We start from the raw sequence: 70,693 nt of genomic DNA, 5'->3' as shown, positions 1-70,693 counted from the left end.
CATATCTGTGGGATAGCTTCCTAGCAGTGAAATTGCTGGTCAATAAATAGTATTAGTTACCATTTACATGGCAGTTACTAAGAGTGGGGCGCTAGAGTAGGTGCTTTACAATTACTAATATATTTTAATTCCCTTGAGCATCTCCAAAGGTAGGTACTATTATCATCCCATTTTACAGATGAGAAAAACTGAGGCACAGAAAAGTAGGCTACCTGAACAGCTAAGATGCAAACCAAGTTTCTAGGACTCCGGTTCATTTTCTTAATCATTCTGTTCTACTGCCTTTTGAAGATCGTGGGAATTTGTCACTTAGGAGGATGTTGCCAAATCACCTTCCGAATGGTGTGACCAATCTCCATTCTCACCAGCAGGGTGAGTGCCCTATTTCCACGCCAACGCTGTGCTGAATCAGATGCTTTGATCTTTGCCAATCTGATAGGCGAAAATGGTATCTGTACAGTCATAATTTGAATTTCTTTTACTGTGAGTCAGGTTGAGCATCTCTTCATCTAAGGACCATTTATACTTATTTTCCTATGAGCCATCCATTCATATTTTTTGCTCAGTTTTCTGTTTGGTTATGCCTATGACTTTTGTTGAGTTTTTTTATATCTTGGGAAGATGAATTTCTTGGTGATTCCAGTTACACAGAGCATTTCCCAGGTAGTTGTTCATCTTTTGATTTTGCATGTGGCAAATTTAGGACAGAATATTGTGAGGAGGTGAATGAAGGAAAAGCCTTCAGTGTTGAGAAGTGGAGGGAGGGGGAAGAGAGAACAGATTCTCGGAGCCAGGAGGGGAGGAAGGTGATGGCGAGATTGAATGGATTGCTTGTGGAGACTGAAGCCAGGCCTTAGGTACGGTCTACTCAGACCAACAGGTGGGAGGAAGAGGGACTCCATGGCAGATGCAGAGATGTCTCTTCAAGAAAGGACTGTCTGGTGGCAAGGCTATGGTCACCGCAAAGCTGTAGAACTGTGGGCTTCTTCTGGGTTCCCCCAATTTTCAGAACAAGTTTAAGGTCTTCTTGGGGTGGCCTTGGCAAACGACTGAGCGAGGTGGTGGTACAAGGGCCCAGGCATTTTCAAGCTTCCCCCACCAACCCTGGGCAGCCCTGGGCTCTTCTGGCCCCTGGTGGGCTGGCAGAGAATGAAGCTCCGATCGTGTTTCTCTCCCTTTTTTAGAGGCTTTATCTCCTCTGCTACACTTCCCCTAGAAGTCATCTTGCATTCCTAACTCTATCTCAGCATCAGCTCCCTGGAAAACATTTGCAGTCCAGACTCCTGAAATTTTCTGGTAAAAATTGACGTAAAACTTTAGAATTTAAGAGCTATTCCTCAGTTTAAAAAATTTCACTGAAATGCATTTCATATTTAAGTCTACATATTTGTTTGTTTTCTCTTTGGTAGTGACTGTAAGTGTCCTTTGGGCTGGACATAAAGCAAACATATTGGCCTGTGGGTGAAGACCGTTGGGTCTGCCAACTCCTGGGCGGGGGTTTCTGACCTCAGCTCAGAGGCTGGAGAGGCAGTGTGGAGTGGCTGGTCTGGGTCTGGGGTGACTAACCAGGTAGGCCACGACCTCTGGACAGGTCTGTGGAGTAAGGAGTGTGGGAGCACCTCCATCACTGGCCCCAGGTCTGAGAATACATCATGCAGGATGTGGGGCTTAGAACAGGCTTCCTCAGCAGCCACAGGAGGACCTGAGTGTGCTTCCCTCATGGGCAGCCTCTCTCTGGCCCAGCCATCTCTCCTGGGCCTGCTGTCATATCCTGACTGGCATCCCACCCTCTACATGGTGCCAGAGTGACCCTATTATACTACACCTTGGCCTTAAGCTTTGGATGTTAAAACCTGGAGTTCATCTGCCTGACCTGCAATTCAAGGCCCTTCATACACTGCCCATGCTCCTCCTTTCCGGTCACTTTTTAACCACCCATATCCTTCATTCCATAGTCACAGGACCACTGGCCAGTCTGAAAACCCAATTAGTCTCTCTGCCTGGAACACCCTCTCCTTCTGTCTCTACCCTTTAAGGCCAAGCTGATATATCAGCTCCTCAGATGTGAATTACAGGGAAAGAAGTAAAAAGGAGATAGAAAAATGTGGCTTCCATTTGCCACGTTCAAATTTCCTTAAGAGACTGCAGTAAATATTCACAGTGCTCTCGATTAGAAAACCTCTTTCCCCTACCTACTAACCCACGGAACTGCCACGTCTTCTCAGTGTAGAGCCTGGATCACATGAAAGTTGGGTTATATGGGTTACACATCATTCCTGGAAGACAGTCTAACAGGCAGTTCTTGGCCATTCTTCCCATTTCCATTCACTGTGGACCACCCCTGTTTCCTCCTTGGCCACAATCATTGACCAACATTAAAACCACTAATTTGTGTCAAATTTCGTCACCAAGATTGCCTGAAATGTTAAAATGCAATAGAATATAAGTCAGCCCAAAAACACTTGCTGAGCATGTAATATGGGTGATGAATGGTGGTAGGTGGAAGGCCAGCGGGTTACCAGGAGGCATAATATGCAACCGATGACCTGCTCCCGTGGTAACAGATTGCCCCATCTGTGGGCACCGCAAATATCAGTCAACCAATGGCTATGTGTGGTAGGTGACGCAGGTCCTGAGGGACAGTGGAGGCAGCCGGGGAGCACCTCCCACAGGAGGAGGGGGTGTCGAGATGGTTTTTGAAGAGTGACTGTCCTCTCACTCTTATAGAGGAGGGCTTCTCAGGAGACGGTGGCTCCATGAATCACTCAGGAAGAACCCTACTTATTTTGTTTGATGAGCTTGGAATGCATCAGATATCTCTATAAAGCACTGGTTGTCAACCATGGCTAATTTTTTAATTACTTGGAAGCTTGAAAAAATGCTAGTATCTGGGTCTAACCTCCAAGGAGCTTGACTGAATTGGCCTGGGATGTGGCCCGGGTGTTGGGAATTTAGAAAGCTATCCTGGTGATGTATGGTGTGTAAAGCAGGGAAGCATCCTGAAAATGTGATCCAGGCTGAGCACCTGGGCTGCGCAGGAAGTTCAGGCAGCGCAGGCTGTCAGCCCTTCAACCCGCAGGCACACACACCTGTTGGGCTCTGGCACTTCTGAGGCATGCCGCTCATTTCAGCCTCCTGGACAGTGGCCACTCCAGGGAGGGGCCCGGGGCTTAAATCTGACTCACACACCTGGTTCCCAGGAATATTTCTCTACCAGCTTCACGCTAAGCAGTCATGGTTGTCGAGCAGGCTGCAAGCTGCTGGGCTTTCCCTCTGCCTCAGTGCCCCTCCCCTGGAGGCTTCCTGAAGCCCTGAAGCGGCAGCTGTTGGGGACCCAGCTCCCAGGACACCCCTCCTGGAAGGTTCCCCACAGACATGTCTATGCTCACAGACCGGGCAGGGGTCTGGCTTGGGCCACAGAGGTGGTGCCAGAGCGGGTTTCTCTCCCTGTGTTTCCTGGCACGGAGCAGGGCCTGAATAAACTCCAGCTTGAGGCTCTCCACTCAGTGGTCTCAAGAATGCTGTTCCTCATTTCAGAGAATTCTGTAGGTGTGACTGGTGGCCGCCAGCCAGCGTGCCAGGTGAGGACCGGGCTCCAGTCCCAGGTTCAGGCCAAGGAGGCCACTGCCCCGCTTCCTTTCAGCAGCTCATCCGCGTGTCCAAGCAACCGCGGGAAAGGGCACAGAGGGGTGACATCATGATTTTCTGATAAGAGAGAGTGCTATATGCTGGGGTTTATAATCAAGGTGAGAGATGAAATGCCTTAGCTCAGAAGCCTTTTTATCTAGTTATTTTATTTTACAGTTACCTTGATTTTGTTTTTAAATGATACATGTTCCTTGTTAAAAGAAAAAAGTGCAAAGAGCAACACATCCAGAACACACTGAAATCCCACTGGCTCAAGAAAGCCAGTCTCTTTAACACTTGGTGAGCATCTTCCAAGGTCAGTGCTGCTGGTACTGGTGTGTGCTGGCCAGGGGCATGAAGAATTTGACCTCTGAAAGCCCTCTCAGTCCTGGGTCTGCTTCAGTGATGGCAATAGCCACGTAGCCCCCCCAGAGATTTCCCACTACCCTGCCTCCTTGGGAAGAATGTCCAGCATGCCCACGCCGGAACCGGTCCAGGCAGAGAGGATGCCGAGCTGGTGGCTCATCTTCCTCGGGTCTGGTCGGAGCAGCCTCCTGGCAGTCATATGCAGTCAGCTCCCTTGCCTCACAGTCCTCCAGCTATGCTAAGAATGCGAACCATTTCCCATGGGGCTGGCAACTGAGAAGCAGTTCTGAGCCCAACCTCCCCAAATATCTGCTTTGCAAACAGATAAAGCAGGGAAGCATCCTGAAAATGTGATCTTAGGCCCTTCACCTTAGGCAGTGCGCACATCAGCTCGCCTGCCAGGAGTGTTTCTGCTTTGAGAGTCCATCATGGAGTCGTTAGGGAGCCAGCTTGGGATGTGGCATGTTCCCCAAGGGGTCAGAGAACAGAGAACTCTCTGGACAGAGCCTCTCAGGAAAATGAGGACCAAGTAATGACCCAGGCTTTTTGCAGAGGTCTGGCTTCTATTCCTATTTTGGGGTCATCCAGGTGCCTTTTGGCCCCTGAGATGTCTGAGTCGCCTTCACCGCATTAAGAAGCCCCCTGGAGCAGCCTTTGGCCTGCCCAGTTCACAGCACCTCCTTTTGTGACCTGATGGGGTGGGGCAGTGGCAGGGCTTGGCAGACTGTGAGGGGAGGCAGAAGACTTGACTTTCTGAGTCGCTCTCACCTTCTGAGAGGCTCTAGCATGCCTTGCTGCACCACTACAGGTATGACTGGACCCCAGTGACCTACATAACCTTCCAGACGAAGGGCAGGGGGGAGTCCTGACTCATTCCAGGGGAGTCTGACTTGGGAAGGGTAGAGGGTGGGGAGAATTGATAATCCTGAGATGTTGAAACAACCTCAATGTTCAAGGATGGCTCAGAATCACGGTATGTCCACAGGGTGCACATATCATGTAAAAATCATTATTGTAAATACTATTTAACAACATTGCAAATGTTTGTGATACAATGCTAGGTGAATAAAAGGAAGAGATGCATATTTTTGACACACCAAAAAGGAGAGACTAGAAAAGGATTAAAAAAATAACAGTGGCTACCATGGTGTGATTATGGATATCATTCTTTTAAAAGAAAGGAGTGGCTTTAAAGTCAGACAGATCTGAACTATTGGCTTAGTTATAGTTCTCATTAGAAGTGACCTTGGCAGTTAGCTTATTATCTCTGAGACTGGTTTCTCATCTGTAAAATGGGCATAAAAATTCCTGCCTTACAAGATTCCTGTGAAGATAAATTAGATGATGCATTTCCTTCCTTCTTGCCTTCTTTCCTCCTCTCCCTCTCTCCCTCCCCCTGCATATTTCTCACTAACACAGCACCATGCAATTACCCACAAAGAATTCCACCACTGAGTCATCGTTAGATCTGCCTGGTGCTCTCTCTCTTAGAGAAGTGTATCTGCCTGTTTATGCTCAAGCAGAGCTGGAGCCCACATGCTCTGATAAGGAAGGATGAGTCCAGACCACCAGGGTCGGGGCAGGTCTGTTTTGTCTTTGCTCTCAGAGCTGCAACCCCACCTCTAGCCCCTAAGTAAAGTCATACAGGCCATAGGGTTTGAAACAGGGGTTTGGGACCAATCTCCTGCAGCTCGGCTGACACCATACACTGAAATGATCCCTTTCCCTTCTTTGCTGTTGGGCTGTAGCCAGATTCATGGTTCCCAAAGCAGGTGCCCCAGAGGGCAAAGACTATTTCCAATGGCAAGTGGACATACATGTTTCATTTCAAGCAGTAGTGTAATGGTATAACAGAAGCGACAGAAAACTGAGCTAACACAAAGGGAAACATTGCATTAATAATAGCTGGGGTTGTACCCAGATATGTCAAATACCAAGAAGGAGCCAGGGAAAGACTGAAGCTTGGGGGCCACTCCCTGCCCTCTTGCATCTATCCTCCAATTCTGACTCAGCTTTGTCTCTTCCAGTATCTGCCCTGACTCCCTCTCACTACAGCAGAGAGATCTTCCAAGAAGGAAACCTTTGCTACAAGGCGGTACCCTCAGGAAGAAGTCTGGACTGCTCCTTGGCAAGGCCTTCGAGGCCTTCTAGGATGGTCTCTGCCCGTCCTGTGAGTTTTTCTACCTATCTCGTGACCTCCTCTGCCACCGTCATCCTTTTCCACTTTAGATTCCTATACATGGATCTCCAAACCCAGCCTTCCAGCTGTGTCTCTGAGTCTTAGGATGTGTTGACTGCCCTTCCTGTAACGTCCTTTCTTCCTGTCTTAAGAGTTACTATTCAATCTGCAAAGTCTTTTCAGTGGTCCCTTTCCTCTGTGAAACTGGTCTATTGCAAAGAGTTAAGCCCACTTCTATCTTGAAACCCATTTTATGACAGGGAGCCCAGAGCTGCTGCTTTCCTGACTGTCTCCTCAATGAGGAGGTCTCTGTGGGCCCTGAACTTTTAGCTCAGGGTTCTGGAACTTTGTACATTAGTGGGTATATGACAGGAGGCAGTGATCAAAACCATCCCCAAAACAAGAAATGCAAAAAGGCAAATTGGTTGTCTGAGGAGGCCTTACAAATAGCTGAGGAAAGAAGAGAAGCAAAAGGCAAAGGAGAAAAAGAAACATATACCCATATGAATGCAGAGTTCCAAAGAATAGCAAGGAGAGATAAGAAAGCCTTCCTCAGTGATCAATGTAGAGAAATAGAGGACAACAATAGGATGGGAAAAATTAGAGATCTCTTCAAGAAAATTAGAGATACCAAGGGAACATTTCATGAAAGATGGGCAAAAGAAAGGACAGAAATGGTATGGACCTAACAGAAGCAGAAGATATTAAGAAGAGGTGGCAAGAATACACAGAAGAACTATACAAAAAAGATCTTCATGACCCAGATAACCACGATGGTGTGATCACTCACCTAGAGCCAGACATCCTGGAATGTGAAGTCAAGTGGGCCTTAGGAAGCATCACTAAGAACAAAGTTGAGGAGGTGATGGAATTCCAGTTGAGCTATTTCTAATCCTACAAGATGATGCTGTGAAAGTGCTGCACTCAATATGCCAGCAAATTTAGAAAACTCAGCAGTGGCCACAGGACTGGAAAAGGTCAGTTTTCATTCCAATCCCAAAGAAAAGCAATTCAAAAGAATGTTCAAACTACTGCACAATTACACTCATCTCACACACTAGTAATGTTCAAAGTTCTCCTAGCCAGGCTTCAACAGTATGTGAACCATGAACTTCCAGATGTTCAAGCTGGGTTTAGAAAAGGCAGAGGAACCAGAGATCAAATTGCCAACAGCCGCTGGATCATGGAAAAAGCAAGAGACTTCCAGAAAAACATCTACTTCTGCTTTATTGACTATGCCAAAGCCTTTGACTGTGTGGATCACAACAAACTGTAGAAAATTCTTCAAGAGATTGGAATATCAGACCATCTGACCTGCCTCCTGAGAAATCTGTATTCAGGTCAAGAAGCAACAGTTAGAACTGGACATGGAACAACAGACTGATTCTAAGTCGGGAAAGGAGTACATCAAGTCTGTATATTGTCACCCTACTTGTTTAACTTATATGCAGAGTACATCATGAGAAATGCCAGGCTGAGTGAAGCACAAGCTGGAATCAAGATTGCAGGGAAAAATATCAATAACCTCAGATATGCAGATGACATCCCTCTAATGGCAGAAAGTTAAGAAGAACTAAAGAGGCTCTTGATGAAAGTGAAAGAGGAGAGTGAAAAGTTGGTTTAAAACTCAACATTTAGAAAACTAAGATCATGGCATCCGGTTCCATCACTTCATGGCAAATAGATGGGGAAACAATGGAAACAGTGACAGACTTTATTTTTGGGGGCTCCAAAATCCCTGCAGATGGTGACTACAGTTATGAAATTAAAAGATGCTTACTCCTTGGAAGAAAAGTTATGACTAACCTAAACAGCATATTATTTTCCCAACAAAGGTCCACCTAGTAAAAGCTATGGTTTTTCCAGTAGTCATGTATGGATGTGAGAGTTGGACTATAAAGAAAGTTGAGTGCTGAAGAACTGATGCTTTTGAACTGTGGTGTTGGAGAAGACTCTTGAGAGTCCCTGGGACTGCAAGGAGATCCAACCAGTCAATCCTAAAGGAAATCAGTTCTGAATATTCATTGGAAGGACTGATGCTGAAGCTGAAACTCCAACGTTTTGGCCACCTCCTGCAAAGAACTGACTCATTTGAAAAGTCCCTGATGCTGGAAAAGATTGAAGGCAGGAGGAGAAGAGGACAACAGAGGATGAGATGGTTGGATGGCATACTGACTCTACGGACATGAGTTTGAGTAAGCTCCGTGAGCTGGTGGTGGACAGGGAAGCCTAGCGTGCTGTGGTCCATGGGGTCACAAAGAGTCGGACACGACCGAGTGACTGAACTGAACTGAACTGAGCTGACAGGTGCTCGGTATTAAAAATATACGATAATTCAGCTACTACTTGTGAAGTGTTCTCCATGCATTATCTCATTTAATCCTCACAGCCTCCTTCAGAGAAACTGTTGACACATCCATCTTGGACATGAGGCTCAGAGACATAACTCATTTGCTGCAAAGCTGAGAAGTGGTAGGATTTGAGCCCAGGCTGCCTGACTTTTGTGCTGGGCCCTTAGCTCATCACCATCTGCTCTACTGCAGTCAGAGCTGTCCATTGGTGGGGTGCACCAGACAGGCCTCTGGCCCCACCTGGGTCATGGGACTCCTTCCAGCCACCAGGTGTGGCCACAGCTACACGGGGGTGGAACACTCAGGCTCCTGGGCTACTCTATAAACAACACTAGGAAAAGCAAGAGAAAGGACAAAATAGAGTTGAGTCAGATGCCTTGTGGAATTTCTAACCTTTTTTTAATTCTGGGAAGAGAAAATAAATAGCCATGCTTATTCCAGGTATGTCAAACTAATAAGGGGCTACCTACTGTTCACATGCAAAAATTTCTGGCAGGTGACACCTGCAAGCTAGAGGCCAGGAATCTGAGACCCAGAAGCTCTGATCTGGGGCCCCAAGATCCCGGGGCTGGCAGCTGGCCAAGAGGGAGGAAGCAAGAAGGGAAAGGAGCAGACAGGACAGTCCTCCCAGCCCTGGCATTTCCTGCCGGAAGAATGTGGTCCTTGTCTCTGGAATGTGGGTGGCCCATCCTGCAAGGAAGGGGAAGTGAATGGCCACCTCCCTCCAAGCCTCCACTCTGGCTGGGCTCCCTTGCTCTTGGGGGCACTGGGGTGTCTAGTCCAGCCCCATTCCTCAGCAACCCTCTGTGAGAAGAGCCCCGCCAGTAAGAACTCCAGAGAAACACACTGGGAAGGGCCGTTCATTAGCTATCTTCAAGCACGTGCACATCCATGAGTTCAGTCAATGGACATCTGTGCCCTGGGGCTGGATGTCCTGCCAGGTGCTGAGGAGCTGGAGGCATCTGGGAAAGGTCGAGATTGAAGTTTTTCACATGCACGTGGTGGGCCCCACCTAATCTAGGAATTGGGACTTTTAGAGAGAGGTCTGGGCCTGAAGAATTTGAAAAACTCCTCAAATAATATGGAGCAGAATGTCTGACTCAGATACAATGACCAGATTGGAAGCATTTTTGTTCACATTCCTATCTCTCTGGAAAGGTGGAGGCATGATCTCCAGCCTGGATTCATTCATTCATGCCACTGGTATTTAGGATGTTTTTTTTGTTTTTTTTTTTTTACCTTGAGCTTATTTATTTTTAAGTTATGTAAGTAATATATAAATCCATTCTTATTCTTAAAAAACCAATCCAGAGTGCCAAAGAACTCAAATAGAAAATTCCCGGAACTTCCCTGGTGCTCCAGTTGCTGACTCTGAGGTCCCAATGCAGGCGGCCCAGGTTCAAGCCCTGGTCAGGGAACTAGACCCCACACGCTGCGACTGAGAGTTTGCATGCTACAATGAATGGTCCCGCGCGCCACAACTAAGACCCAGCACAGCCAAATAAATAAAGTATTTTTAAAAAAGAAAATTCCCTTTTTACTCCATCACAACCATTCTCCCCTCCCTGGAGATACTGTCATCAGTATACTGAGCACCTTTTAGATGCATCTCTAAGCTTGGAGAGGTATGTCTCACACACATATCTGTGTGTATAGATATGTATATATACCAACACCACCTGTTCTTATATTTGAATTTATTTATTTATTTGGCCATGCCACCCTGCTTGTGGGATCTTAGTTCCCTGACCAGGGATCAAACCTGAGCCCTCGGCAGTGAGGCCCCGACCACCGGGCCACCAGGGATTTCCTTATTTGCATATACCTGGAATAAGGTACTTTTTCTATAAAACAGGATATTTCACTGGTGTTTAGTATTTACTGAATGCTAGGCCTGGGGTCGCAGATTGATCCTGGTTCCCTGGGGGTCTCACAGTGTGAGGGCCCACTGAGCCACCCCTCTCCTCTGCAGAGCTCCCTACTTCATTCTTGTAAAAGCCAAACTCCTTACAGTGAGCCGGTGATCGAGACCCATAGGGTGTCTTCCTTTGTACCTCCCCCACTGCCCCAGCCGTGCTCAGCCCTTTGTTCTAGTGGCATCTTCCACTGCCAATCTCCTCCCTGAGGTCGCCTCCGCTGACTCCACCCAAGGCTACCGCTTGCCCCCACCGGAGCACGGCTCTCCCTGCTCTTCCGCTTCTGCTTGCCTTAGCACAGATCACCTCCTAATGTCCTCTGTCCTTCGCTTGCTTATTGTGAACAGTACTCTCGGTGTCAGTCTCTCCACCCCCTCATGGAATGCAAGCACCCAGAGGGCAGCGTCTTTGCTTTTCAGAGATCCAGACTAGTACCTGGCATAGAATGGGTGCTCAGTAAATATTTGTTGAATGAATTAAGCAAATAATAACACAGATAAAGTATAAAATTACTAATGTGGTAAGTGCTGGCTAGAAAGAATGAGCAAAATTATCTCTGAGCTTGTCTCAACTCTATAATTTTACTTCTGTATTTCTTTGAAAAGTCATTCCGTGTTTACAATCACCCCATGCGGTCCAGACCGCTCTTTTCTATTTTTGTGATCGCTGTGTTTTCCCATAGCTCAGGCCGCAGGCAGGGGAAGTATGTGAAGACTCAAAGGTCTCTCCGCTGCCCCAGGGTTCCTGGGAGCGAGGGCAGCAGGGGACCGGTGGGTGGCCAGCAGCCAGTCACGTATTTAGGCGGAACCAGTCACAGAGGCTGTCTAGAGGGAAGAGATAATGGGATTTCAGAACAATTGTAAAAATGCCTAACATGCCAGCAGGGAATGGCTCAGTGGGTTCAAGAGGTGCTAAGGCTTCTGAGCTTCCATGGAAGCCAAGGGAAGGAGAATTCCAAAGAGAGTGCTCAGGGTGTCAGGATTACGTGTGTCTGTGGGCATGCACTTGTGTAACAGAAGCTGACACCATGACCCCACTCCTAGAACCCAGCAGAGATCAGAAAAGCCGCCCCTCTGTAACAGAGGGAGAATCACATCCAAGGTCTAAACCATCAGAGAAAGGATGTCATGCAGAGCCCTGGAGGGAGCTAGCCCCGTCCCTGTTTTGGCACAGAGAGCAGAGGGGACAGCAGCCTTAGCTCAGCCACATGGACACTTAGCCTTCCTAGGGATGGGGTGGGGGCAGCAGGGCAGTGAAGTCTGAGTCTCTCAGGCCGCTATCTTCTGTCTCCCCCCATCTCTGCAGGTGGCTTTTGGCATTTGCCTATTATGAGTGAAGCAAGTGCCTGGCATCCTGGTCAGGGTGCCAATACATGAGGGCCAGTCTTTGGTCTGGTTGATGTGTCCCTTTCCCAGAGAGGCAGAGACAGGCTCCAGGAAATCTGGGATGAAGAGCAGGCTGGCCCATGGAAAGCACGCCTTCCTGCGTGCTCTGGAGCAGGGGCCATCCCCAGCCTTTTCTCCAAGCTCAGATACCGTGGTGTCCCAGAGCTGCTGGGTGCTGTGCTCAGTCGCTTCAGTCACGTCTGACTCTTTGCGACCCCATGGACTATAGTCCACCAGGCTCCTCTGTCCATGGGATTCTCCAGGCAAGAATACTGGAGTGGGTTGCCATGCCCTCCTCCAGGGGATCTTGCCAACCCAGGGATCAAACCCTCATCTGCATTGCAGGTGGATTCTTTACCTGCTGAGCCACCGAGGAAACTTCCCCCATCCCCAAGTCCATCTGAACAAAGAGCCCCCTTCCAGGTAGCAGGCATTTCCTGGGGTCCAAGCTGTCCTGGCCATCCTCTTTCCAGGCCATCTAGTACCCCTTGGCCCTCTGCTCTCTAGGGCAGGAACCTTGGGAAAGCCAAGCACACAGTTCTCTGCCAGGGTGATGTGAGGCCACCTCTGGCCTGTGGGGGCCTATGGAGACCAAGACACCAGGCCAAGGAGGCTGCAGGAGGGGGGCCAAGGTGAGAGGTGTCATGACTGGGTCACAGCTGACATACTCCAGCAGGTGTGAGATGGGGGTCAAAGACAGTGACTGAGGTCACATGGTGGGGATGATGAGGGTGCAGATCCCAGGAGCCCATGGGAGGAAGAAAAGCTGGACATCCTTCTACTGGGAATGATTCCAGGCCAGAATTGTGTGTGGATCCATCGAGTCAGCCCTAGCTCAAGCCCCTTCTGTGGTTCTGATACCCCCAGATCCAAGTCCAGGTCCCTCATGACAGCCTTCAAAACTCAAGCACAGGCACCCACTCTCTCCTAGCCTCTCTCCCTGCTTCCCATCACTGCAGCTTCTTCCTTGGCACTTCCTCTCTTGTCACTCATCCCTCATTGTAAAGTGTCGCCACTTCCCAGAAACCTTTCCCAAACATGCCAGTGTCCTCGGTGACCTGGAGTGGCTCTTCCATCTGGGAGTGTCCCTTCTCTAACCAGAGATAGGGAGTGGGCACAGAGTGGAAGGGAGCCCGGCTTTCCCATTCTCCTCTGCCCATGTTCGTGTACCAAGTCTCTCAAACACAAGGAAACACCAAAGTGAAAATGAGTGCAAACAAAGCATAAGGCAGGGAGACTTCCAGAGCCCAGTCCCTGACTGTGCTATCCAGACCAGCAGGCCCCAGGGTGGCCCCTTAGAGACAGCAGCTCTGGCAGGGACAAAAGGATTCCTTGCCAAATGCATTTCAGAATCTCTCCATGCTCTACATCCCTTATGCCCATTAGCACATTAAAGGCTCTGAAAAGTCCTGCAAGAAAGTGCCTGTTGTTGAAGTCCGTGCTTCTCAAGTTGATGAGGCCAGGGGCTCTGTTGTGTGCCTGTGGGACACAAAGGGTGAGGCCCATTAACATTGCCCAGGGTTCCTTCCACCACCTGCCTGATGCCACCACCTGACTTCAGGCAAGTTCCTTGGATGCTCTGAGCCTCAGATGTCTATTAGCAGAAAAAGTTTTCCTCATGTGGTCAATGAGAGTGAGTCCAGGTTTGGCTGGGAGTTCCAGGAGGACACACTGTGGGCTCCTGTGGGTTTAGCCTTGTTATGGTCTAGGGCTCAGAGGGCAGAAGCAGGGGTGAGTGCTCTGGAGGGCATGGTCCTCAGGATTAGGCCCAGGAAACCCCTTCTGACCCACCCAGCAGCCATCTGAACAAACAGCCCCCTTCTAGGCAGCCGGCACTTCCCTTCCTCCAGGCCATCTAGTACCCTCGGCCTTCTGCTCTCTGGCCATGTAGAATGGCTGCTGCCCACCCCCACCCCCCCCCCCACCCCATACACAGCTCTCCCCTCTCACCCCAGCCACCCACCTTCTGCTCTCACACCCCCTCTCTTACTGGCCAGTCCAACTTATAGGCCTCAGCTGAGCTGCTCTTCCTCTGTGAGATTTTCCTGCTTCCCCCAGATCATAGGTCTCTGCCTTGGGTTCCTGTAGAATCTCTGCTTCCCTTCACCAACTTCATGAATGCTTGCTCCACCTGTTGTGAGTTTTTTTAAATCAGCTGCCTCCAGCCAGCTTGAACTCCTCTGAGGCAGGTCTGCTGCACCATCTGTGGCCAGCACAACAGTAGAGGAGGTGCCGAAATGCTGCTTGGACTGGTGAATCCCTCTCACCCACTCTGGGCCTGTTCTGGCACCCTCCTCCTTCCTCCAGCAGGAGCTGGAGACCATGTCAGCCTGCTGCTGAAAGAGATGACTCACCTGTCCCCGTGTCAGCAGCAGGTGGTGAGAAGCCCCTCCCAGGAGAGTGGAGGAAGTGCCACAGACTGTGGCTGGGCCCTGTCATGGGGAGCAAGGGAGTGCTGGGTGGGAGATGCCTGTGCAGGGGGGAAAGGGTGGGAGCCCAGCTCTGCCCTGAGCATCTCCTTGGTTTCTGCCAGCAGGGGCTGTGCAAAGGGGCGATGGTGTGGCCCTCATCTGAGATGGGGTCTGGGGGCCTGGGCATCCTCGGCAGATGATGGAGGAGGAAGCCCAGCCCAGACTGCCTGACATGCATGGGATCAGAGAGCTCCTGGAAGTTGGTGAGGAGCCAAGGGCCAGTCATACCCTCCTTAAGCCTGGGCTGGGAGGTGGGTGGCAAACTTCATGTGGGACAGGGGCCTGGGGCCTTCTAGCTATGCCAGAGCAGCCCAATGGGCAGTCAAGGCAGGAAGGCAGGGCGGGATGGGTACGCATGCAGGCCAGGCCCAGTGCCTTGGGGAGTCAGTGACCTGCTAAGGGGCTCCATTCTGGGTGAGGCCTGACGGCCACGCTTTCCCCCGTGCCCGGGGATCCTAGGTCCACGTGACCCTGGGCTTGATGGCCCCCATGGTCAGTGTCTAGCAGGGAATCTCCCATGGGTAACTTGCCCGCTGGGGCCCCTGGCTGTCTTTCCCAGCCCTCTGGTAGGTCACTGTTGGGAACTTATGGACAGAGCTGCCAAAGAAATACCAGGGTGCCCAGCACTGTGGAGCAGAATGAGTCTCCAGCTCCTCCTAAGATGCAATCTGACCCTGCCATTCCCTGCCTTGCGTCCTTCCCTGTGCCCTCTAGGCAGGCAGGGTGACAGGCAACCCTTGCCTCCTGTGATAGTCTTGACACTCTGTCTAGCCTCACTTCCAGGAAAGAGCCCTCTTCCTAGGATCTGCTTTTCACACTGCTCGCTTCTCACTTGTCTTCTCCTGTGAACCACTTCTGTATCCCTCTGCCCTGAAGGCTGGGCGCCGGCACTCAGCTCAGGCCTGTGTGTGCTGCACTTGCTGCTCCAGGACCATGACTCTGATTCCCACCTGGTTCCTCTGTGCAGCCCCGCAGCTCCCACCGGCCGCCAGCTCAGTGCACTGCTGAGTGGGCCCACATGTCACACTCTTGACCAAAGTGCTAAGGATCCCCCAGGAGCTTCTCCACAGTATCTTCTCAGCCTGCAGGCACCTGTGCCCATTCACCTACCTGAGCAACTGGAGCCATTTACCCAACCTTCCTAAGTGTGGAATTCTCACTCCTGCTCCTGGGGGCTCCCTGAGTCTAGCTGTGGGTTCTTCCTCATAATGTCCGGACAAGATCTGACATCTTTCATGTGGTTTACATTAGGGCAACTGAACAACAACAGGGGGCCTAGGTTGAAGAAGGGTGAAAAGTAGATCCTAGGAGGAGAGTTCTTCCTTGGACAGACAAAACAAAGTTAAACACTGCATCCGTGAGTGAATGAATAAATGAATGAGCCAAGAGCAACACACGTTTTTGAAGATGATGGTAAAACTTGCAAATCAATGGTTTTGATCAGGGAGTGCTGGCTGGCTACGCAGAGAAGCTGAGACACTGAGAAGCTGAGAAGCAGAGAAGTCATCTATGTGGAAACCTCGTCTCCACACTGGCTGCAGTCACGGTGCAGCTGGGTCACCACCACCTGGGACTCAGACACTCACATCTGCTCAGCCATCTAGGGATGGCTCCAGGTCTGCCAGGCATGTTGCTTATGGCTTTCGTTGAAATGAAGATGCAGGGTGTGTGTGTGTGTGTGTGTGTGTGTGTATTCTGGTGCACATAAAAGTAGTTACATATGCTTAGAAAGTATAATAAAGTAAAAAGCAGAAAAGAAAAATTACCTATAACTTTATCTTCCAGAGATGGCCACAATCAACACTGGTTTATAAATCCTTAGTCTCCTTGTTTATACACATTTTGACATACTATATGGCTGCTTTGTGTCCTATGTATTCCACTCAATAATATGCCATGGACTTTTTCTGTGTCAGTAACCCCAGGTCTGTTTATTCAGCATGTTCTGCGTGTCAGACACATGGAACCGTGCAGTGACGGAAACATCAGTGTTCTCAGCCCCTGTCCTCATGAAGTTTGCAGCCCAGCAGGGGACACAGGCCTCAAGAAAACAAATACACAAATACTTTTTTTGATTTTATATTTTGCGACCATTTTAGAATTACAGAAGACTTGCAAAATGAAGCAGAGTTCTCTAATATCCATCACCTAGCTCAGCTTCCCCTGATATTGACATCCCCCACAACTATTATTATAGTTTTGAAGACCAAGAAGTTAATATTGGTTCAGTACCTATTAAAAAGCAGAGATATTACTTTGCCGACAAAAGTCTGTCTAGTAAAAGCTATGGTTTTTCCAGTAGTCATGTATAGATGTGAGAGTTGGACTATAAAGAAAGCTGAGCACCGACAAATTGATGCTTTTGAACTGTGGTGTTGGAGAAGACTCTTGAGAGTCCCTGGGGACTGCAAGGAGATCCAATCAGTCAATCCGAAAGGAAATCAGTTCTGAATATTCCTTGGAAGGGCTGATGCTGAAGCTGAAGCTCCAATCCTTTGACCACCTGATGCAAAGAACTGACTCATTTGAAAAGACCCTGATGCTGAGCAAGAGTGAAGGCAAGAGGAGAAGGATGAGATGATTGGATGGCATCACCGACTGATGGACATGAATTTGAGCAACTAGGAGCTGGTGATGGACAGGGAAGCCTGGTGTGCTTCAGTCCATGGGATTGCAAAGAGGTGGACACAACTGAGCGACTGAACTGAACTGAACTGAACTGCACTGTCTAGTACATACTTTCTTATTCTGTTTTTCTTCTGTTCCAGGATTTAACCCAGTGTCTCATGTTATATTTAGTTGTCATTTTTCCTCAATCACCTCCAATCTGTGACAGTTTTTAGTCCTTCCTGATCTTGAGACTTTTTAAGACTACTGGTTACTTTTTGAAGGTCTCCTAATTTGGGTTTGTCTGATACTTTCTCACTATTAGATTGAATTTATGTGATCATAAAGGATGCCACAGGGGTGGCATGTTCTTCTCTGTGCATGGCATCAGGAGGTGCATGACCACAATGTCTTATTACTAAGGATGTCAATCTCTTTTTCAATTAGATACATTAAAAGTCTGCCAGGTTTCTCCACTCCAATTTTGCTATTTCCCCTTTGTCATTCATAAAAATTTGGTTTTGGAGGAGAATTTTGAAACTATGTTAATAACATGTTTCTTCTTTTAGCTTTTGCCCACTAAAGTGAATATCTAGGGGCGGATCTTGCCTATGGAGATCTGGTGTTCTAATAGCAGTTTCGTATTTCCTCGTTCCTTCTATATTTAGCAAGTAGAATTCTTCTGTAAGGGAGAGTTGTCACAGATACTTCTTCTATGACAGCACTGAAGAGTTTTACAAGGATGCAATGAGAATGGAAAAGAGTGACTTAACTTAGCCAGGGGTAGTCAGTGAAGTCTGCCCTGGGGAGGTGACATTTGAGAAATTCCTGCAGGATCAAAACAACTTACCAGGGCTCATGGGATGTTTCAGGCACAGGGAGTAGCCCAAACAAGTGATTTACTCCCAAAGCTGAAGGAGACTATATAAAATTGCATGATTAACTTTGGCCAGATAGGAACCTTGGCCATCCGGAGGTGCTTCCTCAGTTGAGGGGAGCACTGCTCTTTCCTCCAGCAAAGCCTTCCCAGGTGGAAATGAAGGCCTAGAATTGCCAGAATTTCTGGAGTTCAAGAGAAGCTAGACATCGGGATTTTTTTTTTTTTCCATAAAAATTTTCTTTTTAATGTTGGCAAATAATCCCATTCTCCTTAAAAGTCAAATGAAACCTGTGATCAGAGTTTTGGACTTTTTTATAAGACTTTATTATTTTAGAGCAATGTTTGGCTCACAGCGTTATTGAGGGGAAGGTACACAGATGTCCCATTTGCACCCTGCCCCCACCCCCACACACAGCTTCCTCATTATCAATACCCCTCACCACAGTGGCATGTCTGTTTTATCTATTGAACATACACTGATACATCGTGATCACCCCAAGTCCCAGCTGTACATTAGGGTCCACTCCTGGTGTTGTACACTCTATGGGTTTTAACAAGTATAAGATGATCTGTATTCACCACGGTAGCATCATACAGAGTAGTGTCATTGCCCTAAAGATCCTGTGTTCTGTCTCGTTATCCCTTCCCTCTCCCTCCCCTCCCAGCCCCAGCTGTCAGTTTTTACCTGTACATGGCTGAATCATAATTTACTTATCTCTATCCTATGGCTGGACCTTGAACTTATTTTCACTTTTTCATCATTGACAACCTTGGCACCTTCTCTAGCTATGAAGGTTTGCTCTAAATAGTCACCTATAGCCTCTTCATTCCCAGACCCATGGCTTTTCTAGGCCTGTTCTCCTCCAACCCTCCATGCCTGAGACTTCTGTCCTAACTCTATTATACTTTCATTCAAGCCAGAGTTGACTGAGGCCACCCCAGAGTTCACACCATTAGTAGAATCTGTGAGGTGATCTGGGATGTGGTCCCGTAGAAGGTCCTTAGCTCTCACCTGGGTAGAGGGGCACTACTGGTCCTGTCTTGGGGGCATTTCAGGCTGGAGCTCTGGCCTGGCTAATTATGCTGCTCTGCTTCCTGGAAGAGAAGGGCCCAAGGCCAGCTCTGCAAGTGTTCTGGTTGTTGAAAGGGCAGCAAATACATTCCTGGTAGATTCACCGAATTGCTTTGATAAGACTGGTATGGGGGAGATAAGGAGTTTAGGCCTGATGCCAGAATCCAGAGAAGAATTCCCAACACACGAGAAGGAAGAACTTGGGGTCCACGCTTTGAGCTGGCAGGCGGGCCCGTTGCCCCAGCTTTCTGGACATGCCCTGTTTTCTTCCAGTGGTGCCCTCCTGAGCCTTGGTGTTGTGACTGGGCTGTTCTTATGGTGTGTGTCAAAAGCCAGCTGATACATGGTGGGAGGAGGGGGCAAAAAGAAGGGCACCTTTCCTTTCCCCTAAAGCTCCTACTCAGTGAGACAGGAAAAAAAAAAAAACAACTTTCTTTCCTGCTTGTTTTGAAGAAGGCTTCATCTGTGTCCAGGTAAGAGGTGAGAGTGTAGCCCTGATGACAGCTCCTAGGTGGTGAGGTGGGGGATACATCATTTTCTTTGGTCTTAGATTGGTCCAAGTGGCACCTATTGGAAGATTTTTGAACTTATGAATAGAATAAAACTACAAGATAGTCTGGGTGTCAGTGGACTTCCTTCTAGAATAAATTAAAAAGTTTAAAAAGTGACCATAGAAATAACAATGTCCCCATTTACCAAACGCCTATTCTATGCCAGAACTAAGAGCTCTTCATGCATTATCTCATTTAACCCACATGCCAGCCCTGTGTTCAGGATGAGTTTAAAAACCTACTCAGAAGCTGTATGAAAGCCAGATCTGAAAGTGGTGACAGGTTTGGCTGCCACAGCATCCCCACCTGGATCACAGTGGATAAGACCCCACTGTCCACTGCACACCTATTCATCTGCCTTGTGTACGCTCTTAAGGGCCCTAAGACATATGCCACCACCCTGGGTCCTAGCCATGTTTCCCTTGTTTGAGAAGGGACTTCCCATGAAGGGAGGATTCTGGAATAAGTTTCCAGAAGCTTCTGCCCACCCCCCCCCAAAGTCTGGGTCCCCAGGTGAGGTACTCTTGACTGGTGGACCAAGCCACCCAATGGGAAGGGCTTCATTCTAGGTTTTGATTTTTCATAGTCTCCACTGCCTCTGTGATTTGTAAGGATAATGCATATTCAGACATTTGTAATAATACAATGATCACTATTTCTAACAAGAGCCTTTATGCTCTTGAGATTCTATGCTTTATAGATTCATTTTTTCATTCATTTCTTGGGGCTCAGTAGGTACTCACTGCACCTGGCCCTGCTTGAGGGACTGGAAATACTGCAATGATATGGCCTCAGCCTTGCTGGACATATATTCCTGTGGGGAAAATCCTCAATGAAATACTAACAAAATGAATCCATATGAAAAGAATGTATAATATGACCAAGTGGGATTTATCCCAGGAATGCAAGCTTAGTTTAGCATCTAGAAATCAATGTCATTCTCCATATCAGTAGATTTCATGACAAAAATTGTATGATCATTTCAATATTTGCAGAAAATGCCTTTGATAAAATTTAACACTCTCTTGTAAAAGCACACAACAAACCAAAAATAGAAAGGAACTTCCTGAACTTGATAAAGGGCATCTCCAAAACCTCATACCTAGTATCATGCTTAATGGTAAGATCAAGAGAAGAATATCTACTCTCACTGCTTCTATTCAGTATTGTGTTGGAAGTTGTAGACAGAGCAATTAGGCAAGAAAATGTAACGCAAGGCATCCAGATTGGAAACGAAAACGTAAAACTATCTCTATTATAAATGAGATAATCTTTTATATAGACAATTCTAAAGAATCCACTAAAAATACATAATAATATGTTACTGTATACAACAAGGGTGCCAGCCCCCTGACACACAATCTCCAGGGCTGCATGAAAGTGAAAGTGAAGTCACTCAGTCGTGTCCGACTCTTTGCGACCCCATGGACTGTAGCCTACCAGGCTCCTCCCTCCATGGGCTTCTCCAGGCAAGAGTACTGGAGTGGGTTGCCATTTCCTTCTCCAGGGGATCTTCCCAACCCAGGGATTGAACCCCGGTCTCCTGCATTCCAGGCAGACGCTTTAACCTCTGAACCACCTGGGAAGCCCATAAACCTAACCAAAGGGTTGGAGTAAAAGGAAACATCTACTTAACACCTTCCTCCCCATAACAACTGGGTTTTCCCTAGGTCTGTTCCAGTCGACCTTGGGTGCCAGAGTGTAGGCTGGCACTTAACATCATGGTGACCTGCATGTCGGGAATGCATAGGCTGTCCTCTCCTGGCCTTGAGTTGGCTCCTGGGAGCTTTGACATACTCCTGCCCAAACCTGACCCCACCTTGGCCTTGTCCTCCTGAAGGCCGGGTGGCAAGGGGACAGGCTTGCTGTTTGCTCCTGTGGAGCTGTGTTGGCAGGGTCACACATGGATGAATTTTGTCCCATCTGTCTGTCTGCCACTCACTGCAGACAGGTGTTTGCTCCTAGTAGAAATTCTCTTGAAGAGGAGTGGATCTGGGTTCAGGGAGCAGGTGTGCATTTCTGGAAGTGTGTCTGTGGTGTGCATGTTGGTATGGATGTGGGCCCACAAGACTGTGCATGTGTGTGTGTCTTCGAGTATGTGTAAAAGCGTGCATGCCCACATTAGCGTACCTGAAGGTTTATGCAGGATGTTGGTGGGCACGGGTGCATGTGGCTAAACCTGTGAGTATATTTCAAGTCTGGGTGTGTATTTGGTGTGGAAGTGTGTATATATGACTGGGTGTGCATTTATGGGTGTCAAAGTGTGTTCAACAAGAGAACACATATCCACATGTCTCCACGTGTCCACTGCCACATACCCTGAACTCAGATGCAGATACGAATCAGAAGAACATTTCCTGAAGTCATGGCCTGGCACTTTTGTGGACACAGGAGTGGGGCTCAGATCGCCTCCTAGGCTGGAAGCACCTCTTTTGTGCAAAGCTGGAAGTGGATGCACTGAGCCTGGCCAAGAGAATGTCCCATGGCCGGTGTGGAGAGCTGGCTCGTGGAGGAAGACAGTCCTAAAAAGGGAGTGGAGACCATTTACAGGGCAACTGTGTTCCCATTAGGATCACAGTGGCTTCAGGAAGGCTCCTCCTGGGCTCAAGATGGATGCTGAGAGGGCGTGGATCACCCAGGCCCACCTTAGGGGAGACACACCTCATGGAGCTATTGAGCCTGTGAGGATTCAGGGTCATCTGTGGGGATCCCCACTGTCTTCCCTTATAATGCCCCCTCACTTCCTGCCCTCCGCCCCTTGCCCCTCAAGAAGGCTTCAACCAAAGTCCAGACTTCAGACACATGTGTGGCTCTCTCCCTCACCTCCTTCAAATCTTTGCTCAGATATTAGCTTCTCAATAACCACCCCTTTGGAGCTTCCCTTGTGGCTCAGCTGATAAAGAATCCGCCTGCAACACGGGAGACCTGGGTTAGATCCCGGGGTTGGGAAGCTCCCCTGGAGAAGGAAAAGGCTACCCACTCCAGTATTCTGGCCTGGAGAATTCCATGGACTGTATAGTCCATGGGGTCACAAAGACTCAGACATGACTGAGCGATTTTCACTCACTTACTCAACCGCTCTACTTTCAGCTCCTCATCTCTCTTGCCCTCCTGTTTTTCCCAAAGCTTTGTCAGCTTCTCATACAGTGTGATCAGCAGCAGGAGTGGATGTGAGTACGGACATGGAAAGTAAGCATTTAGAAACTTCTACAGATACTTCAGAATCTATAGCAATTTGACATTGTCTAGAAATAAAAATGCAGGTTGGAAAAAAAAGTAAACGGGCTTTTTGCACAGAGGATTTAAGAATCATCGTTCTAACACACTCTATAAAATGTATTCAGTTTTCTGTTTGTCTTCCTCTCAGCCCATCGCTGCTTCAACGAGAGCTCCACGGGCCAGGTGCTTTGTCAGCTTTCCTCCCCATGTTCTCCCAGGACCTGGAATAGTGTCTGGCACATAGTGGGGGCTTAATGGATATGTGTTGAAGTGAATGTGGCAGAGGTGGAACGAGCGGGTGAAGCACCATCAGCTGGACACGGGTGGGAGGGCAGCAAATGCCCCCTGAGCCCCACCCCTGCCCGCTGGCCATGGCACAGGGCTATGGTCTGATCTCTTGTGAGTTTTCTTGGGACTTCAGTATCACAGGGCATGGCTGGGAGCTGCCATCCTGATCAGAAGATTTCCACCCTGCCTTTACCCAGAAGAAGCCTGGGGCTGGCAGGGCCAGGCAGGAGCAGTTCTCTTGGAGGTGGGTGAGGTTTGGTTCTACCAGCTGTTCCCACGGCTGGGCTCGTGGCCTGCAGTGCCTGGGCCTGCCTCATGGGCCAGCCATCCTGCAGGGCTGGTTCTGGGCTCACACACCCAGAGCTGCCTGCCTAGCTACTCCCCTCCACCTTGGCCTGAGCCCTCAGGCTCAACCTCTCCTTCTCTGACCCCGAGACTCCACCCACAGAATCTTTTTCATCCTCCTCAATAGCAACCCACTCCAGTACTCTCACCTGGAAAAGGCCATGGATGGAAGAGCCTGGTAGGCTACAGTCCATGGGGTTGCACAGAGTCGGACACGACAGAGAGACTTCACTTTCACTTTTCCTTTCATGCACTGGAGAAGGAAATGGCAACCCACTCCAGTGTTCTTGCCTGGAGAATCCCAGGGATGGGGGAGCCTGGTGGGCTGCCATCTATGGGGTCACACAGAGTCGGACACGACTGAAGTGACTTAGCAGCTAGCTCCAGAGTGGTGGTGGTGGGCAGGGGCAGGGGAGTGACTGTCTACAGTCATACCTCCCTGAACGCACCCAATCTCATCAGAATGGTGGCAGGTGTGGCCCAGGAGGAGGGGTCGTGGGCCAAACATCCTAGGGATGTCCAGGCAGTGTTCAGGGCCACTTGTGACCTCAGCATGGGAACAGGAGGAACCTCTGTGTAGTTAAAAACGTCAGTTAAACCTTCTTACCTGCTCCCCGTTGAACAGCAGAGCCACAGACTAATGTCTGCTAACAAGGGTCCCACAGGCTGCAGGTTTCACCTCTCTTCCCTTTCCTCATCCTGGGAAACACACAGGATGCTGTGGAGAGGGAGGCTACAGGGGTAAATGATGCTCAAGCTTGGTTTTGATGGATGACTTTTGAGCTAAACAGTCCAAGAGAAGAGAAAGGAAATGAGAAAGGCATTCCAGAGAAAAGGAATAGGGTGGTCCAAGGCCCGCTGGTGAGAGAGACCACAGTGTCCTCGGAACCACAGAGCCGTTGTTTGTATGGCTGGGTGTGAACAGCAAAGTGGTAGAATCCAGAATCAGGAAGGCAGACTGGGGCCAGTTCTTGTTTAGTCAACATCTTTGACCAACCCTGTGCTCAGCTCAGGATGGGATATAATGATAAAAGAGGTGCTGGGAACATAAGGATGTTTGGACACACAATTTGCCTTATTCATCCCTGGATCCCCAGTGCCCACCCCAGTGCTGGGAACAAGGAGGGCACTCAGTAAACATCTGTAACATGAATGAATGAAGGGATGGCCAGGTCACTTACAGTGAAATAGGTTAAAGAAAAGTCAGTTTTGCTGAGGCAGAGAACCCAAGCCTTAGAGAAGATTCTCTGGGAAGGAGAACGATTTTTATTTTCGAGAAGGTTGCTGTAGTTTTTCACAGCGAACCTCGACTGTGGCTTGTGCAGTTAAGTCACTCCATGGTTAGGATTTTGGTGTTTTTGCCAATGATGCAACAGGCCGTGAGGATTTCCACAGAACATTGTGTCGAGCAAGCAAAGCCTGCAGAGGAGGGATGGGGCAGGGCCTTCTGGAGCTGGAAAAGAAGCCACATTGAGGCAGGGAACTGTCCATTGTTGCCCAACCACACCTGGAATGTGGCCCCAGGTAGGAGCCTTTGGACTCACAAGAGGAATTTATCTGAGGACAGCTCGTGACTTTTGGCCAGCTCAGAATCGAAAGCGGATAGTCAGGCCCTGCACCATCAAGTCCCGTGGCTCTCCAGCCAACTGCAGATGTCCGTGCGTCCCCACCCCAACCCCATAGCCACACCAGCTCTGGCAGGAGGCTGGAGCTCTGCTTGATGGGGGAGAGCAGCGGGTGGACATGGAGCAGCCATGGGTCTGGTCTTCTGCATGCTGGTCAGCCCTACTGTATAGGAGCTGTGGTGACATCTCCCCACCAGACATCTCCCCTCCAGGCCCCTTAGTTGTGGGCACCTTTGCCCCAGAGGGAGGGATGCAGTAAGAGAGGGGACCCAGAAGCAGCCATTCCTTGTGCCCTGGGGTTGGAATAACTGCAGCTTCATTGATCCCCAGCTCCAAGCTTCGGAGAACAAGGATGAGCCCAAATTGAATCATGGCACCTCCCAGAGCACCATTTCTTTGAGGTGATGATGCTCAGATGCAGATTGATTAGGAAGTTAATGAAGCCTATGCCTTGAGGCGCTCTCTTGAACAAGCCCCTTCCAAGACTCTAGATCTCTTTTTGTCTTTGCGATTTTCATTCTTCTTCCTAAAGAGGATCTCCCCAAATTATATAAACTTCAGAGCCCACAAAACTGGACCCTGCCAGTGCTCCTTGACTCTGGAAAACCTTGAGCAGTCAGTGGGTTGCCTGGGGGCTCAGGCTCATGGGTCTTCTGCCCAGAATCTCAGGCCAGGAGGTCTGTCCTGCAGCCTGGGAGTCAGATGGCTGAGGGCTCCAGCTCAGAGCAGGGAGTGTCCTCTTTGTAGCCTAGGGCGGGTGTGTTGGAATCGCCGGGCCAGTCCAGTGGAAGGAGACTGTCAGCTATAGAAAGATCAAAGTGTCATCTTGAGAAGAAGGAACCGACACGTGTGAATGCACCAGATCAAACAGCACTTCTCTTTGTGTCCGTGTGGTCCACTGGTGGGGCATTTGGTGTTGACCCAGGGCTGACTGCTGGTTTAAAACAGATGCTGTGATATAAAATACCCTGAACTGTATGCTTTGGAAGGGTGGATTTTATGGCATGTGAATTATATCTTCATATTAATAATAACAAAGAATACTGAGAGCTCAGTGGCTGTGGAGCTTTCCTGCTGGCTTGGCCCTAGAGGGCACAGCTTGGTGCTGTGGCTTCTGGGCTGCTTCCTGAGGCATCACACACAGGACAAGTGTTCAGGGACTGCGACATCCTAGCCGAGTCCTCACTGAGCTGGGGGACAAGATGCTGGTACTGCAGACAAGGTTCCTGTCCGGCTTGGGTCCCTGGGACTGGTGGAGGGGCTTCAGCCACTTCTGGGCTCCTGGGTCCTCTTTTGCTGCGCCCATCTTGGCATATTTACCAAGCCCTCTGAGCCTGCTGCCAACACTGCTGGGGACGGGGAAGAGTTAACCATTAACTCAGAGGTGAGAGAAAGGAGAGGGTTGGGACAGCACCCATAGGCAGCCTTCCGGCCCTATGGGGTGGTGGGGGCCCCTCCTGAGCTCCCAGCCCTGTTGGCTGAGGCGCTGGGTTGGGGCTGGGCGGGGGCTGGGCGGGCAGAGCAGAGCTGTCCCTCAGAGAAGAACTGGGCCTCTAAGGACTCAGCAGAGATACCAGTGGGACTCAGGGACTGGCCTCATCATGGCCCAGGCCCCCTTGTCACCCGTGCCCAGGCACGTGGGTAGACACTCCCCTCCCCAGGGCCAGCCCCCCTCTGCACCCTCCACACCACCCCATGGCTCACCTGTTGCACAGATTTGCCAGGCTGCCTTTCTTTCTATCTTTCTTTCCTTTTTTTTAACTTTATTTGGCTGTTCTGTTGCAGCACACATTATCTTCGATCTTCGTTGAAGCGGGTTGGATTCAGTTCCCTGACCAGGGATCAAACCCAGGTCCCCTGTATTGGGAGCTTAGAGCCCTAGCTACTGGATCGTCAGGGAAATCCCTAGGCTGTATTTTAAATGGCAGTAAGAAGCTGACCCAAACACTTTCTTGAGAAGACATGGTTCTTCACACCCACTGGTGACCCTGTCACTGGACACTGTGGTGACCCAGAAAGGACACCAGCCAGAAATAGATGTCCTTCTTGTCTTTCTCTGTGGAACAGACTCAGGCACTTACATGTACAGACGCATACACACACACACGTATGTATGCCAGGTATACTGGTTTCTTCGACCACCTGGTCTATGCAGAGGAAAAACTAAAGTCACTCTTGATGGACTGAATTCTTGCAAAAGGCCCTAAAGATGCTTTGCAAGCCCCTGACCAAGGTGCTGGGGATAGGATGGTGCCCTCATCAGGCCTCACTGCACTGGGTCTGAGCTGCCCTCCAGGGATCTTTTGGGGGCAGGTGGAGGTGGACAGGAACCTCGTTGCCAGGCTGTTCTTTGGAATGCCCTGCCGCGGGTGCTGCTGTTTTGTCTGGATACACCTTAGCAAATGTTTCTGTGGGCTGGTGTGGCCAGGAGAAGCAGATGGGAGCAGCGGCTCTGCCCTTCAGGCCACCTCTGAGGACCAGGCCCGCATCTGAGGAGGGCAACCTACTCACACTCCACACAGCAAATCCTAATCTAGGGAGAGATGGGCATCTGTGCGCCTGCCTGGTGGGAGGTGGCCTGCAGGGGCTGGGGTGGAAGCATGGACATGAGGTGCCTTGTGTTGGGACACGCTATCAGCAAAGTTGCTAAAAAGTCCTTGGATGTTCCCAATTCCTCTATCTGTTTGGTTCTATCTCTTTTTGGCAGGTAAGGCCGCCTCAGGAGGTCAGTCTCTAGGATCCTGCCTCAGATACTCATCAACATGAATGCTGAGGGCAGAAAGAGAGATGCAGATGTAAAGAACAGACATGGACACAGTGGCGGGAGAGGGTGGGATGAATTGAGAGTAGGGCTGACATATATATACTATGTGCATGCTCAGTTGCTCAGTCGTGTCCGACTCCCAACCCCATGCCAGTCTCCTCTGGACATGGAGTTTTCCAGGCAAAAATATTGAAGTGGGTTGCCATGCCCTTCTGCAGGGGATCTTCCCAACCCAGGGATTGAACTTGTATCTCTTGTGTCTCCTGCATTGGCAGGTGGACTTTTTTTTAGCCACTGCGCCATCTGGAAAGCCCCCATATATACATTCAGTTCAGTTCAGTTCAGTTCAGTTCAGTCGCTCAGTCGTGTCTGACTGTTTGCGACCCCATGAATCGCAGCATGCCAGGCCTCCCTGTCCATCACCATCTCCCGGAGTTCACTCAGACTCATGTCCATCGAGTCCGTGATGCCATCCAGCCATCTCATCCTCTGTCATCCCCTTCTCCTCCTGCCCCCAATTCCTCCCAGCATCAGGGTCTTTTCCAATGAATCAACTCTTTGCATGAGGTGGCCAAAGTTCTGGAGTTTCAGCTTTAGCATCATTCCTTCCAAAGAACACCCAGGACTGATTTCCTTTAGGATGGACTGGTTGGATCTCCTTGCAGTCCAAGGGACTCTCAAGAGTCTTCTCCAACACCAACACCACAGTTCAAAAGCATCAATTCTTTGGCACTCAGCTTTCTTCACAGTCCAACTCTCACATCCATACATGACTACTGGAAAAACCATAGCCTAGACTAGATGGACCTTTGTTGGCAAAGTAATGTCTTTGCTTTTGAATATGCTGTCTAGGTTGGTCATAACTTTCCTTCCAAGGAGTAAGCGTCTTTTAATTTCATGGCTGCAATCACCATCTGTAGTGATTTTGGAGCCCCCCAAAATAAAGTCTGACACTGTTTCCACTGTTTCCCCATCTATTTGCCATGAAGTGATGGGACCAGACGCCATGATCCTAGTTTTCTGAATGTGGAGCTTATTACCATGTGTGAAATATAGAGCTGGTGGGAAGCTGCTGCATAGCACAGGGAGCTCAGCTTGGTGGTCTGTGATGACACAGGGGGTGGGGTCGGGGGGCTGGGAGAGGATGTATATATATAGCTGATCCATGCTTATGTGCAGAGTACATCATGCAAAATGCCGGGCCGGATGAAGCACAAGCTGGAATCAAGATTACCAAGAGAGATATTAATAACCTCAGATATGCAGATGACACCACTCTTATGGCAGAAAGTGAAGAGGAACTGAAGAGCTTCTTGATGAAAGTGAAAGAGGAGAGTGAAAAAGCTGGCTTAAAATTCAACATTCAGAAAAAAGATCACGGCATCCGGTCCCATCACTTCATGGCAAATAGATGGGAAACAATGGAAACAGTGAGAGACTTTAATTTTCCTGGGCTCCAAAATCACTCCAGATGGTCACTGCAGCCATGAAATTAAAAGACACTTGCTCCTTGGAAGAAAAGCTATGACAAAACTAGACAGCATATTAAAAAGCAGAGACATTACTTTGTCAACAAAGGTCTATCTCGTCAAAACTTTTTCCAATAGTCATGTATGGATGTGAGAGTTGGACGATAAAGAAAGCTGAGCACCTAAGAATTGATGCTTTTTGAACTGTGGTGCAGAAGATTCTTGAGAGTCCCTTGGAGAGCAAGGAGATCAATCCAGTTGATCCTAAAGGAAATCAGTCCTAAATATTCATTGGAAAGACTGATGCTGAAGCTTCAATACTTTGGCCACCTGATGCGAAGGACTGAGTCATTGGAAAAGACCCTATGCTGGGAAAGACTGAAGACAGAAGGGGATGACAGACGATGAGATGGCTGGATGGCATCACAAAGTCGACAGACGTTGAGTTTGAGCAAGCTCTGGGAGTTGGTGGACAGGAAAGCCTGGCATGCTGCAGTCCATGGGGTCGCAAAGAGTTGGACACAACTGAGCGACTGAACTGAATTAAACTGAACTGAACTAAACTGAACTGAACTAAGGTGAACTAATAGCTGATTCATGTTGTATGGCAGAAACTAGCACAACATTGTAAAGCAATTATCCTCCAATTAAAAAAAAAAAACAAAAACCCAAAAACAGCATGGCTGCCGAGTCCCTACACCTACCCTAAAAATACTTCACTCATGGGCATGGCAGTGACTGTTCCCATCACTGGCCTGTCTGGCTGCCCACTGCCTGCCAGCCCACATCCTGGTGGGGAACCTTAGTGTGCCAACCGGCCCACAGAGGCAGGGGCTTTGTTTCTGATACAGGGATGGTTTTCTTTTGTGGATTGGAGTGGTATGCTTTGCTGGGCCTGGGGCAGGAGTGGTGATGCCACAGCTTGGGAAGGAGGCAGTGCCCAGAACTATGTCAAGCACATGAAGACCCTCTGCCAGTGTATACTCAGCGAAGAACCCTGTCTCTCCAATGGTCCTAGACAAGGACTCTGTGCTGGGTAGGGGGAGGGAAGGATAAAGCCACCTTCGGACACCTTGGCCTACTGTGGAGTAACCACAGCATGTGGCCAAACAAAGCTGTTTAGGACAAAGCTATCTGAGGAGGCTGCCCCCCTGCCAGACCCTCCCAGATTGAGAGAAATGTTCTCTGGAAAGTGGAAAGCCAATCACATCCTCATTCCAACCCTCCTCTTCATGCAGCCTCACAAAATTTACAGGAATTTTGGATCCTCGAAGAGATTACACTGTGTGTCTTCCAAGCTTTGCAATTAAGGAGGGACCTGCCTTGCCCCAAGGTTTCCCACTACCAGAAAATGGAAACCAGCACCCTTCACTCTTTTCCTATGAGAGACAGCAGTTACCGAGCTGGTGGCTTATGGACATAATCTGGTCAGTGTTTAAGAACCAAGGCGCCCAGGAGCATAGGGTGGACAAGTTGGGGTGCAGCTCGGTGTTGAGAGCGGTCGGGACTATGACATGGGAGGCCCCCTCCCAAAGTCCCTTCCCTCTCTCCTTTACCCCTCAGTGCAGTCTCTCACTTGTACAAACACAGTGCTTTTAATTAAAAAAAAATTTTTTTTATTAAAATACTGTTATACCCAGTGGAATGCAGCAGCAATCCTAGTACAGGGTGGCATAACAAAACAGCCATGTTTACATTTTAAATATTCACGATAACTTAAACATACAGACACACATCATGGTCTTTGGCAGAAAATGTTCACAGCACAAAAAAATACTTTAAAAAGAAATACCAAATATTAATCCAAAATATATTAAGTTGTTTTTTTTTCTTTCACAATATTTTTTTGCCTTTTTCTCTCTTTTTTTCTTTTTGTTTTGTAAACAATGCACATGAACCAAATGCATTTTTCAGTTTTACAGAGGGGTAGGGGGATTTAAAAAAATATGCAATTGTCCAGCAAATGCGAATGTTTAAAAAGGAAACTTGAGGAACCATAGGAATAAAATAACACATACAAAAACCTAAAAACAGTAAAAGAAAAACAAAAACAAAGACTCACGGAGAACTAAAAACAGCCGAGACAAACCACTAAAACCCACCAGTCACTCATGGGGCTGAGTTGGGAGACTCTTTAAGACCAGAAGTAAAAGTCACTGCTACTGGCAGGCTGCTCTCAGACACATCACTCCAGTTCCCAAGCCCTGGCCCTGTTTCAGGGTGCTGCGCACTGGCGGCTTGAGGAGCCAGCCTCAGGGCGCCATGCTGTGACGGGGGCTCCATTCAGAGGACCATTTGAGTCACGTCTTACAGCTCATAGACTAGTTTTCACCAGCCTATCTCCCTCTCCCAGTGCCTCCAGGGGGAACAAAGACTCTGATGAGAACAAGGCCATCTCTCCAGCTTCCTTTCAGAGAACTGGTGCTGGGAAGCCCACCATGGCAGACCTGTGTGGTGGCGGACTTCATCTAGCTCAGGGTTCATAGCCAAACTGACAAGCTGTCCCAGGGACAGGAGCTGTGGAGCCATTTCAAGAGGCTGGTGGTGGGTCCCTTGGGCATTTCAAACAGGGCTCAAGATGGGGATTAAGCAGCCAATATCCCGTGGATCAAGCAGTAACAAAATCCATGGACCAAGGACTTGAGAAGGGGAGATAGCTGGGAAGGAACCGAGGCAGCGGGGCTGGGAGCATGGAATGAGGGGGTGAATCTGACGCAGCCCACTTCAATCTTCTATTTCACAAGAAAGGGAATTATGTACAAACTGCACGGCACAGCCCAGTCCTCTCCACAGTACGGGTGACGCTGCGGCCTCTGCAGGACTAACACGCTCAACAGGCTGCCAAGATTCAAGTCCGGGTGATGCCCAGGAGGCAGTGAGGAGCTGAGGAGCAGATGGAGTTGGAGGGACCACACTGAGCCAGGCCTATTAAACCAGTCCACCTGGAGTCCACGGGCAGCCATCCTTGGAAACCAGCCACCAAATCAACGCATCCCCTCCCTCCCTGCCCGAGTGCCCAGTGTGGGTGCACTACTCCCTTCTGAGCCTTCAATTGCTACCCTGGCAGCAAGCCAGGTAAAGGTCTAGGCCTCATGCTGCATGGGCCCAGGAGGAGCATGGGGCTAAGAAACAGGGTCTTCTGCGGGGACCGGTGCTCACAGCTCCCCTCTCCCAGGCAGCATCCTGCTGGAACGGCTGTGTGGCAGAGGGCAGCAGGAAATGGTTCAGAGTCCCCACGGCACCACCTCCTTCAGATCAGTATCTCCACCATGTCAGAAAAGTCCTGGACTCTGGACGTAGCAACAGAATCTGGAGAGATAAGAGCCCAGGCACATGGCAACGAGGGTTACTAGACTGCTCTTTTAAATCGGGTAACATTTTAAAGATAGGCTCTGTCTTCACCAACTTTTCCCACCTCAGCTGCCCAGGTCCCCATAACTTGGCCAACCAGTCACAGAGCTCTGCTCCCTCCCAGCTCTCCATCCAGACCACCAGCCTCCAGAGTGGAAGATGCAATGTTTATAACTAGGAACTGGTTGGAGGGCTTGGAGGGAGGGTGGAGAGCCCTGAGGGAGGGAGGCTGCCACATTCTTTTCATGCCTGTGGTTTTCCGAGCCGGTGAGGCACAGGCAACTATGCAAAGGCTACTGTGAAAGAGAGCAAACACATTCAAGGGCGTCTTCTCAAATTTCTCCTTCCGGGACTCTTAAAACAAAGTCTTCTAACTTGGGAGTCTTAAAACAAAGTCTTCTAACTTGGGAGTGCCAAGCTCCACGATCTTAAATGTTCAGATTGGCCATTAAAGATGTAAGGAAGACTTCTTAAGAGGAGATAAAGGGCTTCCCAGGTAGATCTGTTTGTAATTAGGGTCTCCAGTTCCCCTATTCCTATATCTCTCCCCGGTACTGAGGTGGGTCCCACATTCTGCTCACCCTCCCTGTGTAGGGCTCCCCGTGGAGTGTGGGCATTGAGTCGGGGTGGGATTCACACCCCAGGGTGCCCTCAGCCTCCCACAAAAGTTGGGGGTGACTTACCCAGTGAGGCTGTTCTCTGGCCACTGCTGCTCCCCAAAAGGCTGTCAGGCTCCAGGCTGTCCGGGGGGCCATCAGTCTGGGTGCTCCCATCCCTGCTCCCATGTTTGGCGTGGGCAGCGAGGGGAGCCACAGCCACAGGCTCCTCCAGCGGGGCCCTGTCTGCTAGGAAGGCAGGAGTTTCAGTTACTGACCTGTCCACAGTATGTAGCCCCCATGAAGAATACCCTAACTTAACGACACCTCCTGGGGATGCTAGTTGCTGTTGATTTGCAAGAACTTTGATTACACTCCTGTTTCCAAACAGGATTGGGTTCCAAAAGCTTGGAGTGGAAGAAGCTTTCTTAAAAGGTTGTAGATTAAATCTTAAAACAGTAAGGATTCCTGGATTTCTGTGGTGTCTGCTTAGGAGGAAAAGTGGAAGTGCTGGCCCAGAAGGTACCTCTGCAGGGGAAGCTTATTTTAACTTTGATGGTGAGTGGCTGGGGCCAGGGTGGTGGAATTTCCAGAGACAGGGGCTTCAGCCTGCCTTGTCACACCAGGGGACAGCTGCGGGCTGCAAGGTCACTAGAGCCAGAGTGTAAGCCGGCTCCCCTGGGTGAGGAGTTGGGACCCCTAGCTCCTCCAAGCTTCAGTTCTGGCAGGAAAGGCCTGAGCACAACCTAGCCTCTGTTGCCCACCCATCTCCTCTCACCTGCAGCCAGCTGGGCAGAGGTATCCACCTGCTGCTCACCGGAGAAGTGTCCTTGCCAGCCCTGGGTCCCCGCTGCTGCAGCCACGAAGATAGATGGCACCGACTTGGCAGGCCTCAGGGAGCCTGGGGTGACCTTGCCAGGGTCTTTCCTGGAGCGCTGCTGAAGGACCTTGATCACGGCATCCTTCTCCAGGATCTGAGCATGGAGCACCTTTAACCTGAGGGGTGAGAGGCCATGTTTACATCTTCAGACCCACAGATCCTGTGGCTTCCACCCTCCCCGCCTCGTGGAAGTTGGAGGGAAAGCTTTCCTTAAAGCCAGGCTGGGCTCTCCTGGCCTTGCAGCAGGGGCCAGGATGGGGCCTTCAGAAGTGCCATCAGAGCTCTGCAATGGGATGCTTTGAAAACTACCAGTGCCTGAGGGGCTGGGCCGTTCCCACACTGGCAAACCCAGAGATAGGTTCTGGGTTCATCTGATGACGGTAGTGGCACAAACCCTGTCCTAGAGGGCCATCCCCAGGGCTGTTGATCAAGGGAGCTAAGTCGACTGCTTGTGTTTTTGAGCCAGGAAGAGGTCAAATGGAAATCCTGTGGGGCCTCTAATTTGTCTCTGGAGAGAAAATACCAGCTCCCCACAGGCCAGGGGCCTAGGCCACATTTGTTCTGGGGTGGTACCTGGCATGTAGGGTAGGAAAGTCTAATTCTCTGATTTACATGGTGGGAGTAGGGGAGCAGGTAGAGGCCTGAAGCCTCGGGTATCATCCAAGAGTGGAGTCTCTTGGGCAGACCAACAACTTGGTTGGCACCTCTGAGAAAGAATAGCCTGTAATGCCAGCTGGGCCTAAAGCAGGGGGTCAGCTCAGAAGTAGGAGGGATTGTTAGGCTGGGCGGAGTGAGGGGTGTTTATCATGGATTAAAGACGAGGCAAAGAAAAGAAATGAAGTCGCTCAGTCGTGTCCAACCTGTGACCCTATGGACTGTAGCCCGCCAGGCTCTTCTGTCCATAGAATTCTCTAGGCCAGAATACCGAAGTGGCTTGCCATTTCCTTCTTTCTCCAGGGGATCTTCCCAACCCAGGGACTGAACCCCAGTCTCCTGCACTGCAGGCAGACTCTTACCTGTCTGAGCTACCAGGGAAGCCCTAAGGCCCAGGCAAGGGCTGGACAAATCCCACCCTACGCCTACCCCTACCCCCTGTCCCAGGTACCAGGCCTGCAGTGTCCAACCTGCTTTCCATCTCCTGATGCCTGTGGCCCCCGGTGAGCAGGCCCTCGTTGAAGCTGCTGCTGGGCGAGGGCTGGGGCGAGTGCCGGATGAGAGTGGTGTCGCGCTGGGCGGCAGCCGTGGCGGCCGCATCCATGGCGAACTGCCTCATGGCACGTTCCTCCAAGTACTTCTGTTCCCACTTGGTCATGTCAGCTTCCAGCGCCAGCACCTGTTCCTCCTTCTCCCGCAACTGCTCCGACAGCCGCAGCGCACTGAGCTCCGGGGTCCCACCACTGCCACCGCCACCTCCGGGGGGGCCTGCCTGTCTCTGCGGAGAGAGGGGTACCGTGGTCAGGGGTGGAGGGTGGGGTGTGTTGGCTGCAGGTCCTCACTGCCACGTGAGGAATCTGAGGCCAGTGCTTGGTCAGCTGGCACCACGCACTCTGCACAGCCTGCTTCCAGCTGGAGACAGAGGGGAGCCACAGGGCCCCACAGCCTTGCCCCAGATCCTGTGGCCAAAGGTGCAGAGGAGATTGGGTTTGCTTTTGCATAGTGACCATATACACTGTCCTCCAAACTGGGGAAGGGGTGACTTAATGACATGGGACAACTGGTGTAAACAGGACAGACCCCGGCAATCCAGGAGCTCTGGTCACCCTGCCTCTGTGGGAAGGGTGAGGCTAGGAGTGGAGACAGGACTCTATCTGGTCTATAAACACGAGAGCTATTTACACAGTCCAAAGTGAGGATAAAGGCCCAGGATCTGGGTGACTATCTTCCCCACCTCCGATCTTGGGGAGACATATAAGAGCTGGCTAGTCCCCACTCCAGCACTCAAGCCTGATAGGCTGCAGTCCACGGGGTCGCTAAGAGTTGGACACAACTGAGCGACCTCACTTTCACTTTTCACTTTCATGCATTGGAGAAGGAAATGGCAACCCACTCCAGTGTTCTTGCCTGGAGAATCCCAGGGATGGGGGAGCCTGGTGGACTGCCATCTATGGGGTCGCACAGAGTTGGACACAACTGAAGTGACGCAGCAGCAGCAGCAGTCCCCTCCATCACAGCTCCTGAGAGACTTTCTCCAGAGACCAAGGGTGCCAATCCCAGCTGCTGCTGAGGATAGAGGCCCAAGGCTCGAGTCCCTGAGGTCGGCACATGGTCAAGGGGCAAGGCTTCTGCTGAGACTGATGGGCCAGGAGGGGACTTCCGTAAGGTTGGCCCAGGTGGTCCTAACTTTCCAAGAGGGCTCGGCCTGGATCTCAACAGGGGCTCCTGGGGTCTTCCCAGCTCACCTGCTGTGCACGAAGGGCCTTGAGTTCCTGCTCCAGGCGCGTCCGCAGACGTAGTTCCAGCTGCTCACGCTTCTCGCAGGCAGCCTGCAGCTGCCCCAGGGCCTGCTGTAGCCGCTCCACCTTCTCCACGTAGGCCTGCTTCCTTCGTAGCTCCTCCTCAGCTCTTGCCGCCCGGCCCTGTGCGTTGCTCAGGGCCTGCTCCAGCAGCTCGGCCCGCCGCCGCTGGTCCTCGATGGCTCCGCGCAGCAGTGCCATCTCCCGCTCTAGCTGCTCCTGCTCCTGCTGCTGCTCATAGCCTGCAGCGAGAGAGGGAGGGGCCCGGTCAGGGGCGGCAGCTCCCTCGCTGCCCCACAGAGTACCCACCACGTGCCACGCTCTGTGCTGACCGCTGCTCAAGCTTGACTGCATCTTCTCAGTAACACAGGAGTTAGGTACCCTTATTAACCCCGTTGTATGGGCCAGGAAACTGAAGTTTAGGTTAAGGCCTGAGCAAATGGGAATGTCAGACCAGGACTCTTGCAGTGATAACTGGGCCACACTGCTTCTCTGCTGGGACGTGGCCTTGCCGGGAGAGAGCGAGACACTCTCCACCTGTGCTGGGTGTCACACCTCCAAAACACATTCACAACTTCCCTCCAGCTTCATGGTGATACTAGAGACTGGGCAGGCAGGAACTGCGATGCCCATCTCCAGATGAGAAAACAGAGGCTCAGGTGGACTGTCACGTGGTCATCATCCAAGTGGGAGAAGCACCGTGTGCTGCCCCAGGAGTCAGGCATCTACACATCTTATTCCCCTGAAGCCTCCAATGACAGTCTGGGATCTGGGATCCCCACCTTCAAGAGGAAGAATCATAGGAGGTGAATGGTGCTACCAGGTGGTGATCAAAGTTAGCCTGCCTCTGAAGAACCAGGCTGCTTGGGTATGGCGTGAGGCCCTCGTACTCAAGAGGCCTCAGAGCTTATTCTGTGAAACCAGGCACCCCACCCCACCCCTAGTGTGCAGGCTGCCTGCCCTGCTGGAAGGCAGAGGGGGACCTGTCATGGGGCCTGCCTGATGGACTCAAAAGGCACCATCTCTACAGCAGCACTGTCACAGCAGAGTGGAATTTTCTACTGTAATGGACTTGCTCTATGCTGTGCCAAGCAGGGCAGCAGCCACTAGGCACATGTGGCCAGTGAGCACTTGCAATGTGGCTAGTGCCAGGGAGGAGTCAAATTTTTCATTTTATTTCATTTTAATTAATTTTAATCTTTGGGCCACGTGTGGCTAAATACCTATCAGATAGGACAGTATAGACTCTGGAACAGAAGAGAATTACACAAGGCCCTGGGGAAGAGAAAGAGGACACAGGCCACCCAGGTCAGCTCTGGTTCACTCTGAATTTTTGAAGGCTGGGCCCAGGCCCACCTCATTCTTTGGGGTGAAGGGAAAAGTTGGCGAAACTCAGTAACACTGGGCCTCTCATCCTGAGCTGGCCTGACACCTGGATGGGGTGGAGGGGGCAGGCAGGAGTGTTGACTGGGACTTTGGGCCCAGAGACAATGGCCCTGTCCTGGGAGGCTTCACAGAGATGGACAGCTTATAGAGTTAGCTGGAGGCTGGCAGCTCATCCCAGTCATAAATGGTCCCATCTTACAGCCTCAGAATCTGAGGTTCGGGTGAGAAGTCCCCAAAGGGGACTCGGCTGGGAGAACCAGGCCTCAGGACTCATGGCCAGATGCCCAGGGTGGGCAGGGCCTGACCAGAGCTGGGAGTCTGTACTGCTTGCCTACTAGGAAAGCAGATGGCACTGGTGATCGGGGCCACAGTCTCCTACTAGCGCTAACTCTGGAAAACAGGTGAGCTCAACCACAGACATTTTCCCTGAGGATTCTTGCTTCTGGATGTCAGGAGCAAGGAAGGGTAGTTTGGCTTTCCTCAGCCCTTGGGGACGGTACCAAGGGCCCAGCCTTTGGATTCCAGAAGGTTCCTGCTGCCTTGCACACCTCTAATACCCTGGTGGCTTCCCTGGTGGTTCGGACAGTAAAGAATCAGCCTAAAATGAGGAGACTCAGGTTTGATCCCTGGGTCAGGAAGGTGCCCTGGAGAAGGGAATGGCAACCCACTCCATTATTCTTGCCTGGGAAATCCCATGGACAGAGGAGCCTGGCCGGCTACAGTCTATGGGATCGCAAATAGTCGTAAGCGACTGAGCAACTAACACTTTGAAGGCCCTGGTAGAGCTCGGAGGCTTGAGACCTTGGCCATCCCCAGCCACCAGGATAAAACTCTGGGGGGAGGGTGCCACCGCCTCCAGGCTGGGGTGGGAGCAGATTCGAGAGACACAGAGGGGGGCCATGGGCTGGGGAGCAGTGGAGGGAGCAAGAGGCCTTCCATGGGGGCAGTGAGGCCCCACCAGCAAGTCCCAGTCTCTTTGTCCCACGGTCCCTCCTCCCGAGCGTGGCGGGCGGGGCGCAGGCAGGAGTGCAGGGGGAGGGGGAGGCGCGCGCAGCGGAACAGCCCGGGCTCAGGAATGCCCGGCATCCAGGTCACCCGCTGCTTCGAGATTAATGGCTCCAGGCGGGAGCCAAGAACAGCCCCACTCCCCAGGGAGCGGAAACGCCTCCAGGCTGGCCGGCCCTGGGCCCCTCCCCTGCCTGCTCCCAGGAACCCGCTGTGACTTCCTTTCTTTGGCAAAGCCTGGCCCCATTCTGCCCCTTTCCAGCAACCCATCCTCTCTGGACAATGATAAGACCCCCCCAGGGCTATCCCCACTCCCCAGCCCTTACCACCATCCCCTCCCTCCCACAGACCTTCAGTCATCTCCTCCTTCCCACCCTCAACCCTCAGCCCTTCAGTGTTGCATTCCCCCATTCCCTTTGGGGGCCACCCTGTCCAGGCCTGAGCCCTGCTTGAAGGAGGTAGGTGCTGCTAGCCAGAGCTCAGTCTTCAAGCTGCCTCTCTGCTTCCAGACACCCCCAACCATCTAGCTTAAGCTCAGTAAGCTTTTGGAGGGGTTCCTCCTTCATAGAAGGCATCCTTGTTCAGACTCCAGCTGCCCCAGTGCACGCCTTTGCAAACACTCAAACATCACTATAGCAGGCAGTAAGAGCATAAAGGAGGAGCTTATCAATAACTGCCTCTCTGATGGCTACAGCTTCTTCCTACTATTGAGTTGGTGGCTTCCTTTGTCCCCCCTTCCTTCAAACCGCTTCCACCTCCACTAGAGCTATCCTGCTGCTGCTTCACCTGCCACCCCACAAAACCTCTCTCTCAGGGTGCTGGGGACTGCCCCCCCCCTCATCGCTGGCCTCCAGGGCCAGGCCATGCTTGTTCCTTGGAATCCATGGTGGGAAGACCCTGCTCCTTCCTCAAGCTCCCTACCTCTCTTGACCTTGTGCTGGCCCCTTCCTGACCTGTTCCCTCTCTGCTGCACACCTGCCAGGGGCTCAGCATGGCTGCGCCAGGGAACAAATGAGTGACTGCACGTGCCAGTCAACAATGAACTCATCCGCTCTTCAAGAAGCCTGCGACTGTCCTTTTTAGGGGATCCCTCCTGACCTCCTTCTTTAGGCTGCGGTGTTCGTGAGCTCCATTTTTGGCTGGTGCCAACACTTGTTATGGCCCAGCCTCACCATGCTCCCCAGCTTTCCACACGTCCATGCCCTGGGAGACTCAGACTCTTCCTTCTTTCTCATCCCACCTGTTTCCAGAGTGCTCGGCTCTCCTCAACTGCTTCTAGAGGACACCGAACTGACGCTCAGCACACTTCCCCAGCTGTCCCTCTACCCCTGATCTTCCCAGTACACAGGGAACCAGATCCTGCTCCCCTTGGGAAGCCGCTCCTCCCGAGTCCAGTCCAGTGATGGGTGCATAGTGGGCATTCAGTAAACCCACACTCCAAGCCCTGCTTTGGCAGAGGAGGCCAACCCTCCCTCAAGAGGAGCTCTCCTGGTTCCACCAGCCACACCTCTGCTTGGGCTCCTGAGTGGGTCCCCTACTTACTCTGAGCCAGCAGCTTGGCCACCATGTCCTGACTGCCTGCCTGGGCCTCCTGCGTCTTGCTTGCCAGGCGGCGGTTTGCAGATTCTAATCTTTCTGTTTCAAATGAAGAAAAGACGTTTTAAGGAAAAAGGTTTGAGCGCAGGTGAAGCTGCCTGCCGAGGTGCACCCCTCCCCAGGGAACTGTCTGTCAGGCTACATTCTCCAAGCTGGGGGTAGGCTCATAGGGAAGCCCCGGGTCACCCTGGGCCACACAGGGGAGAGCTCCAGGAGGGGCCCCAAGGTCTAGAACACAGAGACAAGCATCTCTCTATCGAGGTGGCCCCCAAGGAGTCTCAGCCGAGTCCCCTTTGAATTGATTTGTACTGTTTTCGCAGAGGCAAGAGATTCTGAATGATGCCCTAGAACAGTGGAATCAAGCTGTCCATAGGTGGTCCCTGTCCCTCCACCTGCGTGAGCGGTCCTCACCTCTAAGATCCCGGTTGAAGTCCTGCAGCCGCCTCATCTCACTGTCCATCTTGTTCCGCATGGTCTTCTCCAGGGCCTCTCGCTTGGAAGAGGCCCTTGTTAGGCTCTCGTGGGCCTCGGAGAGCCGCTGGATTTCGCTCTCCAGCTGCAAGAGGCAGAGAGCAGAGCTGAAGGAAGGGGAGAGCTCCCAGGGTGGCAATGGGATCAAGGTCCCCTCCTTAGGCCAGGGTTGATTGCTGACTCTCCATCAGAAAGAGTGAGAGAGAAGAGACAAAGCCACAGCAGAAACCCACCTAGCCTGAGAGGGACAGGGTGCAGCCTGTGGCCTCCAGAGAGGGACCAGACTGCTGGAACAGGCAAGCCAGGGTCCCTTCAACTGTCCCAAGGTGCTGAGTGAACACAAGGCCACGTTCTCTGAAAGGAGCTGCGTCCAGGGTGACTGAGGGCAGCTCCCTGGTGCCTAGTGTCCAGAAAGAAGCATTTTCCTTTTCTTTGGCTTCTAGTGAGAAATTTGAGCACAATGGACCAGGATCAGGCCCTGAGGCTCCAACTGTGGTCTGTGGGGGTGGACCTATCTTGGAGACCATGCACAGTCACAGAAAGCCTAAGGCTACCTGCTAAGGCTGAGTGCACAGCTGGTGCCCCTTCACTCAGAACTCAGCACCGGATCCAGCCTGAGCTGCCTGGAGTATGTGCCTCTCCAGCCATCCCCCAACAGGGCCAGCCTGGCCCCGGATGCCCCACCCACTTGGCAGCTGGCAGGTTCTGCACGTGCTCCTAGCTGGCCCGTGATTCCAATAAGTCGCTCGTTTTTTGCCAAGAGGAGGGGCTTTCTCTGTGACCAGGGCTGGCCTGGAACAGACTTGCTGTTGTGTGGGGGATACAAAGGGCTCTCTGTGGGAGGTGTCCACGGGAGGGGGCGTGTGCAGGGAAAGGGTGCGACCATGAGGGAGTCGGTGAATGGGCTCTTTCTAACCACCACTGGGCAGCAACTGCTCGTGCTCTGGGCCTGCTCTGCCGGCTGCTCCCCAGCTGTCTGGAGTCAGCCAGGGAAGGGTGCAGGAGGGATGGGGGGGGGGGGTCCCCCAGGGGCAGCTGAGAAGCCCAGCCAGACCAGCTTTTAGACTCCTCTGCCTCCCTTCTGACAGCCCCCTCCCTGGTCAGCCCTGTTGGGGTTCCCTTATTGCCCGCTGCTGCTTCTCTGAGGCCTCAGCAGGGCTTACCTTCTCGATGCGGCCAGCCTTCTCCACCGTGCTCTCCAGCTCCCTCTGCAATCTCTCATTGTCTCTCTGCAGCCTGGCGTTCTCCCTTAGCACAGTCTCCATCTGGGCCAGGTGTGCACCGCCTGAGGTGGCCAAAGAGGCCTGGGTGCTTGCCGGGCCCTCCACCCCAGGAGGGCTGAGGGCGGCCAGGTGTGGGGGCGGGTGGCGCTCCTGAGGCTGCTGCAAGTATTGGTACTGCTGCTGCTGCTGCTGCGAGAGGAACACAGGGGGCACCTGGGCCTGCAGGATCCTGGGGGACAGAAGGGACGGTCCTCAGAGACCACGGAGCCACAAAGAATTGCCCTAGCCCTCCCAGGCAGACAGCTTTCCTGCAGCATTAGGCAGTAACCTCTAGGCAAGGCCTTTCCACATGGTGTCCCCAAGACCCTCAAGGACCAGGGAAGCAGGGCTGCAGGGCATTACCATCAGCACACGTATTTCATGCCCAGCCTCCTGTGGTCCAGGCCTTGGGGATCAGCCTGAATAGTCCCAGCCATAGGCAGCTCTTTTTGAATCTGGAGGTCACACTCATCATGACTGAAACTCACAACCTTCCAGGCCCCTGGGCCCCAGCAGCTACCCTGTGTCTGTTCTCACTGCTGCTGTCAGGCCCTCCATGCACACCTGCCCACGCAGCACACTCGCTTCTTCTCCCTCCTATTTTGAGTCCCGTCACCCCTTGAAGAAACATTTTTAGAAGACTGTGGCTAAGGTTAGAGTGGTGAGACAGATGTCAGGCTGAGTCTGGGCTCCAGTCTGACAGATCAGGCATTCAAATTCCGGCTCCAGTGTTTGAGGCCATGGTGCACGGGCCCATGCTCAGCCTGGAGGGTGAGAGTCTCTAGCCTCAGGCAGGTTGTCAGGCCACATCTGCCTGGCAGAGTGCTGGGCCTGCAGTGGGCATCTCCACAGTGACAGCCTACCCTCTGTCTCTTCTCATGGAGACCACAGCCTACTCTCTGCTCAGAGAGTAAATGTGACCCGAACAGTGGATTATCCAGGGTGAAGGGGCCACCTGTGAACTATTACAATAGCCTGAGGTTAGGGACAGTGTTCTCCTGGCCTCTGATACTGGGGTCCCGTGTCAAGGTCTTCACCCTCAAGGTCCCACCGTCAAGCATGTGGGGTCACACAGCTTTTCTGGGGCCCTGTGGCTCCGATGTAAGAGAATTAGACTGCCTCAGTTTCACCAGGAGCTTTCCCAAGTCCCAGAAGCCACAGACGAATCCATCGCCTCAGAACCCATGGCTGCCCGTGCCCTCATCCTTCCCCTTCCAGACTCGAGCTGCCCTGCTCTTCTTAGACCCAAGGCTAAGTCCCACCGCCAGTTCCCAGCAAACAGTCTTCACCAGATTGGCTGAAGGAGAAGCTGGCAGATGTATTTCTTTTCCTGTCCAAGGTAGAGCTTCCAGTGAGAGCTAAGAGGGTACCCCACTGGAATATGCAAACTCCCCCTGCGCTGCTGAATGTGGCTCCCTCCAACCCGCTCCCCTGCTCCCGGCCAGGCAGACACAAATGGCATTCTTTGGGGATGACTGGGCTCTCCGAGAGAATAGAGCCTCCTTTCCTTCACACTTGCTCCCCACCCCCCACTCCCCCATTTTTTTTGTTCTCCAGCAAACAGTCGACTTCCTTTCCACGACATTATCTTTTCCTGACAGGGCTCAGTGAGCATGGTCCAAAGAAGAAACCACGACTCAGCTTCTGAAACTCTTCCAGGACCAAGCCCTGAGAAGGGAGGTAAGGCAGGGGGGCCTTGAGGCTGGCAAAACCCCACAGGCTCAGTCCTCTGGCGCCTCCATTCCAGAGCCATCACGTCACTCATTTCTCGAGAGCAGAGAAAGGCCTCTTTCCCGGGCAAGGTTGCACCGTGGCAAAGCAGGTGACTAAATGAGGACTCAGCAGGCACGAACAAAACCAGACTTGAACCTTGGGGCACCAGAGGAAGGGGGTCTGCAAGCCTTCAGGCCCCTCCACTGGGGTTTCCTGGACCCCTGTGTGTGGGGTGGGGGGTGGGGGGGAATTAAGGGCGTGTGAAAAGGGCGTGTGCCAGCTTCTCAGAAGGTCCTGGGCCAAACGAGAGCCTCATTTCTAGGAACCTTATTTCTGAAAACTCTCTGGGCTTCCTGCCCCTCCTGTGCATCCCTGCTTCCATTCATGCCCCTAGAATCCATTCTCTACAAGAAACAGAGGAACCTTTTTGAAAAGGGACGCCAAATCACATCCTCTAAAGGCTTCCCTTTGCTCTCAGAATTAAAAGCTGAGTCCCCCCACACACCCCCACACCCCTCCCCTCCCCCACAGCTACTCTGGAGCCTCCACATAAAGGGGCTTCTGGAACAAGAACCTTCTCCCAGGCTCCTGCCCCATGGACCACACAGAAGGACATGAACGGAAATGAATGGCAGTTCCAGGGCAGCTCCCGCCCTTGTGTAAGGGAGGAGAGATCTCTACGGAGGCCATCTGGTCCTTACTTTCTTGCCCCCACTTAGGAATGCCTCCCAAAAATCATGGACAGCAAGGAAGAAAAGACTTCTTCTGTTTCTAGAAGCTTCCAGAGGAGGTCCCACCTTCTCCCCACTTAACTTGGGAAAGATTCCCAACTCTAGTCCTTGCAAGTTCTTTCTGAAATCTAACCTTTAGCTCCCTGCTCTAACTGACAGCCCCTGAGAACCCTAGTTACTTGAAGGTCACAGCCAATTAGGCAATGGTGTCTGTCTCGGAATTAAAGCAAGGGATGCTGCTAAGTTCTCATGTGACCCTGGCTAAATCCCTCTTTCCTTCCAGCATTAGCTCCCATCTTGGGAGGGAGAGGGTATCATCAGCCTCCCTCTGGAGCTCACCAGCCTCCGGGAGGCTCTTCACCCTGGGAAAACTACACTGGAAGGAAGCCAAGAGCCTGAAGACCGAGGTGGGCCGTTACCTGACTTCCGCATGCTGGAAGTGTGGACTGCCACGGGCACGATACCGCGGGTCAGTGACGGCAGAGGTGGTCTCGTGAGCTAGCATGACGTGTGGGTACTGAGGTGGAGGTCCTCGCGGCTCCGGGCCCTCGGCAGTGGGGGCGCCCCTGGCTGGGGGGCCCTGCTGGTTGCGGGCCAGCTGGGGGAAGCTGTGAGAGGCACTCATGTGGCTGGGGGTGCGGGCCCCGTTCCTCTCCAGGGACAGCTGCAGGAGTCGCTCGCTCAGGGAGCGCACGTGCCCGTGCCTCAGCTCGCGCAGGGCCTCATCCTGCCTCCGGCTGCCTCCCGGGGGCCCGCGGGGATCCCGGTCCCCCACGTGTGGCCAGGGCCCCGCCTGCTGGGAGGCATAGTACTGTGAGTGGGCTTTGGCCTCCTCATAGGTGGGCAGCTCCTCGCCCTTGCCAGGCTGCGGGCACAGGCGGTAGAGGCCGTTCTCTGCCAGGTGGGTCTCGGTGCCCTGGTGCTCCTGGCCCTGGGGTTCCTGCCTCGTGGCCTGCTGCAGCACCTGACTGTCCTCTGGTGCCGTGATCTCCATGGGGGCCTGGGGGCTTCCTGTGCCCCCAGCCCCGGCCCCACCGCGCAGGGCCTGTTGCTGGATGGCCAGCAGTGTGCGGGTCTCAGTCAGGTTGCCATAGCGCAGCTGTTCCTGGATGAGGCGGTGCAGGACCGTACCTGAGGAGTCTTCCAGCGTCCTCATGCTCCCTGGGCTTGCACACACCCACCTGGACAAAGGCCAGTGGCACCTGGCCCCAGGGCACCTGAGGAGGAGAAAAAGAAGAGCACTCAGTGGGAGCACATGGGAAAAGTGGGGACTTTCCACTACTGTCTGATGAAGGGGCACACGTGCCCGTCAGACTGCCAATGCTGCCACCTGCTGATTCAGGCAAGTCACCTAACCTCTGAGCCTCAGTTTCTCCATTGGAAATAGGGAAATAACGCTAGCTTCATGGAGTTGAGAATTAAGAGGCAATGGCTATTGAGCTCCCAGTGAGCTGTAAATCCTTGGCAAAGGACTGCCATTATAATCATATTCATGGAGACTTACTGTGCCTAGAGAGAGATACCAGGAACCTAGACACCAGGAACCTTAGGCTCCTGTAGTCAGCTTCCCATCAGAGAGCCTGATGAGAAGGTCCAGGGCAGGCCTAGCTCAGCTTTAAACAGTAAGCTCTTGTGTCTCCTGCATTAGCAGGCAGGTATTTTACCACTGCGCCACCTCTACTTTATCACAGGTGATAAAGCATGAGTCCCGCCCAGTAGATGTGGTAAAGAATCTACCTGCTAATGCAGGAGACACAAGAGACATGGGATGGATTCCTGAGTTAGGAAGATTCCCTGGAGTAGGAAATGGCAACCCACTCCAGTATTCTTGCCTGAAAAATCCCAGGGACAGAGGAGCCTGGTGGGCTACAGTCCACAGGGTTGCAAAGAACTGGACACAACTGAGCGTGCATGCATGCACACACCAGCCCGGTAGAAGCCCTAGGCAAAAAGCCCCCACAGCATGAAGCATGCCTGAACCATAGCCTTGGCACAGCTAACTCACAACCCTTTACCCTGCAGAGCCCTCTCTGTCATGGGATGACCTTGGCAGTCACTCTGCAAGGTGAACAGGAAGGAGAAAATGCATCTGGATCGGTGAATAAGGGATGAAAGATGAGACAGACTACACCAAGAGTGGTTTTGCAAAAGGAGGCAAAAAAGGTGCCGCCCATCAAGGTTTGTGGGCCAGGCACACAGTCTGTGCACTGACAGTGAGCGCACACGTGCTCCAGGAAAAAGAAAGGCTGGCACGGCGTCTCTGATTTTATGATCACCACCCCAGCCACACACACACTTGCTCCTTGGAAGTGCCTGCTGGTCCTCTAGGTACGAGGGGATGGGCACTCAGCATCTCTACATGGGTAAGACTGCTTGAGATGACTGAATGAGTGCGGGAGCTGCAGGCACCCGGGGCTGGTGACTCTGCAGGGAGATTGTCTCCTGAGGAAGGTGTTCCCTTCTGAGCCTGCGCTCCCAGTGGCTCATGGCCTGGAAGGCTGCCTGCCTCACCTGGATTCCTTTCCCCCTCCTTCTCCAACACAAACCTCCAAACTGGGATTCAGGGAAGACCAAACAAAACCCACACCTCCACAGGTCCTGTGTATATAGGAGGACAGTGGGAGGAATGTGGCCCCTCCTTTGCCACAGAGCTAGCCCCAATGCCCGGCTCCAGTTAGGGCTTGGCTGGCTGGCAGAGCAGCCATTCCCAACCCACTCCCTCCTCCCAGCTGCCCAGAACTGGGGAGAGATAGGTCTAGAGGACATCTCGGTGTTCAGACTTCCCGGGACCACATCATCCCTCCTACCCAACCCCCCCCCCAACACATACACACAGGGGGCACACACATATACGGGGCGCGCACGCACACACACAGAAGATGCAAGACTCTAGAGTTACCCGAGGCAAAACAAACAGGAATCAATTCGCCCTAGCGTTTCATCCAGGGGGCATTTCCTAAGTTAAACACTGTCTGGGCTGACTCCAGCCGAGGACCGGGGAATGCAGTTTTCCGGACAGATTCCAGCCCTCCTCCTCCCCCAACAGTGTGCCTGGGAGCAGGGAGCACTTCCCGCGCCTTTCATTCCTTGTTTGTCTCAGTCAAATCTCTCAGATGGACACAGCTAAGCTGTTACTAAAATCCGCGCCTGCGACCCGGATCGTGCACCCCTGCTGCGCTAGCGCGCTGGGCTCTCTGAAACACCCGCTTAGAAGCAACCACACAACTCCGGCCTTTACCTTGGCTCACTCTGGCCCAAGGAACCAAAGCGAGGGTCTTTAAGTCAGATCGCACCCCAGCCAGGGATCCCGCCCTACCCGGACTCCTGGCTGACCACGAGCACCCTGCGGCCGCCACAGCGCCTGGAGCGGACGACGGTAGCCGTGGTCCGGAGAGGTCTTTAAGCGTCGTGGATCCGCCTCCCCCCTCCCTCCCGAGCCCTCTTTGTTTTCCAAATGCCCCAGCGCTGACGTCACCGGGCTGGACGGCAGGCTGCATTCTTTCTAAGTGAGAGCCAGACCGTGGCTCCGGAGAGGATTTTCCAAGGAAGACAAAGAGGAATTCTTGGGCTAGTTAGGGAGGAAAGACACCTGTAACCCCCACCCCCGAACCAAATTAGCCCCCGGGCCCTGCAATTTGAGCTCCAAGCGGCGCCTCCTTCCCAGATCCGTGCTCCCAGACACCCACTCGTATCTGCCCACGGGCTGTCCCCTCCTTCAGCCCCAGCGGACCCCGGCCGCCTGCGAGAGCTCCCAGGGGACCTGCAAGGCGCCCCAGGACGGAGCTGCCCTCGCCCCGCCGGTTGCGGGCAAAGGCGCACCGCTCCTGGAGGACTCAGGGTCCGCTCGGCTTCTGCTCCCTCTCCCGGAAAAGGCTGAGCTGGAGCGCGTCTCTGCAACCCCGTGCGCTCCCCAAAGCGCCAAGAGGCCTTTCTTACCGCTGCGGCCAGCGAGTGCTCCGAGCGGTCAAATCCGACGGCCCGGCCCGGCCCGGCTCAGCTCAGCTTGGCGGCGGAGGTGTGCTCTCGGCAGAGGCGCCGACGTTCTGGCGGCTTAGCCCCAGCGCGCAGCCCCAGGGTCGGCCCGCGCCGGAGGCGGCTGCTATGCCAGGAATGTGAGAGTTTCAGGTTCCCCCTCGGGATCAAAGCGAACCACAAATAACCTCGTAGCGCGCCGCCCTCCTCCGCTCTCCGCCTCCTCCAGCTCCCTCCTCCCCGCCCCCGCCTTCCTCCGGGAAGGCGGCGCTGTGGACCTGGCCGCCCCGGCCTCCTGGACTCTCTGCGCCCCTCCCCGGCCAGCGACCTCCGCTCTCCTTAGGAGCTGCTGGAATCCATCTAGGCCCCTTACCCCGTACCCGGCCTTCCTCTCACTCCTCCAGCTCCATCGGCTGGACGACACCGAGAATGTACGTGGCATGCCCTCGAGAGAGACCCTGGGTGTTGCTGCTGGACGTGGTTGGGGGTGAGAGGGGCTTGCTGTGTGTGCGTTGCACAGTGAGAGAAGACTGGAAAGATGTCCATATCTGCCCGATCCAGACCGTGCCCCAAGCGAAGAGATGACTCTCGCTTCCAGCCGGGAGCCTCGCTGGTTGTCGCCGGCGGCAACCTTTGAATTGCACTTTTATTGTTTACAAACACCTTCACCAGGCCTTTTCGGATCTGTCTCCACAGGAAGTGTGAATCTGGGCTGAAAAATCTTCCGGCTAATTTGACCCACTTTACCAGCTGAATCACCCGCCGCCAGGCGATCTGTCCAGCTCTTCCCAAAGAAGGTAGTAAGGGGCACCCCTTTACGGGTGCCAGCACCCGCTTACCGCCTGGTCATCCCGCCAACCTTGCAGTCATCTTGCCAGGGATTTTCTTTTTTTTATCATCCCTGTCTTATAAATGAGGAAACCAAGGCTCAGAGAGATTAATTAGCTTGCCAAGAGTCACACAGAGAGTAAGTGATGAAGCCAGGTAACCTGTGGGCTGCTCGGCTTATTCCCAAAACTTTTCCATGGCCACCAGAATCCAGGTTACTGCGGTGGACAGGGCAGACTCTGGGAGCTCTCCTCTCTCCATCTGCTCTTTCTCTTTTTTGGTTTCTTCGCTTCCCTCCACACCCCTGTCAGCCAGGGGCCCTCTCTTAGGTCCACTGTTGTGCTCCAGCTCTTCCTTCTCTGGATGGAATTCTGTCCTCTGACCCTTCCTCCCCAGCCTTTGGCACTAGGCTGTTCATCTGCACGGGTGGAAACCCCTTCTTCAGACAGCCTGCTCTGCCAGACCCTCCCCACCTGCAGGCACTTCCCCAACTCTGTGTGCCGTTCCTGGGCCCTGACCACACTGGGTCTCTCAACACCTCTATGTGTAAAGCCCAGGCCCCTGTCCACCCTGAGAATCAGGGCTGACTTTCACCCCCAGCCAGGTCCTCTCTGCCGCCCCTCACTGTGGAGTTTGCAATTGCCAGATCCGCTGGAGGGGATTGGGACAAGAAAACTTGATAAGTTCAAAGAGCTATTTACTAGCCAGGGACATTGTTAATTTTTAATAAAACTCTCCCCCAAAATGTGTGTGTGTGTTTGTGTGATTTACTTGGAAGCCAAATATTGTATCTCAAACACAAGAGTACCTTGTTTTAGTGTGCTATGTTTTATTGCACTTCATAGATTCTGCATTTTTCACAAATTGAAGGTTTGTGGTACCATTTTTTTCCAGCAGCATTTGCTCACACTGTGTGTCTGTGGGTAATTCCAGCAATAGTTCAACTTTTATTATGTTTGTTATGGTGATGTGTGATTTTTGGTGTTGCTATTGCAAAAAGATTATGACTTGCTGAAGGCTCAGATGATGAGCAATAGAGCATTCTTTAATTAAGGTCTGTACATTGTTCAGTCCCGTTCAATTCAATTGCTCAGTCGTGTCCGACTCTTTGCGACCTCATGGGCTGCAGCATGTCTGTCTTCCCTGTCCATCACCAACTCCTGGAGCTTGCTCAAACTCAAGTCCATCGAGTTGGTGATGCCATCCCACCATCTTTTCCTTTGTCGTCCCCTTCTCCTCCTGCCTTCACAGTCTTTCCCAGCATCAGGGTCTTTTCCAATGACTCCGTTCTTCACATCAGGTGGTCAAAGTATTGGAGTTTCAGCTTCAGCATCAGTCCTTCCAATGAATAGTCAGGACTGATTTCCTTTAGGATGGACTGGTTGGATCTCTTTGCTGTCCAAGGGATTCTCAAGAGTCTTCTCCAACACCACAGTTCAAAAGCATCAACTCTTCGGTGCTCAGCTTTCTTTATAGCCCAACTCACACATCCATACGTGACTACTGGAAACACTATAGCTTTGACTAGACAGACCTTTGTTGGCAAAGTAATGTCTCTGTTTCTTTAATATGCTGTCTAGGTTTGTCATAACTTTTCTTCCAAGGAGCAAGTGTCTTTTAATTTCATGGCTGCAGTCACCATCTGCAGTGATTTTGGAGCCCAAAAAAATAAAGTCTCTCACTGTTTCCATTATTTCCTCATCAATTTGCCATGAAGTGATGGGACTGGATGCCATGATCTTAATTTTTTGAATGCTGAGTTTTAAGCCAGCCTTTTCATTGTTAATTTCGACAATGCTATTGCAACACAGCAGACAGCAGTATAGTGGAAACATAACTTTTACCTGCTCGGGGAAACCAAAGAATCTGTTTTATTGCAGTATTCACTTTATTGTGGTGGTCTAGAATGGAACCTGCAGTATTTTCAAGGTATTCCTGAAGTGACTGGCTGAGAAAAAATATGTTATTTGTACCGAGTTAGGAGATATTTGACCATCCAGGGACCACCTCACCAAGAGGAGCTGTGGCCCACATGCTACTGTCCTAACTGGATATACCAGGTACGAATTTTAGAAATGAAAAGAAAGGAAAAAGAGGTCCCCAGGTGGCCTCTTACCCTGTGGACAGCATTCTTCTTGGGAACACTTGGTGGAGGTGTGAGAGTGGGTGTGGGCATGTGCACTCTGGTTACAAAATCAGGGCAAAGGTTGCATAGATCAGTTCTGTGTTTCAGGAGCATTTGGGCTGACTGGACAAAAAGCTTTGTAAACGTTCTTGAAATGGTTGCAGAAAGGGTCTGCTCAAGGTGCCTGGAGTTGGGAGGTACATCTTGGATTGAGCAAGCCCACAGTAGCCCCAAAAGGGGCCCCTTGACTGCTTACCTCTGTGTTCCTGAGACAGAATGGGAAGAGGGCTCCCAAAACCTGGATGGGAAATTTACACACATTTTTCTTCTTGTTTTGGCCTTCTCTTTGCATGGGAAGGATGGAGGGCAGGGCCTCCCAGGCAGGGCAGGGCAAAGAGCAGGGGCCTCAGTGGAGCCTGCCTGAGCTGGCAGCCACATCTGGCTCTGCAGGGTGGTTTGGTAAGAGGGTCATCACAGCTCAGATATGCCGGAGGCAGGTGTGCACAGATGCACACTAGGCTGGCTGGCTGGCTAACACACACATACACAGCAAGGAAAGAGAGGGTCTCCTGGGAAGTTAGTGCTTTCCAACCCCCAGCTTTGTCCCTCTCTGTCCACACTGACCCCTCTCCCTTCATCCCTCTTCCTGGCAGGCAATGATTCTCCCCAGGTGACAGTGTGGCTGGCTGGGCCCAGAATCCTGCAAAGAAAAGATGCAGAGGTGACCTAGTTCTCAGAGTGAGCCAGGCTTGATGCCTTTGCTCTGGAGAGTGTAGCTCCCAGAGGTGTGGCCGGCTCATAGGTGTGTACATAGTTTGGGTGAACACACCCTCCTCTGCACATAGCCTGGGCCTGGGCTCAGGCCTGAGTCTGTGCGTGTGATATGGACTCAGTCTGGCCCTGCAGCTGTGCTGCACTGCACCCCACAGAGAAAATAAAGGCAAGTTCTGAGTTAGACTTTAGCAGCCTGGGTCCCCCATTGAGCTGAGAAGGGAAAGGTCCCCTTACTTCCCAAATGGTTGATTGGTGGAGACCTCTCGTTGTGAAATCCTCCCTTCTGGACACTTCCTTTGACAGGTTATGGGTCACAAGATGCCCACCAGAATCTGGAGCAGGGAGCAAATTCCCAGGAAGAGCATGGACACTGGGATGGAAGTTCCCACTTCTACTTTGGAGAGTTAAGCTGGGGCCTTCTTCTCTTTGTCTTTTGCAAGTCACCGTGGTCTACTTTCTGATCCATTCTCCACCCTCCCCCTCCCCAGGTTTCCCTCCAACTCTCTCCTTCCTACCACCCCTCCTTCTACTCCAGGCATCAGGCCCTACCACCCCTCCTTCTACTCCAGGCATCAGGCCCACATCTCCATCAGGCCCCAGTTGCTTCACTTGGTCCGTGTATTTGTAGTTTGTTTTTTTTTTTTTTTTTAATTAAATCCGAACCATGTGCCATGCAGGATCTTAGTCTCCGACCAGGGATCAGACCCACGTCCCTTGCAATGGAAGCATGGAGTCTTAACCAGTGGACTGCTGGGGGAGTGCTGGGACATTTTTGAAATTAGACCCCACAATGATTGAGGTGCGAGGGTGTAGACCTAAAAATTGAAGAACCCCTGACTTTCCAAATTACACACACCCTTGAGCCCCTGACCTCCCTCTGTGTCCCTTGGCTTCGGAAGCTCCTGCAGGCCCAGGGCTGAGAGGACTCCTGTGGGCAGTGAAGGCCCACTGAGGAGGGAACTTTGAATCCTGCCTCCCATGTACTCCCCCTGCTCTGGGGTCTATAACTGCCCAGAACCTCCACTGGCCCCACCCCATTATTGTGAATAAATAGTAAACTGCAGGAGTCCACTCCTCAGTGCATTCTTATCTGGGCAGCCCTTAGGCTGAGGGAGGTGATGGGATGGAGGTCTCAGAACTGGTGTATTTGAAACAGTAAAGGAAGGAGGATCATTTTGAAATGTCAGCTTCACCCCAGACACATGCAAAGCCTCCTAGTTCTGAGTAGGTACTGATTCGGTAGACGCTCACTGCTGGTTGGAAAGACCCTCTTGGTCAGAGGCCACAGGGAATAGGAGGAGGCCCCAGGATTTGCAAGCTTCCTTGTAGAAAAGAGCCCTTGGCACGTTTCTGTGTCTGCTGGGGCAGGGCCAGTGTGATGGAAGGGTGCCCCCTAGTGAGCCTCATCCCTGGCTGCCGGGGACAGCTCCGCCCATGGCTCCCAAAGGTGGACCTGGGGTCCTGGAGGGTCAGGGGGGATGTTGGGGACAAGGTTTTACCCCAGGGACATGTACCTCCCAGGCCCCTCTAAGAAAGAATTAATGGCTCCGGTTGCGCTTCTGAGTTTTCCTTCCATTTCAGCCTCTCCTGTTGCTTTTCCATATCTTTAATATAATCATATCATTGATATCGGGAAAATACCTTTTATTTACTCACCCATGCACTCCTCCACTTATTTTTTTGTCTTATATTTCATGCATTCATTCAACAAATATTTTCTGAGCACCTGCTCTAAGCCAGGCCCTCTGAATCGAACGGTCTCCATCCTCGCAGAGCTCAGGGGTCACTGGAGGCAGGGGAGAAAGAGGCCAGCACATTGCAGAGAAGAGAGTTCTGGAGGAGAGGATCTGGGCATGAGGAGGAAGTCAGGCAGCTTTCCACAAGGAGGTGCTTCTCACACTGAATGCTGAAGGCCAGGATGACCTGCGAGGTCTTGCCCAGCCTGGCATCTGGAGAACCTCACTAGAGGCAAAGACTCCCTGGTTCACCAAAACAAGCAGGAGGTGTTCAGCCCTTTATGGGTGGTTTCTGACTCCCAGCCACCCATATGTCCCTGTCCAGGAGTGATCCTGGGAGGGAGGGACTACAAAGGGACATGAGAAAACTTTGGGGGGGGGGTGGCTACCTATGTTCACTATCTTGATTATGGTGTGAGTATGCCCAAGTTTATCAAAGTAGGTCCTTTTATTTAGTTATTTTTAAATACTTTGTTATTTTATTATTTTTGGTGGTGCTGAGTCTTTGTTGCTGCACGTGGGCTTCCTGTAGTTGTGGAGAGCAGGGGCTTCTCTTGTTGCAGAACGTAGGCTCTGGATGTACAGGCTTCAGAAGTTGCAGCACATGAGCTTGGGAGTTGCGGCTCCCAGGCTCTAGAGCGCAGGCTCAGTAGTTATGGCACTTGGGCTTAGTTCCTCCACTGCATGTGGAATCTTCCCAGACCAGGGAATGAACCCCGGTCCCCCGCACTGGCAGGTGGATTATTATCCCCTGTACCACCAGGCAAGTCAAGTATACCTCCATAAAAAAGAAAAAAACTTTAAGAAGTCAAATAGTAGTACTATGGAAGAAGCAGTGCCCTCTTGTACTTTTTCCCACCAAATTTCATTCCCAAGAGACAACCACTTTCAAGTCTTTTAGATTTTCTGAATTTACACCTAAATTTCTAAAAAAATCTTCTTCTATTTCAGGATGTTTCTGTTTTAAGTGCTGCTTATCTACTTTCTACTACTTCTTTCTCACCACATATACACACAGACATGCTTCTCTCTTTCATCCTCCACATGGTGACATGACATTTTGGTCAAATTACTATCCAGTGTTTATGTTATTGTGGCTAAGTAAATATTGTTAATAGCTGAATCATCTACTCTTCCATGATGACAGTTTCTTGCTGATACAACTCTTGTTTTTCTTGGAGTTAAATACTGGCTTATTTTTTCATTTTCTTGGCATAGTATATACTTGTGCCTAAATGGATAAACAGAACCCTACTCGAGTGACGATAGACCCACTGGTGTTCTATCAGATCCATTTGGCCTTGGTGACATCCTTCCTGGAGAGCTGAGATGGGCTGCTCTCTAGTCCCACCAAACAGCTTTCATCCTGAGATCCTCTTTTGTCTTTATTGTGGGCCCTCCACTCACTTCTCATTTGTTTGGTTCCTTGTTTTCTGGATTTCTTGTCTTCATCTTCTGGTAGCTTCCTACGAATGGGGCTGTTGGGAGGCAAATTTTTTTAAAGCATTTTCTGTCTCAAAGGGTCTCTGTTCTACCCTCATATACTACTGATGGTTGGTTGGGTATACATTCTAGGTTAGAAATGCTTTTTCCTGTGCTTTTTGACAGTGTTGCTTCATTTTCCCCTTGCTTCCAGTGTTGTTATTGAGAAAAATGATGTGATTCTGAGTACTGATATCTGGATAGAAACTTTATTCTCTCTGGAAGCTTCTAGCATTTTCTCAGTATGCCTGATGTCCTGACGTTTTGCAGGGATATTCTTCTTTGTTCTTGCCTTTGATGGGCCCATCACTCTGGCACTTCAGGTAACTAAGCCCTGGGAAATTTTCTCAAATGATTTTGTTGTTACTTACTTCCAGTTTCTTCTTGTTTTGGGGAACTCCAGTTATTTAAATGTTCTCTAATGCTTCTCTAATTTTTAAATTCTTTTTTCGTATTGCCTTCATTTTTCTGGGAAATTTCCACCCCTTTATATTTCAACCCTTCTATATTTTTGCTGTCATTTCTAATTTTCAAGAGCTGTTCCTTATCCAGTGTTCCCTTTCACAACATCATCCTCTCGTTACAAGAATTAACCATCTTCTCGTCTCCCTCTGGAAGTGGTGATTATAATGAAATTGTTTTTCTTCCTCCTATCTCCACATTATCTCTGTTTCCTTGGAGTTCTTCTTCTGTTTGTTTTGGTCTCTTTTTTGGTAGTTTGCTTCCCTCAAATGACTCTGAATCTTGGCTGTCCAGTCCTATTTAAGAGGGAGGCGTTTAACAGCTGAAGGAAACCCCATGTGGATGCAGAGCTGGTTTCTTGGCAGGGTTCACAGATCAAGGATGGGATACGGTTCTGGCCCTGATGTGGGGGCCCTCAAAGTATCAGAATATGTAGGTCAGTTCCTTTGAACCAGTCAGTTTCCTAGAGAAGGATCCTCCGAATTTCCTGCCTGGAGGCTGGCTGCCTGGCTGCCTGTGTTTTGAGAGCAGAACAAAGAAAGAGGGGCTGGGGAGTTGGGGTAACCAGACTCCTGGGCTACGGAAGCCTTCATCTGGTGGCAAGGATGGGGCAGGGAGGAGGTACCGAGGAAGGTGCAGCTCTCTTCTCATGGCAAAGGAGAGGGATCTCCTTTCACAAGACCTTCAGCCCACCTGCCTGCTTTCTGCCTCCTCGGCCCCTGTCTTGGAGATGCTGGAGGCTCCATTTGCTAAGACGGAGTCTCCGCTGAGCTTGCTTCTTTCTCTCCCTGAACACTCAGCAGTAGGGAGAAAGCTAAAATCTCGTCTATCTGCTTTCCATTCCAGAATCTTGCTGACATCATTCTCTTGCTCTCTGCTCCAGCCTTCTTTCGCTGAGAGTTTAGGCTTTTCCCTTTGAGGTGTTTCCTGTCCAGGAGGTAGGGCCTGGGGTAGAGCCAGGGTGAAGGTGCTGGTCTCTCCTTCTTCTCAGTTTGGCTGGACTGGGTCTCTTCTTGGTTTTTCTCATAGAGATGGTTCATTCCAGGCCATGTTGGGACTGGTGTGTGCATTTGGGGCAGGAAGCTGGCAAGCTCAGGGTTGTTGAGCTGGTTCTACAACTTCAAGGCTTGCTTTCCCTGCTATGGGCTGTACATCCTTGTACATTCACCCAGGATAAGCTGGGGTGGGAGTGCTTCTCTGAGGTGAGTTCTCCCCTTGACACATGGGGCTCTGCTACTCAGGCCCAGCAGGCCTACAGCCAAAAACTTGAACTGGAAGACTCAAGGCTTGGGGTTTCAGAGTTGCAGCTCCAGGAGATGGATGATCCTCCTTCAGACTCCACTTCTTCCCAAACCCAGGTCTCTGGGCGAAGGCTGGCCTGGAGCTGTCCTTGCTCTCAGCCTGGCCCCTCTCCTCTTGGTGCAGTTACGGGAGAGGGTGGAGGACACTGCCACTCCCAGGCCCATCTTCACTGCCTCCAGAGGGCAAAGTCTCGGCTCTTTCCGTCCTGTTGGAAAGGTTCTATTGTTCTAAAGGTTCTACTGGGTAGGGGATGGAGAGTCACTTGGGAAACATCGCAGTATCTGGCTTATTTCATGCAAGAGGCTTTCGGGGTGTGCTGTGTGGGTGCTGACGCTTGGGGTGCTCCACGAGCTGTCAGATGTGCCAGAGAGACTCCATAAACATCATTCCTTCATAGAGATCCACAGTGGCATCACCCTGTGTGGAGTCTGAGAAACCTCTGCAAGAAAGAAACCATATATCTTTGTTTAAGGCCCCCACATGGGTGAGGACAAGCTGAAAGAAATGAGACCGGCCTGAAAAGGTATCAGGCCGTGGAGAACTGAAACATCCAGTCTGTCATCCTGGTGGGAAATAAGATGGTGCCGGAGCTGGAGACAGTGAAGAATGTAGCCCATATTGAGGCTAGTTCTTGGCTACACTCTGTTGGAAGCCTGGTTGGTCTTGGCTTTCTGGCATGCTTTTTTCAGACCCTTTTGTAAGACCCTTCCCCAAAGCAGCCAGATCCAAATGGCTGGTGCTGGAAGAGACAGGGAATCTGGCCCCAGGACAAAGAAGTCATCTTGGAGAGGTGAATGGAGAGTGATTTCTCTGCGGGCAGCAGAGACAGACGGACGTCAGCTGTGGGGAGGAGATGGCAGGAAGATGGAGAGGCAGGGCCCTGGGTCAGGCAGATCAGTTATCATTGTTTCTGGACAAAATCATACCAGGATTTTCAGTAAGATGTAATATAAAGTATATAAGAACATGTATCAGTCAGTTCAGTCACTCAGTTGTGTCTGACTCTTTGTGACCCCATGAATCGCAGCACGCCAGGCCTCCTTGTCATCACCAACATGTATAATATATAGCAAACTTAAACCATTTTGATGTATGTCTTCTCATGCACTCACGCTCAGTTGTGTCTAGTTCTTTGCTACTTTTTGGACTGTAGCCCATCAGGCTCCTCTGTCCTTAGGATTTTTTAGGCAAGAATGCAAAGTGGGTTGCCGTTGCCGTCTCTGAGGCATCTTTCTGACCCAGGGATTGAAGCCATGTCTTCTGCGTCTCCTGCATTGGCAGGCAGATTCTTTCTTTACCACTGTTCTACCTGGGAAGGCTAGTTTCCAGTTTGGGGTTATTATAAATAAAGCTGCTATGCATACTCAGATACAAGTCTTTTCTGGACACACACTTTTATTTCCCTTGGGTGAGTAGCTAGAAATGAAATTGGTGGGTATGTGGAAAGCGTGTGTTTAACTTGATAAGATACCACCATAGTCTTCCAAAGTGCTGAACCATTTTACATTCCCACCACAAATGTGTGAGATGTCCAGTTAGTCCACATCTGTCTGCAGTTGGTACTATTAGCCTTTAAATTTGTACTCATTCTAGTGGATTCATAATGGTGTCTCACCATAATTTTAGTTTGCAACACTCTGATGAACAGTGATGTTGAACATCTTTTCATATGCTTATTCACCATCATACATCTTTATGAAGTGTCTCTACAAATGTTTGGCCTGATTAAAAATTCTTTTTCTTTTTATTGAATTTTAAGAGTTCTTTATTCTGCATACAATTTTTTTAAATAAAATATATATTTTGCTAATATTTCCTTCCAGTCTTTGGCTTGCCTTTCCTTTTGAGTTAGAGATGGACCACAAACTCTCTGGGTGACCTTGGACAAGTGACTTAACATCTCTAAGCCTTGGTTTCCTCATATGTTAAATAAGAATAAAAATGGTATTTAACCATAGATTTGTTATGAGAATTCATTCATAATAAGATAAGAAGTGCCTGGCACTGCCTGGGACATAGTGGGATATTGCTTCCAGGGGACATTCACTCTTCCAAGCATGACAATGAGGCAAGAATTACCATCTAGATACCCACGGACACCACTGATAAACTTGACAGGAGCCAGGCTACATGACTGTGGCCTAGGAGAGGCTGGGTGGGCTCCATCTGGTATGTGGAGGAATACTCTAGGCCAGTGGCCTTGAAATATTTTCTCACATATACCCAACAATTTTCAACATTTTTTATGTCTAGCATGTTTTTAATTTAACATTTAAGTTTGTGTCAGTTTAGATAGTTCCAACTGATGTGATTTTTAGTACAAACGATATTTAAACATAAGGCTGCTCAAAAAAAAGAAGACTGCTCAATTTCTTTTTAAAATGTATCATATGGGATCTAAATATTATGCTAGTTTGATACACAGAAATATGCATTAGGAAAAAAAATTACATGACAGGTCTTTTTTTAAAAAATCAGAAATTCTAGTTAGTTCTTTTCTTCTTGAAATTGTATTTCTATTCTTTTTTCCACAGAAAAACTTCTCTTCTAATATATTTTTTAAGCTAGAAAATCTTTTAATGATCCCTCATTGTATCTCTTGTCAATAAAAATGTAAATTACCATTTTTAAATGTATATATTAAAAATAATTTAATTGATTGATTGATTTCGGGCTGTGCTGGCTTCTCTCTAGTTGAGGTGAGTGGGGGCTTCTATCTAGTTGCCGTGCACAGGCTTGTCATTTTGGTGGCTTCCCTTGTTGCAGAGCACGGGCCCTAGGGCACACGGGCTTCAGTAGTTGTGGCGTGCAGGCTCAGTAGCTGTGGCTCCTGGGCTCGAGAGCACAGGCCTGGTAGTTGCAGTGCGCAGGCTAAGTTGCTCTGCGGCTTGTGGATCTTGAATCCATGAGATTGAACCCATGTCTGGGAAGCCCTTTTATTTATGTTCTTATTGAAGGGAAAAATTAGGGATTTGGTGTTAACAGATACACTCTACCATATACAAAATAAACAACAAGGACCTACAGTATACCAGAGGGAACTATATTCAATATCTTGTAAGAATCTATAATGAAAAAAAGAAACATGCATGTGTATAACTGAATCACTTTGCTGGTACATATGAGACATTGTAAACCTACTATATGTCAACTAAAATTTTTTTTCCAAAAAATTTGAAACATTTAAAAATTATCTGTGATTATGAGGTTCTAGGAATTAAGCATTTCTATTCTGAATTGTTATTATTATGGTTATGATTAGTACATGATTGATCAAAACAAATGTTACATATTTTGACAAATAATTATTAAACAAAATAACATTTTATTGGAAATCTACTTTTCAATGATACAACTCAAGTGTTCTCTCATTTGGAGTTCTGACCCAGGGGGGAAAATATACTTGAGTGAGCCTGCTTTGCCCAGTGGAGAGGGTGAGAGTGAGAAGGGAGGAAGGGAAGGAGTCCAGCAGGGCATCTCTATCACAGGAGTCACAGGTAGACCAGTTTTAAGAGGTTGTACAAATAAGCCAAAGATCAGGAAATTGGTTCTATCAAAATACTGGTGCCCTCATAGTTCTTGGCAAGTCCATAGACACCCTGGGAATGTGCGTAGGTTTGCAGCAGGCCAATGCAGATTACACAGGGGCCTGCTTGGCCTGCGTCCCATGCCTTCTGATGCAGACATCTGATGCATAGGGTGAGTGTGTGTCTGGAGGTGAGTAGGGTGTGAGTGTGCGATATGAGGTGTCTGTTAAGGAGGCAATAGTGCAGTAACACACAAGTAGAATGAAGAAATGATACACAATAAAATGATTGGCATCTTATATCAGTGTTGCCTCCTCAGCAAATCGAATAGCAACACATTTTTCCCCCAGAGATTTTTTTTTTAATGCATAGAAAAAGAATCCATGTGGGTTCTTCATTTATATAAAAGGCAACAATCTAATTGGCCTTTTCTAAGAGAAAGGTAGCTGTGGAGGTTAATTTTATGTGTTTGCTCACCTAGGCTATAATACCCAGTTATTTCACCAGACAACAGTCTAGGTGCTGCTGTGAGGGTATTCTGAAGTGATTAACATTTAAATCAGTAGACTTCAAGTAAAGCAGATTGGGCTTCTCTGGTGTCTCAGATGGTAAGGAATCTGCCTACAATGCAGGAGACCTGGGTTTGATCCCTGAGTTGGGAAGAGGCCCTGGAGAAGGGAATGACTACCCACTCCGGTATTCTTGCCTAGAGAGTCCCCATGGACAGAGGAACCTGGCTGGCTACAGTCCATGAAGTCACAAAGAGTCTGAGTTGAGTGACTAACACAATATTTTCAAAGCGGATTACTTTCCATTATGTAAGCAGGTCTCATTAAATTAGTTGAAGACCTTAAGAGAAAACCTGAAAAGGAAGGAATTTTGCATCCAGACTGCCTTCAAAGGACAACATCAGATCTTACTTGAATTTCCAGCCTGCCAGCCTAATCTACAGATTTTGGACTTGTCAGCCCCCACAATTGTGTTAGTCAATTCCTTAAAATAAATCAATTTCTCTCTTTCTGTCTCCATACACACCTCTTATTGGTTCTGTTTCTTTGGAGAACCCTAACTAATACAGTAACCAATTCATTGGATTTTCACATTATAGGAACCTTGCCCTCCCTCCAGGGAGACTTTGTGAGAAAAAAATAAATTTCTTGTTTTTGTAACTTGGGGTTTATTTATTATTGCTGCCTGTGAAAGTGAAAGTGAAAGTGAAAGTGAAGTTGTGTCCGACTCTTGGCGACCCCGTGGACTGTAGCCCACCTGGCTCCTCTGCCCATGGGATTCTCCAGGCAAGAGTACTGGAGTGGGCTGCCATTTGTGAAAGGCCAACACCTTGAGACTCCATGGACTATACAGGCTTGTACTTTAAGGCCTGTGCTCAGTCATGTGCAACTCTTTGGGACCCCATGGACTGTAGCCTATCAGGCTCCTCTGTCCATGGAATTTTCCAGTCAAGAATACTGGAGCTGCTCCACAGGATCTTCCCGACCCAAGGATCGAACCTGCGTCTCTCGTGTCTCCTGCATTCGGAGGAGGATTCCTTTACCCCTAGCGCCACCTGGGAAGCATACACTAATACACAAATCTACTATCTTCTGGACACCAGGGATAATATTCACCTCAAAGGTGTTTTTGTGATAGTTTAATGAAATCTTCTACATGAGAGCGTGGTTTGGTTGCAGAGCCTCTCATGAGGTTGCAGTCAAGATGTTGTCAGGGTTGCAATCTTCGGAGGTATTGACCAGGGCTGGAGGATACTCCCCCAAGGTGGTTCACTTGCGTGGGTAATAAGTCAGTGACACAAGTCCTCAGACCTCCTCCTCTTGGTCTCTCTCTTCTTTGAACATGCATCTCCTGGGGCCACACTGAGTGTCCCCTTTCTTTGCCTGGGAGGCCCAGTGTGTCCTTAAGGACTCAGCTTGGTGATGACTGGGAGGAAGTCTACTGACTTCTTGAAAAAGCCAACTGCCTACTGGGAGTCATCCCATTCTTTAAGTTGCTAAATATGAACAGCTTTACTGCCAGCTTCTATTTTATTTAAAGATATTTATTTATTTGGCAGTGCTAGGTCTTAGTTTGGGCTTGTGGGATCTTCAATTGTGGCATGAAAACTCTTAGCTGTGACATGTAGGATTTAGTTCCCTGACCGGGGATTGAATCTGGGCCCCCTGCCTTGAAAGCAGGAAGTCTTAGCCACCGGGCCAGTAGGGAAGTCCCTGCCGCCAGCTTTTAGGTTGGCATGTATGAACCCTTGCTTGTGCTGTTTATTGCTTTCCCTCTATGCTGCTGCTGCTGCTGCAGCTAAGTCACTTCAGTCGTGTCCGACTCTGTGCGACCCCATAGGCGGCAGCCCATCAGGCTCCTCCATCCCTGGGATTCTCCAGGCAAGAATACTGGAGTGGGTTCCCATTTCCTTCTCCAATGCATGCATGCATGCATGCTAAGTCGCTTCAGTCGTGTCCGACTCTGTGCCACCCTAGGGACAGCAGCCCACCAGGCTCCTCCGTCCCTGGGATTCTCCAGGCAAGGATGCCGGAGTGGGTTGCCGTTCCCGTCTCCCTTTCCTTCTATAGCCACCATTGGTGTCACGGTGCGATTCACTGGCAGGGCCCTGGGCCCAGCTGCAGGCACTGCCATCTCATCTGCAGTAGGTGCAGGTCTAGAATTGCCCCCTATGCTCTCTCCGCAGCCCCTGTCTCCCCTGAGGTGGAGCTGGACCCTCCCACCTGGTCCCCTGTGTGGGGAGAGATCCCTCTCTTCACACCTTAAACAGCACCCCAGGGAGCTTGTTCTTGTGCCATCTTCTCACTGGACACCTTGCAAAGGCAGGGACACGGGTCTTACTCATGTCTTGGTACCTGGCACTTAGGAGATGCCTGGTAAACACCCACTTTTCTCCAGCTCTGCGCTTTCATCCTGGTCCACACCACCGCCTTCTCCCTCTTGGCTCTGCGATCATGTCCTCACTCACGGCCTCACTTCCACTCCTACCCCCTCCAACCGAGTCTCCCCACTGCAGCTGGAGTGACCTTTCAGAGACATGACTTAGATCACAGTAGCTCCTCTCCTGAAAACCTTACCTAGGGGCTATCTTTTCCACATGCCCCCCCATCCCCAGCTCTCCTGGCCCCTCTCCCTGGACCTCACGGTTATCCAGACATACTCCTTCTATCCCTCACCCTGGGGTCTTTGCACCTGCACCTCCCACCACGTGGAAGGCGCTGGCTCCACTTCTGCCCATGGCTGGTGCCTTCTCTTCCTTCACGTCTGATCTCAAATGTCACCTCCTCAGGGAGGCCGTCCCTGACCACCCGGCTGAAAACATGCCACTCTCCCACACATCCCTCTGCTTGTTCCCTTCACAGCAGCCAGTGGTTTCATTACCACCTCATGCTTTGTGTGTTAGATGGTTTCCTCATTGTCAGTCTTCCCCCAGGAAAATGTAAACTTGATGGGGAAGGACTGTTTTCCTTTACTGCTTTATTCTTGATGCCTAGCACAGTGTCCAGTACAAAACAGCTGACTTATAAATATTTGTTGGATCAATGCACACAAAGAGGAAAGGGCAAGAGGAAAAGAAGAAAGGAAGAAGACGGAGGGAAGGCTAACAGATCAGGTAGGGAAAAACGGGGTGGAGGCAGGAAGGGCAAGACCACATCATGGTGGTTACGAGCCAGGGCTTTTGCATCAGTACAGTCTTGAGCCTGTGACCATCTCACTTCTGCCTCAGCCCCTTGTCTGTGAAGAGGAGTTACCCTCACTGGGCTGTAGTGATAAATGGGAGGGGGAGAAAAGAGAGAGAAATTTGGGTCTCCTCTCCTGTGCAGTGACTTGAGAACCCCCTCTCTCCCTCCACTCAGGGGAGTGGAGCACTGAGGAGCATCCTGCTGACCAGACGTCGTCACGGCCTGGCCCATGCTGTGGTGCAGCTCATGGCGGCTGACATGGCCTGTTTACAATGAGCAGGTTAGAGGGACTGAGCCAGTATTAGAGGGACCACTCCAGTATTCTTGCCTGGAGAACCCCAGGGTCCAGCTGGGGTTCCCTAGGAGAGTCCCCTGCACATTCCAGACCCTTTCCTTTGAGTCAGGGTTTATAAAGGCACTACCAATAAAGTGTCTGCTCCGAAGCCTCCTTACCAGGAGGAGCAAGGGCCTAGGGAGGGAGGTCCAGGGGAGCAGTTGAAGAGGGGAGTCTGGGTGGAGGGTGGAATGGGGCCGAGGTGAGGGCTGAGGGTCTAGTCTCTGCAGCTGTAAAGCCCTGCGTGCTGAGACCAGGCCCACTGTTCCCTACGTCTGTGCTACCACTGGGCCCTGGGACCCACAGAACCCATCAGTGCTGCCATCAGAGGAGGAAGGAGACACTTAGCTCAGGGAGCCGTGACTTCTTGAGGCTATTTCTCTTGACTTTTTCCTCACTTGCTTTAACCCCTGCTCTTTCTGGGATGTCGGCCTGATGGGCAGGCCCTGGAGATTGGATGGGTGAGTTTGTGATGTGTTCGGAATATTGACTCAGGGAGCCTCCTCCCCACTTACTGGCTTTGCCACCTTTCCCAAAAGACAAGCCTCCTCATCTTGTGTAAAAAAGCATCACGATAGCGCCCACTTCATACATAGGGTTGTTCTGAGCATTAAATGGAACCATCTCTCTAATGGCCACCAGAACGTGTGTAACAATTACTCTCACCCCAGAGCAGTTCTGTAAATTCTCACCTTCCCCCACTCTGCAGGGGGACCACCCATATGCCAAATTGCCCCTCCCCACTCCAGTATTCTTGCCTAGAGAATTCCATGGATAGTGGAGTGTGGCGGGCTACAGTCCATGGGGTTGCAAAGAGTCGCACATGCCTGGGCAATTAACACTTTCATTTTTTCCCCTTTTCAAGATTTTGGGGCAGTTCTGAAGCAAGCAACACCCTCAACCAAAGTCATCCACTAGGACAAGTTGTATTTTCTAGAATATTTCCTCTTGCTTTTCCAGGAGTGGGTTGAAACATTTTGCCCACATTGTTTATCTCCTTCCTTCTCCGTGCTGATCTTTTATCAATGATCCCCTCTCAGTACGATCTTCCCTAATTATAATGAATAATCATTATATAAACTGCAACCTACACCATTCCCTGTCCTCTATCCTCCATTTTCCCCCCTCCATCAACTTATTACCATTCTACATGCAACTGATCTAACTTATGTATTTGCTTACCATTTCTTTCCCCCACTAGAATGTGAACTGAAAGAAGCCAGGGAGCTTTGTCTTTTTGCTCATTGCTGCATCGCTGCTGGCTAAACAGGGTTTGGCATGTGGAAGAAGTTCTATAAAATATTTGGTGAATGGATGCAATGAACTGATGGACATTTGTTTTTGCCATGGGAAGATCTCTGTTTTTTTTTTTTTTTTAAATGATTGTTAGCGACATATAAGAAATCACTCCCCAACTCCCAATTCATTTAAGTTGTTTATAAAGTACAATGGGCTTTCCTGGCAGCCCAGCTTGTAAAGAATCCACCTGCAATGCAGGAGATCCCAGTTTGATTCCTGGGTCTGGAAGATCCCCTGAAGAAGGGATAGGCTACCCAATCCAGTATTCATGGGCTTCCCTGGTGACTCAGATGGAAAAGAAACCACTTGCAATGTGGAAGACCTGGGTTCGATCCCTGAGTTGGGAAGAACCCCTGGAGGAGGACTTGGCAACCCACTGCAGTATTCTTGCCTGGAGAATCCCCATAGACAGAGGAGCCTGGCGCGTTACAGTCCATGAGGTCTCAAAGAGTCAGACATAACTGAGCCACTAAGCACATCTTAAAGCACCATAGCAACATCTCTGGGCAGGAGAGACAGGCACTTATGAGGTATTTGTGTTGCTGGTCCAAATCCATTAAACTCCCTTTCAGTCTGATTGGTCAAGTGGCCTCTGCTCCTGCAGTGAAGCAACACTGTGCTCGTTAGAGGTTTTACGTGGTACACAACGCAGTGATTTTAACTGGTGTAAGGTTAGTATCTGACACCGGGTGGGTTTTGCAGATGTAATGTCCTCAACCTTACACATCAGGAATTGTTCTTAGTCAGGAGCATTGGACACCACACGCAAAGTGACTGCAACTTAAATTAGGGATTTTTCTTTCACAAAGCATGTTGGAGGTGTGTCGTCTAGGGCTGGGGTGGTAGCTCCACAGCATCTTTAGTGTCTCAGGTTCCTTTTGTCTTTATGCTCCTCCATCCTTTGCCCACAGCTTCTAGCCTCAGCATCGTGGTTGTGAGATGACCACTGAGGCACCAGTTATCAAGTCAGCCTCCCAATAATTAAGAGCGTTAAGGCTAAGGGGAGTGAGGCAAAGGGGTACATGCTCCCTGAGTCAGCTCTCCTTGAAAAATATCCAGTTTGATAAACTTTCATCTAAATTGGAACATTTAGCTCAGTTATATTTAATAAAATTACTAATATCTTTGAGTTTAAATCCATCATTTCATTATCAGCATTTTGTTTCATTTGTGTTTGTTTCTTTTTTCCTCCTTTCTTGCTTTCTGAACACTTCTTATTATTCATCCCATTTAACTTATTAATTACGTATTCTTTTATTGTTTTTTAGTGATCAGCTTAGAGATTACAATATGTACAGTTAACTTATTAAAGTTTGATCTAGATTAATACTTTTACAATTTCTAGGACAATGCAAAGATATTAGTGCACTTTGGTGGTTCAGTTGCTAAAGTGGTGTCCAACACTTGCGATCCCATGGAATGCAACCCCATGGAATTCAGCCCCATGGAGTCCAGGCTCCTCTGTCCATGGGGATTCTCCAGGCAAGAATACTAGAGTGGGTTGCCTTTTCCTTCTCCAGGGGATCTTCCCGACCCAGGGATTGAACCCAGGTCTCCTGCACTGCAGGCAGATTCAGTACACTTTTATTAATTTTAATTACTCCCCTCCCATCTTTTGTGCCCTAACTGTCATGTATTTTAATTCCATGTATACTTTAATAATATGGCATTGTTATTATTTTCTTATATATTATCAATATTTATTTAGTTTTACCATATATTTACCCTTTCCTTTGCTCTCTATTCCTTCCTTCATCTCTATGCTTCCACCTGGAGTCATTTTCCTCTTGCTCTCTAAATGTTTCTTGATGACAAAATCTCCCTGTTTTTACTGATTGGAAATGTATTTTGTCCTTCTTCCCTGTCTGGAGAAGCAGAGCACTCTTGGAGTGCTCTGCCAAGACCCCTGTGGAGCCAGGCTGTCCTGGACAGCATGGGCAGGATAGAAAGTTCATCCCTTCTTTCTTGGGTGGGACAGGCATCCGGTAAAACCAGTGTTGGACAGAAGTCAGAGGCAGGCGTTCAATTCTGACTAGGGCCAAGGGTCAGATTTCACTGTGGTCAGATCTGGACAGGAGAGCTGCACTCGGCACTGTCGCACAGATCAACATCTCCACTGGACAGCTCTGGGGTCCAGCCTCACTCCAGGCAGGTAGGGTGGGAAGGAGAACCACTGAGTACACACAAACATCCACTTTCACACACAATGGGATAACTTTATCAGGCTTACTTTCTTTCCAGAGCAACTCAAAGTCTTTGTAAGCTGCTCTCCCCTTGGAGTCCTCAGATAAACCGAAGGGCTGCATAGATAGCAGTGAATGGTCACATATCCATCTCCAGCCAGCTCTCAACCACTAGCATGGCTCTGGATGGATGTCTTAGACCTCCAGGGAGTCTGGTCAAATGTGAATTGGTAGCTGGTCCCGGGGATCCCAAAGTGAATGGGGCAGTCCCGGTCTTTTCCAGATGGATCCCTCTGGCCCAGGGTCCCAGCCACCCAATCTCTACATCCCATATTCTGTGTCAAGCTGGAAAGTCATTCCAGGGTGGAGCAGAGGGTGGGATGGAGAGGCATTAGACATTTCTTTCCTCCCCCAGGGCTTTCCTGGTGGCTCAGTGGTAAAGAATCTGCCTGCAATGCAGGAGACCAGCGTTGGATCCCTGGGTCAGAAAGATCCCCTGTAGAAGGAAATGGCAACCCACTCCAGTATTCTTGTTTGGGAAATCCCATGGACAGAGAAGCCTCCATGGCGCTGCAAAGAGTCAGACATCACTGAGCGGCTAACACTTGCACTTCACTTTCACTTTTCCTCTCCTCAAAATCACAGAAGCCCCATCTGCCAAGGTGAGTAACTGCCTATATTGAGGTCCTAGGAAACAAATAAAACAAAAACACAGCTTAGTTCTGTCTGGACCTTGAGCTCTCTCTGGGGCAGGAGGAGAGTTGGAGTGCGTTTCTGGTGGGATGCTTGTGTTCAGTTATTTTTCTACAGGCTAAAAAGAGAAGCTTAAAGCCTTTCCTTCTCTATTATTTTGCTGAGCAAAACAAGAATGTATTCTAGACGGTTCCTTCTGAAAGGAACACTTTTCCCTGAGGTAGCCTGTGGCTCATGCTTCCACTGCTGGTCTCTGCTCAAAGGCCACCTTCTCAGGAAGATCTTTCCAAATACCCTACAACTGCTGTCACTCCCATCCACCACCTACCCAAAACCCTGGCGATTTCCCATTCCCCATCACTGCTCTGCTTTTCCCTGTCACTAGGACTTGCTTACCATCTGCCTCCCCTCACCAGGCTGTTAGTTACATGAGTGCAGAGTTTTATGTATGTTTTGTCCTCTGCTATGTCCCAGGACCAAGAATGATGTTGACACATCATTGGTGTATGAATTATGTGTTGCTTGATAACAAATTACCCACAAAGTTAGTGACTTCAGACAATAACTTTTACTGTCTTACACCACTATGGTCAGGACTCTGGAGGCAGTTTAGCTGGATCTCTTACCAGGCTGCCATCAACGTGTTGGCCAGAGTCTGCCCTCATGGGCTATCTCAAAGTGGGGCAGCTGACCTCATTAGAGGGAATAAACAAGGAGAATCACAGAGAGTGTGAGCAAGGTGGAAGCTACCATCTTTTGTAAACTCATGTTGGATGTGATGTCCCATCACTTTTTGCTGCATTTTACTCATTAGAAGCAAGTCTCTGGGCTTCCCTGGTGGCTCAGTGGTAAAGACTCTGTGTGCCAATGCAGGAGGTGTGAGTTTAATCCCTGGCCCGGGAAGATCCTCTGGAGAAGGAAATGGCAACCCACTCCAGCACTCTTGCCTGGAAAAACCCCCTGGACAGAGGAGCCTGGCAGGCTACAGTCCACAGGGTTGCAGAAAGTCGGACCCAGCTTAGAGACTGAACAACAATAATAAGAAGTTGCTAGGTCCAGTGTACACTCAAGGGGAAGGGATTACACAAGAATATAAATACCAGGAAGTGGGACCATTGGGAGCCATTTTAGAAACTGCCAACCACATTTGATTTTCAATTAGTGTTTCTTATTTGTTTTCTTTTTTTGGCCAAATCGAGTGGCTTTGGGATCTTAGTTCCCCAACCAGGGATTGAACCTACACCTTTGTCAGTGAAAGAGCAGAGTCTTAACCACTGGACCACCAGGGAATCCTTGTGTTTGGATGAATGAATGAATTTGGATAAATGCAGAGGGGGCACAGAGATAGGCAGGGGCACACTGGTGTTAAGAATTTGTGTTGGGACCTGGACGTCAGAGGACTTGTCAGTCTCCACTTGCCACTTGCTTCATTTGCAAGATCGGTTAACTTCTACTCTGATTCCATCCTCCTCATTCACTCAAAACTGCTTGTGTGCCTATGACATACAAACAGCAGGGCAGTTCATTCTTTAGAGAGATGGAGAAACTGGACAGCTTATACACTGGGCTCAGAGGTTTGTGAATTGCTTTCAGAGGAAAGGCTGGGGGAATTTGTTAATTTTGGGAAAAACACATTTTTTTCCCACTTGCACAACTCAAATAAGTCTGAACCGTCCCAAGCTGGAAATTTCCAAATCATTTTCATTTCTCAGGCTAGAGAGGGAG

At 50.4% G+C, this 70,693-nt stretch overlaps 1 protein-coding gene across 5 annotated transcripts; it reads right to left on the bottom strand.

Annotated features, from left to right (window-relative positions):
• Positions 30,695 to 48,741, bottom strand: AMOTL2 (angiomotin like 2). Of its 5 annotated transcripts, none has more exons than XM_018051011.1 (10): positions 48,496 to 48,741; positions 44,979 to 45,776; positions 42,017 to 42,305; positions 40,794 to 40,938; positions 40,329 to 40,421; positions 36,342 to 36,637; positions 35,067 to 35,374; positions 33,841 to 34,058; positions 33,150 to 33,311; positions 30,695 to 32,424 (listed from the first exon to the last, which is right to left on the bottom strand). In XM_018051011.1, the coding sequence occupies exons 2-10, from the start codon at positions 45,713 to 45,715 to the stop codon at positions 32,366 to 32,368; spliced, it is 2,307 nt and encodes a 768-aa protein (XP_017906500.1). In that variant the 5' UTR covers positions 45,716 to 45,776; positions 48,496 to 48,741; the 3' UTR covers positions 30,695 to 32,365. The 5 variants fall into 5 exon arrangements, with proteins under 5 accessions (XP_017906500.1, XP_017906521.1, XP_017906506.1 ...); XM_018051032.1 differs by having other exon boundaries at positions 33,150 to 33,308; positions 48,496 to 48,694; XM_018051017.1 differs by lacking the exon at positions 48,496 to 48,741 and adding an exon at positions 47,798 to 47,899.

The sequence above is a fragment of the Capra hircus genome, chromosome 1, assembly GCF_001704415.2.
Source record: "Capra hircus breed San Clemente chromosome 1, ASM170441v1, whole genome shotgun sequence".
NCBI classification, from domain to species: Eukaryota; Metazoa; Chordata; class Mammalia; order Artiodactyla; family Bovidae; genus Capra; species Capra hircus.
Note: the sequence above shows the minus strand (reverse complement) of the source record. Positions and strands in the feature narration are given on the sequence as shown.

Bases quoted from the DNA above. Each gene is read 5' to 3' on its own strand.
- AMOTL2 (XM_018051011.1), bottom strand. From the start codon at position 45,715: ATGAGGACGCTGGAAGACTCCTCAGGTACGGTCCTGCACCGCCTCATC. The intron at 40,422-40,793 runs GTGAGGACCGCT...CATTTGAAACAG, and splicing joins CTTCAACCGGGATCTTAGAG to AAAGATTAGAATCTGCAAAC. The intron at 35,375-36,341 runs GTGAGCTGGGAA...CTCTCTCCGCAG, and splicing joins AGGCCCTTCGTGCACAGCAG to AGACAGGCAGGCCCCCCCGG.